General features: G+C 45.3%; 1 protein-coding gene across 1 annotated transcript; it reads right to left on the reverse strand.

Moving 5' to 3' along the window:
- Window positions 1-23,678: 23,678 nt before the first annotated feature.
- Window positions 23,679-47,194, reverse strand: TRIM25 (tripartite motif containing 25). The gene is made up of 9 exons (XM_068530458.1): window positions 46,511-47,194; window positions 42,217-42,312; window positions 38,678-38,911; window positions 36,378-36,549; window positions 34,807-34,872; window positions 32,563-32,589; window positions 32,155-32,238; window positions 31,978-32,076; window positions 23,679-30,489 (listed from the first exon to the last, which is right to left on the reverse strand). Exons 1-9 carry the CDS (start codon window positions 47,105-47,107, stop codon window positions 29,963-29,965), a joined length of 1,902 nt encoding a protein of 633 aa, XP_068386559.1. The 5' UTR covers window positions 47,108-47,194; the 3' UTR covers window positions 23,679-29,962.
- Between the last annotated feature and the right edge of the window lie 4,756 nt (window positions 47,195-51,950).

Here is a 51,950-nt window from a genome sequence, read left to right on the forward strand (position 1 = left end):
TTGAAGGGAAGATCCTCAGGAAAAATGGCCTCAGCAGCTGCTAGGGCCTTGCCCCAATATTCCCTGACTGGGGCCAGCTAGCCACGAGCAGCAAGGCTCCTAGCTGGCTCGCCAAATTTGTTACTGAGTCGAGCTTGCTCTGCAAGCTGCAGGACAGCCCAATAAATCAGGAGATGAGGTGTTGAGGCAAGGAATAGATTTTATTCAGAAAGCCAGCAGACTGAGAAGATGGTGGGTTAGGGTTCCCAAAAAACCATCTTATCGGGGTCTGGATGCCAGTTTCTTTTATAGAACAGAGAGGGGCAGGAGGAAGTAAAGTAAAAAGGCCATTAGTTTTGCCTGGCTTGGCCAGCATCAGGGAGGGGATGTGTTAATTTCTTCTTTTCTGCAGCCATTTACAGGTGGGCAGGGTCAGATTGTCTCCCTGTGAGCTGAACAAAGGCACTTTAGTTTAACATGCCCTGCAGGCAGAGGGGCAAGGTTCCCTGAGGCAGGCCATTATGTATGATTATAATAACAAAAGCAACTAAAAGCAAAGGTTAAAGTCAAAGAAACAGATCCAACATCGAGTCAGAATTGGCTCTTCCCTGTTATAGAGGGATGGAGATTTTTCTATGTGTAAGATTGAAGAAAGGGCTCTCTCTTCACTGTAAAATCAGAGGATGGGCAAGGACAGAAAAGATCGGCTAGTATCTAGAGTGCTTCGAGGGGACCCTATGAAGGATTTAAACTGTACTTTTCCTTTTTTCCTAGGACTCTGGGAATAGTCATGTTTACGGTCCGGTTGTTGTTTTTTTTTTAAATTAATTTATTTATTTTTGGCTGCGTTGGGTCTTCGTTGCTGCACGCAGGCTTTCTCTAGTTGCGGAGAGCGGGGGCTTCTCCTTGTTGTGGTGCACGGGCTTCTCATTGTGGTGGCTTCTCTTGTTGCAGAGCACGGACTCTAGGCACGCGGGCTTCAGTAGTTGTGGCTCATGGTCTCTAGAGCGCAGGCTCAGTAGTTGCTCCGCGGCATGCGGGATCTTCCCGGACCAGGGCTCAAACCCATGTCCCCTACATTGGCAGGCGGATTCTTAACCACTGAGCCACCAGGGAAGCCCTATGGTCTGGTTTTTAATTTTACTTTCCCCCTCTTTTATAGATTCCTCTGGCTGCCCCCAAGTGTACAGCAGAGTCTTTCATGCACTGGAGTTTGTATCCTTGAAATTCAGTCACACACTCGGCAAATGTTTTGTCTACTATGTCCCAGGCATTTTTCTGTGTATTTAGGAAACAGCAGTGAACAAAAGAGATAAAACTCCTAACCTATTGGAGCTTACTTTCTAGAGGGAAGTGAGAGAGGAGGATTAAAGGGAAGTGTGGCTTCCTCACATTACCTCAAACTTGAAATAAAATCTAAAACTATGCCACTGTGTCCTCCAAATGCCAGACATATTTCTGCCATGGAGCCTTTGCTCATCTCCCAGAACTTTGCATGGTCTGACCCTCTCCCCATTTCATTCTGGTTGCTGATCAAATGTCAGCCCATCAGAGGGGTCTTCCCTAAACACCTTGTCTGGACCAGACAAGCACACACACATATCTATCACACTATGCCCTTACCTTGCTTATTTTCATTATAGCACTTTTCCCCCAACTAATACTTATTTGTGTGTTGTGTGTACCCTCTGTTAGAATTAAGGCTCCATGAAAGCAGGGTTTGTTTGGTTTTACTTCCACTGTATCCCCAGCATGAGAACAATGCCTGGCACATAATAGGAACTCAAAATGTACTCACTGAATAAGTCACCTGTACATGAGGCCACTGTGGCAACATTAGCATTGTACAGAGAGGGGTGGTGGCCAGAGTTCTAGGTGAGGAAGCACTAATGAACCAGAGCCGTACCTGGGGGAGAGTGGGGACAGGACAAGTCCCGTGGAGGTGAAACAGAGCAAGACCCTGTGGGCCCCTCCTGGGTGCAAGTCCTTTTTGCGTTGCCCATTTCTTATTTGTAGGAAATAACTTTCATTCAGCCTCCTTGACCTTCCCTGAGTTCCAAAGGGCAGATTCAAACAGTTGCTAATCAAGGAAGGGAGGGAATACAGAAGCAAAGGAGGAGCAGTCAAGAAACAATAGTGCATCCTTGGGGCAGCGTCCTGGTTCCTCCTCAAGGAATATACATAACAATATCTTTGAGCTCTTCTGCAGGCACTAAGGCCCCCACCGTGGTGGAGGATGGTAACTTCAGGATGATCACAAGATCCCTGGAGCACCACCTTGTTACCTCATCACCAACCAATCAGAAGAAAGTCACACACCATGCAGCCCTCAACCCAAATTTTGCCTATAAAAACTTCTCCCCCAAAACCATTGGGGAGTTCAACGTTTTGGGGGTTTTTTTTCAATAATTATTTATTTATTTGGTTGTGCTGGGTCTTAGTTGTGGCAGGTGGGCTCCTCAGTTGCGGCAGGCAGGCTCTTTAGTTGTGGCATGCAAACTCTTAGTTGCAGCATGCATGTGGGATCTAGTTCCCTGGCCAGGGATCAAACCTGGGCCCCCTGCATTGGGAGAGTGGAATCTTAAACCACTGTGCCACCAGGTAAGTCTCAGTTCCAGGCTTTTAAGCACAAGCCACCCGTTCTCCTTGCTTGGCCCTGCAATAAACCTTTCTCTGCCCCAAACTCCGATATTTCAGTTTGTTTGGCCTCACTGGGCATCAGGCACATGAACAGAGGAGCAGCTCCATCCTACATGGAGCAGCAGAAGATGACCCATGACCTCGACAGGCAGACCCTTGGGCTACAACAGATTTAGCAAGTTGGTGGGGTTTTTCATTAAATATTGTTGCTTTGTTAAGAAATGTAGTGGCATAATTGGCAGCACAGGGGAAAGGAACTACCTACTGGAAAGGGAAAGATTAAAAATACACAAGAGAAAAGATAACTGTGGAATAGAATTCCAGCCTCTACTTTTCAGCTTCTTTTAGTCTCCATCTTGCCATAAGATTGGGAATTATCACTTCTGTTACTCTTTCCTTTTCCCCATGTAAAGACAGCTATTTCCCAAAAGGGTACAAGAGTGACCAGTACTGCTGTACTTAGTTTCTGGTAGTTGGTTACCTTCCAGAGAGGTGACAAAGGAAAGGTCACTGTGTGCCATTGTTAGAATGTGCTAAACAAATCTGACTTGAGGCATATTAAACAGCTAGACGTAAAGAGTCATGACTCATTAATGAGTCATTAAGGAATAGAAATGCAAAACAGAAACCACTCCACCTAACAGGTGGGGGTCCTGTTAATAGAGCAAAGAGCTGCTCCCAGAATAGTACAAAATTGTGCAGCAACCCCACAACAGCAAAATAAATGCAGAAGTTTTTTGTTCACATTTCATAGAATTTTTTTTAAGGTGACATTGCTGGCATCCACTTCTGACTAAAGATAGTTGGCACTTCCTACATCATTAGAAAATTTAGATTTAAAAAAATAACTTTCCAAAAAGGGAACAGAGCACAGATTGCATTCAGCCTTTTCTTTAAGTGTTGTATAAAGAGGTGTCATTTCTTACAGATAAGCAATGAGTGCTTTATAAAGTGGGAATAAAGTTTTGAGCTTTTTAAAAAAAAGAAGTAATTTCTGTTAAAAGAAGCATTGGTTTGATGTGGCATTTTAAGAATTTAGTTTTTTTGCTCTTAAAAGGTGACACTACTCTTTGTCACTTCAAGGGTTATTGCATCTGATAGTCCCAGTAACATCAGAGGGTGATTAATAATCCAATATTATTCATGGATATTGGTATTGAAGGTCAAATGCTTTGTGTGTGTGTGTCTGTGAATCTTTTACATAGGGAAAGATGAATGTAAAGTTGCAAACTGAGTCTTTTTTTTTTTTTAATATGAACATTCCCCTATCCTCAAGAGTAAAACAACAGTATTTTTACAGAACAACAGTAAATTAACATAGGTGTTGGCAAGCTGAAACCAAGTGCTCCAGGAGAAAGAAAAGACTCAGCGGATTATGGCAGATTTTTTTTCCCCAGAGATGAACACAGCATTATTTCCCATTCTACATGCTCAATTACATTAAATGCAGACAGTCTAAACTCACTAATTAAAAGCAGATTGTCATTTCTGCAAGACCCAAATACATGCTGTCTATAAGAAATACACTTTAAATATAATGACACAGGTTAAAAGCAAAAGGATGGAAAAAAGATATGTCACGCTAACATTAATCAAAAGAAAGTTAGACTGTCTATATTAATATCACTCAAAGTAGTTTTCAGAGCAAAGAATATTAGCAGGGATAAAAAGGGTCACTTCATAATAATAAAGGGGTCAAGTCACCAAGAGGACATAAAAATCCGAAATATTTATAAACTTAGGAAAAAAAGCTTCAAATTACATAAAAAGAAGAGTGATAGAGGGCTTCCCTGGTGGCGCAGTGGTTAAGAATCCACCTGCCGACACAGGGGACACAGGTTCAAGCCCTGGTCTGAGAAGATCCCACATGCCACGGAGCAACTAAGCCCGTGTGCCACAACTACTGAGCCCGCGAGCCACAACTACTGAGCCCACGTGCTGCAACTACTGAAGCCCGTGCGCCTAGAGCCCATGCTCCACAACAAGAGAAGCCACTGCAACAAGAAGCCTGCGCACCGCAACGAAGAGTAGCCCCCGCTCGCCACAACCAGAGAAAGCCCATGCGCAGCAACAAAGACCCAATGCAGCCAAAATAAATAAATAAATATATTTTAAAAAAAAAAAAAAGAAGACTGATAGAACTTCAAGGAAAAGATAGATACATTCAAAGTTTTAGTTATAGATTTTAACACCCTTCTCCCAATAATTAATACAAGTAGACACAAATCAGTAATAATATAAAAGACCTAAACACTCTCAACCAACTTGACAAATTGACACTTACAGAACACGCCACCCAACAATAGCAGCACACACATTAGTTTCCTTTTTTTATTGAAATGTAGTTGATGTACAATGTTGTGCCAATCTCTGCTATACAGCAAAGTGACTCAGTTATACACATAGAGACATTCTTTTTCTATAGTTTTCCATTATGGTTTATCCCAGGATAGTGAATATAGTTCCCTGTGCTGTACAGTAGGACCTTGTTGCCCATCCATTCTATATATAATAGTTTGCATCTACTAACCCCAAACTCCCAGTACATCCCTCCCCCACCCTGCTCCCCCTTGGAAACCACAAGTCTGTTCTCTATGTCTGGAGTCTGTTTCTATTTTGTAGATAGGTTCATTTGTGCCATATTTTAGATTCCACATATAAGTGATATCATATGGTACTTGTCCTTCTCTTTCTGACTTACTTCATTCAGTATGGTAATCTCTAGTTGCATCCATGTTGCTGCAAATGGCATTATTTCATTCTTTTTTGTGGCTGAGTAGTATTCCATTATATATATATACCACAACTTCTTTATCCATTCACCTGTTGATGGACATTTAGGTTGTTTCCATGTTTTGGCTATTGTGAATAGTGCTGCTATGAACATAGGGGTGCATGTATCTTTTTGAGTTATAGTATTGTCCAGATAGATGCCCAGGAGTAGGACTGCTGGATCCTATGGTAATTCTATTTTTAGTTTTCTGAGGAAACTCTACACTGTTTTCCATAGTGGCTGCACCAACTTACATTCCCACCAACAGGGTAAGAGGGTTCTCTTTTCTCCACACCCTCTCCAGCATTTGTTATTTGTAGACTTTTTAATGATGGCCATTCTGACTGAAGTGAGGTGGTACCTCATTGTAGTTTTGATTTGCATTTGCGTAATAATTAGTGATGTTGAGCATCTTTTCATGTGCCTATTGGCCATCTGTATTTCTTTTTTAGAGAACTATCTACTTAGGTCTTCTGCCCAGTTTTAGATGGGCTGGTTTTTTTGTTATTGAGTTGTATGAACTGTTTGTATATTTTGGAAATTAAGCCCTTGTCGGTTGCATCGTTTGCAAATATTTTCTCCCATTCCGTAGGTTGTCTTTTCATTTTCTTTATGGTTTCCTTTGCTGTGTACACATTATTTTCAAGGGCACATGTAACATTTTCCAAGATAGATCATATTCTCAGTCATAAAGCTTGATAAATTTAAAACAATTCAAACTGTTGTAGGAAAATGGGGCTCAAGAGGATGGTCATGTCCCGTGTCTCAGGTAAGTCCCTGGAATGGGCCACCAAGTGAGGGACCTGGGCTTCATGCAGGAAAAAATTCAAGAGCCAGCCACAGTAAACTGAAAGCAGGTTTACTGAGAGAGAGACACTTCCCATAGGCAGAATGCAGTCTGTCTCAGAAGGCGAGAGCGGCCATGGGAGAAACACACTCCACAGACAGAGTGTGGGCCATCTTAGAAGATGAGAGCAGCCCCAAAATATGCGGTGATCAGTTTTTATGGGCTGGGTAATTTCATAGGCTAATGAGTAGGAGGATTATTCCAACTATTTCAGGGAAGGGGGCGGGGATTTCCAGGAATTGGGCCACCGCCCAATGTTTGGCCTTTTTATGGTCACCCTTAGAACCGTCATGGTGCCTGTGGGTGTGCATTTAGTATGCTAATGCATTACAATGAGCATGTAATGAGGCTAATTGTCTACCAGAAGTTGAAGCTTATGCAATCTTGGGCCTAGTTGGTTTTAACCAGTTTATGTTGTATCCTCAATGGCTATGTCATTCTTTTAAAGGTTGGGCCCTACCCACTTCCTTCCTGTCTCAAAACTATGGAAAGATATTCTCAAACACAATGGAATTAAATTAAAAACCAGTAAAAAAAGATATCTGGAAAACCCCCAAATATGTGAAAACTAAACAGCACACTTCTAAATAACTGATGAGTCAAAGAAGAAAGGGACACTTAAAAGTATTTTGAAATCATGAATATCCAGTTTCCAGTTCCACATGTAAGAAGCTTGGAGTTGCCGTTCCTTACTGACAACAAGTAAAAAGCTGAACAGACTGAAAAATCAACAATGCTTCTTGAATCCATAAAAGAGGGGAGTACACAGGGCAAACCATTGCCCTCAAGATTGGAGAGACAGACAGGCAATAACAGGGAATCATGAATTACAAGAACAGAGACTTGGGAGCTGAAACCACCTATCAGGGTTAAAAAATACAAGGGAACCCAGTCATAGGGCCCCCACAATATTGTGAAATTTACCTCCAAAAGCTCAACGTGTTTCCCACAGTAAATATCAGAGGAAAATCCCCTCAAGCTTCTGGCGGGCGGATGAGAAAAGGAATTATTTTGAAATATGCCAGAGCATTCTGTTCTTCTTAACAAGGCCTGCCCTCAGGGTAAACTAATTAACCAGACCCTAAATTGCTGTGATTTTATCAGAGCCTAACTGACCTGGAGAAAGGAAAATACCCAATTCCAGCCCATTCTAGCATACTGTCCCACTTAGGGGGAGGAGGAAAAAACTGAGAAACACTGTGAAGTTCACAGTTTAGAAGCATAGGCTCACTAAAATACCAAGACCTAAATCATAGTACTATAGAACACTTCCCCTTCTCCCACACCAAAGGCCTATTTACAGCAGTACCATTTACCTAGTACAACACATTTGGCTAGCAAGAAAAAATTACAAGATATACCGAAAGGCAAAAACACAATTTGAAGAGACAGAGCAAGCATCAGAACCAGACATGGCAGAGATGTTGGAATTATCAGACTGGGAATTTAAAACAGCTGTGATTGATGAATGGATAAAGAAGATGTGGCACGTATATACAATGGAGTATTACTCAGCCATAAAGTGGAACGAAATTGGGTCATTTGTAGAGACATGGATGGATCTAGAGATTGTCATACAGAGTGAAGTAAGTCAGAAAGAGAAAAACAAATATCGTATATTAACACATATATGTGGAACCTAGAAAAGTGGTACAGATGAACCAGTTTTCAGGGCAGAAATAGAGACACAGATGTAGAGAACAAACTGGACACCAAGGGGGGAAAGTGGTGGGGTGGTGGTGGTGGTGTAATGAATTGGGAGATTGCGCTTGACATACATACACTAACATGTATAAAATGGATAACTAATAAGAACCTGCTGTATAAAAAAATAAAATAAAATTCAAAAAAAAAAACCCAGGGCTTCCCTGGTGGCGCAGTGGTTGAGAGTCTGCCTGCCAATGCAGGGGACACGGGCTCGAGCCCTGGTCTGGGAAGATCCCACATGCCGCGGAGCAACTGGGCCCGTGAGCCACAACTACTGAGCCTGCGCGTCTGGAGCTTGTGCTCCGCAACAAGAGAGGCCGCGGCAGTGAGAGGCCCGCGCACAGCAATGAAGAGTGGCCCCCGCTTGCTGTGACTAGAGAAAGCCCTCCCACAGAAAAGAAGACCCAACACAGCCAAAAATAAAAATTAATTAATTAATTAATTAATTTTTAAAAACCCAGCTATGATTAATATACTAAGAGAGTTAATGGATAAAGTAGACAGCATGCAAGTACAGATGGACAAGGTAAGCCAAGAGATGGAATTCTTAATAAAGAACAAAATGAAATGCTAGAGATCAAAAACACTGTAACAGAGGGAATTCCCTGGAGGTTCAGTGGTTAGGACTCTGCACTTTCACTGCCAAGGGCCCAGGTTCAATCCCTGGTTGGGGAAAAAAACAAAAACAAAAAACCAAAAAAACACTGTAACGGAAATGAAGAATGCCTTAAATTGCAGCAACATCTTTACCGATCCATCTCCCACAGTAATGGAAATAAAAACAAAAATAAACAAATGAGACCTAATTAAACTCAAAAGTTTTGCACAGCAAAGGAAACCATAAACAAAACAAAAGGACAACCTACAGGTTGGGAGAAAATATTTGCAAATGATGTGACCAACAAGGGATTAGTCTCCAAAATTTACAAACAGCTCACGTGGTTTAATATGATCAAAACAAACAACCCAATCGAAAAATGGGCAGAAGACCTAAATAGACATTTTTCCAAGGAAGACATATGGATGGCCAAGAGGCACATGAAAAGATGTTCAACATGCTAATGATTAGAGAAATGCAAATCAAAACTACAATGAAATATCACCCCACACCAGTCAAAATGGCTATCATCAAAAAATCCACAAACAATAAATGCTGGAGAGTGTGTGGAGAGAAGGGAACCCTCCTACACTGTTGGTGGGAATGTAAATTGGTAGAGCCACTATGGAGAACAGTATGGAGGTTTCTTAGAAAACTAAAAATAGAGCTACCATTTGACCCTGCAATCCCACTCCTGTGCATATATCTGGAGAAAACCATGGTCCAAAAGGATACATGCTCCCCAATGTTCACTGCAGCACTATTTACAATAGTCAGGACATGGAAGCAACCTAAATGTTCATCGACAGAGGAATGGATAAAGAAGATGTGGTACATATATACAATGGAATATTACTCAGCCATAAAAAAGAATGAAATAATGCCATTTGCAGCAACATGGATGCACCTAGAGATGGTCATAGTGAGTGAAGTAAGTCAGACAGAGAAAGAGAATATCGTATGATATCACTTATATGCGGAATCTAAAAAGAAATAATACAAATGAGCGTATCTACAAAACAGAAATGGACTCACAGACTTAGAGAATGACCCTATGGTTATGGGGGTGGGGGGAGGGGGGAGGGAAGGAATAGTTAGGGAGTTTGGGATTGACATGTACACACTACTATATTAAAAAGGATAAGCAACAAGGACCTACTGTATAGCACAGGGAACTCTACTCAATGTTATGTGGCAGCCTGGAGGGGAGTCTGGAGGAGAATGGATACATGTATATGTATGGCTGATTCGCTTTGCTGTGCACCTGAAACTATAACAACATTGTTATTGTTAATCAGCTATATATATATATATATATATATATATATATATATATATATATATATATGAAATGAAGAATGCCTTTGATGGCTTATTAGTAGACTGGACGTGGCTGAGAAAAGAATCTCTGAGCTAAAACATATACCAATAGAATCCTCAAAAACGGAAAAGCACAGAGACCAAAGACTGAAAAAAAAAAAAGAACAAATATCCAACAATTATGGGACAACTACAAAACGTGTAATATATGCATAATAAAAATACCAGAAGGAGAAGAAAGAAAGAAAGGAACAGAACTATTTGAAAGAATAATGACTGAGAATTTCCCCAAGTTAATGTCAGACGGCAAATCACAGATCCAGGAAACTCAGAGAACACTAAGTAGGAAAAGTACTTTAAAAGGCATATCATTTTCATGCTACATAAAATAAAAGATAAAGTAAAAATCCAGAAAGAAGCCAGAAGGAAAAAAAACACCTTACCAACAGAGGAACAAAGATAAGAATTACATCCAATTTCTCCTTGGAAATCATACAAGGTAGAAGTGAAATATTTAAAGTGTTGAGAGAGAAAAAAAAATACCATCCTAGAATTCTGTACCCTGTGAAATCATCCTTCAAAAGTAAAGGAGAAATAGAATTTTTCAGACAAACAAAAAGTGAAGGAATTTGCTGTCAGTAGACCTACTTTGCAAGAAACGTGAAAAGAAGGTCTTTAGAGAAAAGGAAAATAATGTAGGTCAGAAACTCAGATCTACACAAAGTAAGGAAGAACACTGAAGAAGGAATAAATGAAATTTAAAATTTTATTTTCCTTATTCTTTTTTCTTTTCTTTTTTTTTTTTATTAATTAATTAATTTATTTATTTATTTTTGGCTGTGTTGGGTCTTCGTTTCTGTGCGAGGGCTTTGTCCAGTTGCGGCGAGCGGGGGCCACTCTTCATCGCGGTGCGCGGGCCTCTCCCTGTCGTGGCCTCTCCCGTTGCGGAGCACGGGCTCCAGACGCGCAGGCTCAGTAGCTGTGGCTCACGGGCTTAGTTGCTCCGTGGCATGTGGGATCTTCCCAGACCAGGGCTCGAACCCGTGTCCCCTGCATTGGCAGGCAGATTCTCAACCACTGTGCCACCAGGGAGGCCCTTTTCCTTATTCTTAATTGATCTAACAGATAACTGCTTGTTCAAGATAATACCAACAATGCATTTGATTATGTGTTTATGTATATATCTTATGTTTATGTATGCTTGTGTATACTTATATATAAGTCAAATAAATGACAGCAATGATAAAAGGGACAGGAGGGATAAATTATGATAATTTTGTTATTTAAAAAATTTTATTTATTTATTTTTGGCTGCATTGGGTCTTCATTGCTGTACACGGGCTTTCTCTAGTTGTGGCAAGCAGGGGCTTCTCTACGTTGCAGTGCACAGACTTCTCATTGTGGACTCTAGGCGCACGTGCTTCAGTAGCTGTGGAGCATGTGCTCAGTAGTTGTGGCTTGCGAGCTCTAGAGCGCAGGCTCACTAGGTGTGACGCAGGGGTTTATTTGCTCCATGGCATGTGGGATCTTCACGGACCAGGGATTGAACCCCTGTCCCTGCATTGGCAGGTGGATTCTTAAGCACTGTGCCACCAGGGAAGTCCATGATAATTTTGCTATTATAAGGTAATCACACTACCTGTGAATTAGTATAGAGGTATTTGAACAGTGGACTTCGATTAGCTGTAAATGTATATTGCAAATTCTAAAAAAAAACAAACATTCAAAAAAAGTTTTTTAAGTGCTACGCAGTATGCTAAGAAAGAAGAGAAAATGGAATCATTTAAAATGCTCAATTAAAACGATGAAAGGCGGAGGAGCTTCAAAATGGCGGAAGAGTAAGACGTGGAGATCACCTTCCTCCCCACAAATACATCAGAAATACACCTACATGTGGAACAACTCCCAAAGAACACCTACTGAATGCTGGCAGAAGACCTCAGACCTCCCAAAAGGCAAGAAACTCCCCACGTACCTGGGTAGGGCAAAAGAAAAAACAGAGACAAAAGAATAGGGATGGGACCTGCACCAGTGGGAAAGAGCTGTGAAGGAGGAAAGGTTTCCACACACTAGGAGGCCCCTTCGTGGGCGGAGACTGCGGGTGGCGGAGGGGGAAGCTTCGCAGCCACGGAGGAGAGCGCAGCCACAGGGGTGCGGAGGACAAAGCGGAGAGATTCCCGCACAGAGGATCGGAGCCGACCAGCACTCACCAGCCCGAGAGGCTTGTCGGCTCGCCCGCCGGGGCGGGCGGAGGCTGGGAGCTGAGGCTCGGGCTTCAGTAGGATCGCAGAGAGAGGACTGGGGTTGGCTGTGTGAACACAGCCTGAAGGGGGCTAGTGCGCCACGGCTAGCCGGGAGGGAGTCCGGGAAAAAATCTGGAGCTGCCAAAGAGGCAAGAGACTTTTTCTTGCCTCTTTGTTTCCTGGTGCAAGAGGAGAGGGGATTAAGAGGGCAGCTTAAAGGAGCTCCAGAGACAGGCGCGAGCCACGGCTATCAGCGAGGACCCCAGAGACGGGCATGAGACGCTAGCTAAAGCTGCTGCTGCAGCCACCAAGAAGCCTGTGTGCAAGTACAGGTCACTGTCCACACCGCCCCTCCCGGGAGCCTGTGCAGCCCGCCACTGCCAGGGTCCCGTGATCCAGGGACAACTTTCCTGGGAGAACACACAGTGCGCCTCAGGCTGTGCAACGTCATGCAAGCTTCTGCTGCCGCAGGCTCGCCCCGCACTCCGTATCCCTCCCTCCCCCTGGTCTGAGTGAGCCAGAGCCCTGGAATCAGCGGCTCCTTTAACCCCGTCCTGTCTGAGTGAAGAAAAGACGTCCTCAGGCGACCTACACGCAGAGGCGCGGCCAAATCCAAAGCTGAACCCCAGGAGCTGTGCGAACAAAGAAGAGAAAGGGAAATTTCTCCCAGCAGCCTCAGGAGCAGCGGATTAAATCTCCGCAGTCAACCTGATGTACCCTGCATCTGTGGAACACCTGAATAGACAATGAATCATCCCAACTTGAGGAGGTGGACTTTGGGAGCAACGATATATTCTTTTTTCCTTTTTTCTCTTTTTCTGAGGGTGTATGTGTATGCTTCTGTGTGTGATTTTGTCTGTATAGCTTTGCTTTCACCATTTGTCCTAGGGTTCGGTCTGTCCATTTTTGTTTTTGATTTTGTTTTTGTTTTTGTTTTTTAGTATAGTTTTTAGCGCTTGTTATCATTGGTGGATTTTTTTTTTTTTCCGGTTTGGTTGCTCTCTTCTTTCTTTCTTTCTTTTTTATTATTGTAAAAAAATTTTTAATAATTATTCTTTATTTTTTATTTTAATAACTTTTATTTTATTTTACTTTTATTTTATCTTCTTCTTTCTTTCTTTCTTTCTTTCTTTTCTCCCTTTTATTCTGAGCCATGTGGATGATAGGCTCTCGGTGCTCCAGCCAGGCGTCAGGGCTGTTTCTCTGAGGTGGGAGAGCCAAGTTCAGGACATTGGTCCACAAGAGACCTCTCAGCTCCATGTAATATCAAATGGCAAAAATCTCCCAGAGACCTCCATCTCAACGCCAAGACCCAGCTCCACTCAACGACCAGCAAGCTACAGTGCTGGACACCCTATGCCAAACTACTAGCAAGACAGGAACACTACCCCATCCATTAGCAGAGAGGCTGCCTAAAATTATAATAAGGTCACAGACACCCCAAAACACACCACCAGACGTGGATGTGCCCACCAGAAAGACAAGATGAGCCTTATCCACCAGAACACAGGCACTAGTCCCCTCCACCAGGAAGCCTACACAACCCACTGAACCAACCTTAGGCACTGGGGGCAGACACCAACAACAACAGGAACTACGAACCTGCAGACTGCAAAAAGGAGACCCCAAACACAGTAAGTTAAGCAAAATGAGAAGACAGAGAAACACACAGCAGATGAAGGAGCAAGGCAAAAACCCACCAGACCTAACAAATGAAGAGGAAATAGGCAGTCTACCTGAAAAAGAATTCAGAGTAATGGTAGTAAAGATGATCCAAAATCTTGGAAACAGAATGGAGAAAATACAAGAAACGTTTAACAAGGACCTAGAGGAACTAAAGAGCAAACAAACAGTGATGAACAACACAATAAATGAAATTTACAATTCTCTAGAAGGGATCAATACCCGAATAACTGAGGCAGAAGAACGGATAAGTGACCTGGAAGATAAAATAGTGGAAATAACTCCTGCAGAGCAGAATAAAGAAAAAAGAATGAAAAGAATTGAGGACAGTCTCAGAGACCTCTGGGACAACATTAAATGCACCAACATTCAAATTATAGGGGTCCCAGAAGAAGAAGAGAAAAAGAAAGGGACTGAGAAAATATCTGAAGAGATTATAGTTGAAAACTTCCCTAATATGGGAAAGGAAATAGTTAAGTCCAGGAAGCACAGAGTCCCGTACAGAATAAATCCAAGGAGAAACATGCCAAGACACATATTAATCAAACTATCAAAAATTAAATACAAAGAAAAAATATTAAAAGCAGCAAGTGAAAAACAACAAATAACATAAAAGGGAATCCCCATAAGGTTAACAGCTGATCTTTCAGCAGAAACTCTGCAAGCCAGAAAGGAGTGGCAGGACATATTTAAAGTGATGAAGGGGGAAAACCTACAACCAAGATTACTCTACCCAGCAAGGATCTCATTCAGATTTGATGGTTTTGCTTTATAGACAAGCAAAAGCTAAGAAAATGCAGCACCACCAAACCAGCTTTACAACAAATGTTAAAGGAACTTCTCCAGCCAGGAAACACAAGAGAAGGAAAAGACCTACAATAACAAACCCCAAACAATTAAGAAAATGGTCATAGGAACATACATGTAGATAATTACCTTAAATGTGAATGGATTAAATGCTCCAACCAAAAGACAAAGACTGGCTGAATGGATACAAAAACAAGACCCGTATATATGCTGTCTACAAGAGACCCACTTCAGACCTAGGGACACATACAGACTGAAAGTGAGGGGATGGAAAAAGATATTCCATGCAAATGGAAATCAAAAGAAAGCTGGAGTAGCAATTCTCATATCAGACAAAATAGACTTTAAAAAAAGACTATTACGGGGGCTTCCCTGGTGGCGCAGTGGTTGAGAGTCTGCCTGACAATGCAGGGGACACGGGTTCGAGCCCTGGTCTGGGAAGATCCCACATGCCGCGGAGCAACTAGGCCCGTGAGCCACAATTACTGAGCCTGCGCGTCTGGAGCCTGTGCTCCGCAACAAGAGAGGCCGCGATGAGAGGCCCGCGCACCGCGATGAAGAGTGGCCCCCACTTGCCGCAACTGGAGAAAGCCCTCGCACAGAAACGAAGACCCAACACAGCCATAAATAAATAAATAAATAAATAAATAAATAAATAAATAAATAAATAAAAATTGTATAACTTTAAAAAAAAAAAAGACTATTACAAGAGACAAAGAAGGACACTACATAATGATCAAGGGATCAATCCAAGAAGAAGATATAACAATTATAAATATTTATGCACCGAACATAGGAGCACCTCAATACATAAGGCAAATACTAACAGCCATAAAAGGGGAAATTGACAGTAACACAATCATAGTAGGGGACTTTAACACCCCACTTTCACCAATGGACAGATCATCCAAAATGAAAATAAACAAGGAAACACAAGCTTTAAATTATACATTAAACAAGATGGACTTAATTGATCTTTATAGGACATTCCATCCACAAACAACAGAATACACTTTCTTCTCAAGTGCTCATGGAACAGTCTCCAGGATAGATCATATCTTGGGTCACAAATCAAGCCTTGGTAAATTTAAGAAAATTGAAATCGTATCAAGTACCTTTTCCGACCACAACGCTATGGGACTAGATATCAATTACAGGAAAAAATCTGTAAAAAAATACAAACACATGGAGGCTAAACAATACACTACTTAATAACCAAGAGATCACTGAAGAAATGAAAGAGGAAATCAAAAAATACCTAGAAACAAATGACAATGAAAACACGACGTCCCAAAACCTATGGGATGCAGCAAAAGCAGTTCTAGGATGGAAGTTTATAGCAATACAATCCTACCTTAAGAAACAAGAAACACCTCAAAAAAACAACCTAACCTTACACCTAAAGCAATTACAGAAAGAAGAACAAAAAAACCCCAAAGTTAGCAGAAGGAAAGAAATCATAAAGATCAGATCAGAAATAAATGAAAAAGAGATGAAGGAAACGATAGCAAAGACCAATAAAACCAAAAGCTGGTTCTTTGAGAAGATAAACAAAATTGATAAACCATTAGCCAGACTCATCAAGAAAAAACGGGAGAAGACTCAAATCAACAGAATTAGAAATGAAAAAGGAGAATTAACAACTGACACTGCAGAAATACAAACGATCATGAGAGATTACTACAAGCAACTCTATGCCAATAAAATGGACAACCTGGAAGAAATGGACAGATTCTTAGAAATGCACAACCTTCCGAGACTGAACCAGGAAGAAATAGAAAATATGAACAGACCAATCACAAGCACTGAATTTGAAACTGTGATTAAAAAGCTTCCAACAAACAAAAGCCCAGGACCAGATGGCTTCACAGGCGAATTCTATCAAACATTTAGAGAAGAGCTAACACCTATCCTTCTCAAACTCTTCCAGAATATAGCAGAGGGAGGAACACTCCCAAACTCATTCTAAGAGGCCACCATCACCCTGATACCAAAACCAGACAAAGATGTCACAAAGAAAGAAAACTACAGGCCAATATCACTGATGAACACAGATGCAAAAATCCTCAACAAAATACTAGCAAACAGCATGTTAAAAGGATCATACACCATGATCAAGTGGGGTTTATCCCAGGAACGCAAGGATTCTTCAATATATGCAAGTCAATGTGATACACCATATTAACAAATTGAAGGAGAAAAACCATATGATCATCTCAATAGATGCAGAGAAACTTTTGACAAAATTCAACACCCATTTATGATAAAAACCCTCCAGAAAGTAGGCATAGAGGGAACTTACCTCAACATAATAAAGGCCACATATGACAAACCCACAGCCAACATCGTCCTCAATGGTGAAAAAGTGAAACCATTTCCACTAAGATCAAGAACAAGACAAGGTTGCCCACTCTCACCACTATTATTCAACATAGTTTTGGAAGTTTTAGCCGCAGCAATCAGAGAAGAAAAAGAAATAAAAGGAATCCAAATCAGAAAAGAAGTAAAGCTGTCACTGTTTGCAGATGACATGATACTGTACATAGAGAATCCTAAAGATGCTACCAGAAAACTACTAGAGCTAATCAATGAACTTGGTAGAGTAGCAGGATACAAAATTAATGCACAGAAATCTCTTTCATTCCTATACACTAATGATGAAAAATCTATACGCTAATGATGAAAAGTGAAATTAAGAAAACACTCCCATTTACCATTGCAACAAAAAGAATAAAATATCTAGGAATAAACCTACCTGTAGGACACAAAAGACCTGTATGCAGAAAATTATAAGACACTGATGAAAGAAATTAAAGATGACACAAATAGATGGAGAGATATACCATGTTCTTGGATTGGAAGAATCAATATTGTGAAATTGACTCTACCACCCAAAGCAATCTACAGATTCAATGCAATCCCTATCAAACTACCACTGGCATTTTTCACAGAACTAGAACAAAAACTTTCACAATTTGTATGGAAACACAAAAGACCCCGAATAGCCAAAGCAATCTGGAGAAAGAAAAATGGAGCTGGAGGAATCAGGCTCCCGGACTTCAGACTATACTACAAAGCTACAGTAATCAAGACAGTATGGTACTGGCACAAAAACAGAAATATAGATCAATGGAACAGGATAGAAAGCCCAGAGATAAACCCACGCACATATGGTCACCTTATCTTCGATAAAGGAGGCAAGAATATACAGTGGAGAAAAGACAGTCTCTTCCATAAGTGGTGCTGGAAAAACTGGACAGCTACATGTTAAAGAATGAAATTAGAACATTCCCTAACACCATACACAAAAATAAACTCAAAATGGATTAAAGACCTAAATATAAGGCCAGACACTATCAAACTCTTAGAGGAAAACATAGGCAGAACGCTCTATGACATAAATCACAGCAAGATCCTTTTTGACCCACCTCCTAGAGAAAGGGAAATAAAAACAAAACTAAACAAATGGGACCTAATGAAAACTTAAAAGCTTTTGCACAGCAAAGGAAACCATAAACAAGACGAAAAGACAACTCTCAGAATGGGAGAAAATATTTGCAAATGAAGCAACTGACAAAAGATTAATCTCCAAAATTTACAAGCAGCTCATGCAGCTCAATATCAATAAAACAAACAACCCAATCCAAAAATGGGCAGAAGACCTAAATAGACATTTCTCCAAAGAAGAGATACAGGTTGCCAAGAAACACATGAAAGAATGCTCAACATCATTAATCATTAGAGAAATGCAAATCAAAACTACAATGAGATATCATCTCACACCAGTCAGAATGGCCATCATCAAAAAATCTACAAACAATAAATGCTGGAGACGGTGTGGAGAAAAGGGAACCCTCGTGCACTGTTGGTGGGAATGTAAATTGATACAGCCACTATGGAGAACAGTATGGAGGTTCGTTAAAAAACTAAAAATAGAACTACCATACGACCCAGCAATCCCACTACTGGGCATATACCCTGAGAAAACCATAATTCAAAAAGAGTCATGTACCACAATGTTCATTGCAGCTGTATTTACAATAGCCAGGACATGGAAGCAACCTAAGTGTCCATCAACAGATGAATGGATAAAGAAGATGTGGCAAATATATACAATGGAATATTACTCAGCCATATAAAGAAACGAAACTGATTTATTTGTAGTGAGGTGGATGGACCTAGAGTCTGTCATACAGAGTGAAGTAAGTCAGAAAAAGAAAAACAAATACCGTATGCTAACACATATATATGGAATCTAAAAAACAAACAAACAAAAATGGTCATGAAGAACCTAGGGGCAAGACGGGAATAAAGATGCAGACCTACTAGAGAATGGGCTTGAGGATACGGGGAGGGGGAAGGGTAAGCTGGGACAAAGTGAGAGAGTGGCATGTACACATATACACTACCAAATGTAAAATAGATAGCTAGTGGGAAGCAGCGGCATAGTACAGGGAGATCAGCTCGGTGCTTTGTGACCACCTAGAGGGGTGGGATAGGGAGGGTGGGAGGGAGGGAGACGCAAGAGGGAAGAGATATGTGGATATGTGTATATGTATAACTGATTCACTTTGTTATAAAGCAGAAACTAACACACCATTGTAAAGCAATTATACTCCAATAAAGATGTTAAAAAAATAAAAAACATGAAAGGCAGAAAAAAAGTGGAAGAGAAAAATAGGAACAAAGAACAAGGGCGGGAAATAGAAAAAAACAATGAATATGGCAGATATTAATCCAACTGTATCAATATTCACTTTAAACATCAATGGTCTAAATGTACCAATTAAAACACAGAGATTGTCAGAGTGGATCAAAAAATAAGACCCAACTATGTGTTCTCTACAAGAAACCCACTTTAAATATAAAGACACATATAGATTAAAAGTGAATGGATGGTAGGGCTTCCCTGGTGGCGCAGTGGTTGAGAATCTGCCTGCCAATGCAGGGGACACGGGTTCGAGCCCTGGTCTGGGAAGATCCCACATACCGCAGAGCAACTAGGCCCGTGAGCCACAGCTGCTGAGCCTGCGCGTCTGGAGCCTGTGCTCCACAACAGGAGAGGCCGCGATAGTGAGAGGCCCGCGCACCGCGATGAAGAGTGGCCCCCGCTTGCCACAACTGGAGAAAGCCCTCGCACAGAAACGAAGACCCAACACACCCAAAAATAAATAAATAAATTTATTTAAAAAAAAAAAAAAGTGAATGGATGGAGAAAAATACACCATGCTAACATTAATCAAAAGAAAGCAGGAGTAGCTATATTAATTTCAGACAAAATAGGCTTCAAAGCAAAGAAAATTATCAGGGATTAAAAAAAAAAAGGCATTACATAATGGTTAAGGGGTCAGTTCTTCAAGAAGATGTAACAATTCTTAATATATATGCACCTAACAATAAAGCATCAAACATGTGAGGCAAAAATGAATAGAATTGCAAAGAGAAATAGATGCATCCACTATCATTGTTGGATAATTCAACAATCCTATATCAGAAATGGACAAAGTCATAAGGACATCAGCAAACTCAACAACACTATCATTTAACTGGATATAATTGACATCTATAGACTATTTTATCCAACAATGGCAGGGTATACATTCTTCTCAAACTCACATGAAACATTCACCAAGGTAGATTACATTCTGAGCCATAAAACATACCCTAGCAAATTTAAAAGAATACAAATTATGCAATGTCTGCTTTCACACCACAATGGAATTAAGCTAGGAATCAGTAACAGAAAGGTAACTGGAAAATCCCAAAATATGTGGAGTTGAAAACACTTCTAAATAACACATGGGTCAAAGAAGAAATCTCAAGAGAAATTTTAAAATACTTTGAACTAAATTAAAATTAAAACACAACTTATCAAAATTCGTGGGATGAAGTGAAAACAATGCTTAGAGGGAAATTTATAGCATTGAATGCAAATATTAGAAAAGAAGGAAGATCTAAAATCAATAATATAAGTTCCCACGTTAGGAAACTAGGAAAAGAAGGCAAGTTAAGTCCAAATTAAGCAGAAAAAGAAACAATAAGAAATAGAGCAGAAATCAGTAAAATTGAAAACAGTAAATTAATAGAGAAAATCAACGAAACCAAAAACTGATTCTTTTTAAAAGATCAGTAAAATCAATAGGCCTCTAGCCAGATTAAGACCAAAAAAAAGGACATGACTTACTAATATCAGAAATGAAAAAAGAGACCTCACTACTGACCCTATGAGAATTAGAACATTAATAAAGGGATACTATGAATAACTCCATGCCCACAGATTTGATAATCACTTAGCATCCCAGTCTGAAGTGTTTGCACTTGGATTATTTCATTGATGACTGGAAGTCATCCAAGGTATCTGTCCCAAGACAACGAAAATATCTGCCCAAAGAAAAATTCCCTGATTCCACTGTTAGCCATTAGACATGTATTTCAGGTGATTTTAGAATAGGTATTTTGTCCCTGCTTCCAGCCATCAAGGGTTCTGAAACATTGAGGTCTAGACCCAGAATGGTCCAATCCAGCCAGTATGGAGTGAATCCTGGCTGAGTGGTGAGTAAACACTCAGTACTCAGACAGAAGAACATTCTGAATCCTGAATGGTTCAGGAATTCTCAGTGGGAATTCTGTCTCACTGAGCTCCTGGCTCTAGGAGAGGGACTGACCTAGGCAAGACCTCTTCTAGATTTGACCTGGACAAACTGGTTGTCAAGGCTGGGTGAGCAGTTACAACTTCTAATAGATGGATTAGCTCTTGTTTAATGGAGACATCATTGGTCTAGGGGTAAGAAATTGGGGAGCTTCAAACTTCATATATCCTTTCCTGGAATAAACTATCCTCATAAGACAAAGAACTGCTTTTTGCATATGACACTGGATGGAGGACTAGCATGAGTGTGGGCACAATGGTGTTGCTGCCAGGGACCCAAAGAGGATGAGCCATGGGTCAGGGTGCAGGAAGCGTGAGGAATCTCTCTCGTCATCTTTCTCAGTGGGGACACCTCTGAGAAAGCTGAATTGGATCCTTCAAGGCCATGGGACCCTTGTAGAAAAGACAGGTGAGATGAGTACAAAACGGAGTCTTCAGAGATGCTTTAAAAAGCTGAATTGTTGGCACCATGGAAATGAAAAATCATCATTAGTCACTAATAGAAGTTTGGAAATGGTGTGTGACCCCTGCTTAAGAGCCAGTTAGCAGTGAAGCAACTTCTCAAATCCTATACTCACATTCCATCTGTAGATAATAAGGTTTTAGGGAATAAATCTTCTGGGAAATCCCTATAGAGAAAGACAATCACCTAGAGTCACACTACATTCGTGTCTGCCCACTAAGTCTCTCACAGGGATTCTGTGGAAATTTAGGATGAGACCCACATATCCAGGCTCCAGGACTCTTCAGAAGCCACAGAGCATGGATGTCTCCCATGACTGTCAGACACTGTCAGCCCATGCAGTGGACCCAGCAGCTGGACATCCTAGAAGCACTGCAGCCTGGGCCATGCCCCACGCCATGCAGCTTCTCATCAGCAAGCTTCTGAGGGAAGGGCCTGGGGGCTGCCCAGCAGGAACTTTTCCAAATCCAACTAGAAGGAGATGTGCCCCCACCTACATGTTTTCAATCAAGAAAATCCAGAAGCATATGGGGAAATGTAAAAAAAAAAACTCGAGTGTCTGAACTTTTCAGAGGAAATAACCTCAGCACAGAAGATAGGCAGGGGGCTTCCTTGGTGGCGCAGTGGTTAAAAATCCGCCTGCCAATGCAGGGGACACGGGTTCGAGCCCTGGTCCAGGAAGATCCCACATACCGCAGAGCGACTAAGCTCCTGTGCCACAACTACTGAGCCCACGTGCCACAACTACTGAAGTCCACGCGCCTAGAGCCCGTGCTCTGCAACAAAAGAAGCCACAGCAATGAGAAGCCCACGCACTGCAACAAAGAGTAGCCCTCGCTCGCCGCAACTAGAGAAAGCCCACGTGCAGCAACGAAGACCCAACGCAGCCAAAAATAAATAAATAAAATAAATTAATTAATTAAAAAAAAAAAAAGAAGATAGGCAGGAAAATCATCAGTCATGAGGTGTTTTTACCCCGATTATCCCCTTTCAGCTAGGCTTTCTTATTGTGTCAGTATTACAATCCCTTCCTTTACCCCCACTCTTAGACCCACTGTTTTAGAGTCTTCCTGTAGTATATGCATTAAGATTGTTCCACAGTAAAAGACAGGTAGATCACCACCCAGGGTCAGTAAAGGCTGGGGAGCCTCCCATTAATCAAGGTGCAATGGCCTTTTAAGACCACCTGGGAACTGGAGAGAAAACAGATGGAAGACCCATGAGAGAATCGAGGAAAAATAAATGAGTCACTCCCTGACCACAGGTGACTCTGAAATTAGCCCCTCATACACACACACATAAACACACACACACACACACATAAACACACACACATAAACACAAACACACACATAAACACACACACACCACTCACCACCCTTCTGTACTTTACTAATAAGGAGTCTCAAGTTACCGTCCTGAACTTTTCACTGGAACAGAAGAGTGTCCCATGACAGTTTAAGTGGCATCTCTGAATGGGAGGACACTTCTGTAACTGACATCCTGAGTATTTTTGTGGGCACAGTGACACTGAGGAAGAAAAAGCTGCAAGACGAGTGGGGGTTAGAGAGCAAAACCCAAGACTTTAAACCCTGGAGACTTGGCATCGGAAAGAAGAAACTTCCGAAGCTCCTTTAAAGAGCAGTGTGTTTTAGGGAATTCCCTGGTGGTCCAGTGGTGAGGACTCGGTGCTCTCACTGCCAAAGGCCCGGGTTCAACCCCTGGTTGGGGAAGTAAACTCCCACAAGCTGAGAGGCGCGGCCAAAAAGAAAAAAAAAGAAAGAAAGAACAATGTGTTTTATTTTATTTTATTATTTTATTATATATATTTCTAACATCTTTATTGGAGTATAATTGCTTTACAATGGTGTGTTAGTCTCTGCTGTACAACAAAGTGAATCAGCTATATGCATACATATATCCCCATACCTCCTCCATCTTGCGTCTCCCTCCCACCCTCCCTGTCCCACCCCTCTAGGGGGTCACAAAGCCCCGAGCTGATCTCCCTGTGCTATGCAGCTGCTTCCCACTAGCTATCTATTTTACACTTGGTAGTGGATATATGTCAATGCTACTTTCTTACTTTGTCCCAGCTTACCCTTCCCCCTCCCCGTGTCAAGTTCATTCTCTACATCTACATCTTTATTCCTGTCCTGTCCCTAGGTTCACCAGAACATTTTTTTTTTTTTTTTAGATTCCATATATAGAACAATGTGTTTTAAACAGAAACAGACTCATAGATACAGAGAACAAAACAGGTTGTTGCTAGAGGGGAGGGGGTTGTGGGGATGAATGAAAGAGGTGATGGAGACTGATGGTGACAGATGGTAACTAGACTTATCGTGGTGATCATCTTGTATAGAAATATTGAATCACTATATTGTGCATCTGGAGCTAACAATTATACTTCAATAAAAATTAAAAAAGGCTTTATTGAGGTATAATTGACACAGTAAACTGCATATATTTAAGTTGTACAATTTGAGTTTTGACATATGCAAATACCCATGAAACTATCACCTTGATCAAGATAGTGAACATAACCATCTTCCCCTAAGTTTCCTCATGCCTCATTATAATCCCTCCCTGCAGCCTCTCCTGCCCACCCGCCTTCCGGGGCAATACCTGAACTGCTTTCTGTCACTGTAGATAGTTTGCATTTTCTAGAGTTTTACATAAATGCAATCATACACTACGTACTCTTTCACGTCTGGCTTTTTTCAGTCAGCATAATTATTTTGAGATTTATCTATGTTTTCATGTGCATCAATAGTTCCTTCCTTATACTGCTGAGCAGTTTTCCACTGTATGGCTACAGCAAAATTTGTTTATCTATTCACCCTGTTGATGGACACTTGGGTTGTTTCCAGTTTTTGCAAATAAACCTGCTATAAGAAATGTTTAAAAAGAAAGAAAGAACAGTGTAGTTTATTCTGACAAGTTGGTCAAGGGCTTATTCAAAGTTTGCAAGTCCTGCCATCTCTCTCTGACACCAGCTGGCATCCTGCAGTACAATTCTGCTGATAACCCCTGGAGTCGGAGTCAGATTCAGGCTCCACAGGCCAAAGGACACAGTCCCAGCAAGACTGCCCTCACTTCAGACCCCAGCCACACTTCAGGGGTCCCCAGGCCACCCACACTTCTGACCAACTGGCTACACACACGTCCAGAAGGCTTAGTTTGGTCTGCTATAACAAAAATGCCATAAACTGGGTGGCTTAAACAAAAACACTTATTTCTCACAGCTCTGAAGGCTGAAGTCCAAGAAGCAGGCGCTGGCAGATTCAGTGTCTGGTAAGGAACTGCTTCCTTGTTGATAGACAGCTGTCTTCTTGCTGTGTCCTCACACGACAGAAGGGGTGAGGGAGCTCTCTGGGGTCTCACGTATAAGGGCACTAACCCCATTCATGAGGGTGCCACCCTCTAATCACCTCCAATACCACCACACTGGGGGTGAGGTTTCAACATATGAATTGGGCGGCAGCACCAACCTCCGGTCTATAGCACACAACCTCCCCCAGCTTCAGTGTAAGTGTTACTCGAACTCACAGAGCTCAGGAAATCGCTACACTTATGATTACAGTTTTATTGTAAAGGATACAGATCAAGACTGCCCAAATGAAGAGACACATGGAGTGAGGTCCAGAAGGGACACCAACCCAGAGCTCCTGTGGAATCAGGGTGTTCAGTGGAGCTGAAACCATGCACCTCAGATTAGGACTTGAACCCATGTGCCGGGACTCAAACCCGGCCAAAACCCACGGTCTTCCAACTGAGATCACACACCTGGTTTCAGGACTTAATGAAGCTCAGGTTCTTGATGTCTCATTGCAGAAAGAATTCAGTGAGAGACAAAGTGATAGGTAAGAAGTGGCTTTATTTAGAAAGAAACACACTCCACAGACAGAGTGTGGGCCATCTCAGAAGCTGAGAGCAGCCCCAGGGTATGGGGTTCTCAGTTTTTATAGGGGTGGGTAATTTCACAGGCTAATGAGTGGGAGGAGTATTCCAGCTATTTCAGGAAGGGGTGGGGATTTCCAGGAATTGGGCCACCACCCACTTTTTGATCCTTATGGTAGGCCTTGGAACTGTCATGGCGCCTGTGGCTGTGTCATTTAGCTTGCTGATGTGTTAGAAAGAGCGTATACTGGGCTTCCCTGGTGGCACAGTGGTTAAGAATCCGCCTGCCAATGCAGGGGACATGGGTTCGAGCCCTGGTCCAGGAAGATCCCACATGCCACGCAGCAACTAAGCCCGTGCGCCACAACTACTGAGGCTGTGCTCTAGAGCCCACAAGCCACAGCTACTGAGCCCACGTGCCACAACTACTGAAGCCCGTGCACCTAGAGGCCATGCTACACAACAAGAGAAGCCACCACAATGAGAAGCCCACGCACCGCAATGAAGAGTAGCCCCTGCTCGCCACAACTAGAGAAAGCCCGCGCGCAGCAACAAAGACCCAATGCAGCCAAAAATAAAAATAAATAAAATAAATACACTTAAAAAAAAGAAGAGTGTATACTGAGGCTCAAGGTCTAGTGGAAGTCGACTTGTCCTCCAGCTTGGACTCATTTGCTTCTAATCAGTTTATGTCATGTCCTCGGGCTATGTCATTCTTTCAAAGGTTGTGCCCTGCCCCCTTCCCTCCTGTTTCAGATCTTCGGGGTGCCCAGCTTTCATCAGGGACGACTGATTGAATCACTGACCACATATTTCAACTCGATTTCCAGCCCCTCTCCCGTCCTGGGGGTGAGGCTGGCTCAATGAGACCAACCCTCTAATCTCATGCCTGGTCTCTCTGCCGACCAGCCCCGATCCTGGGTCATCTCACTTCTTAGCATAAATTCAGGTGTGATCCAAGGGGCTCATGAATAATAAGGACTCTCCTATTACTGGGGAAATTCCAAGGATTTAGCATCTCCCCACCAGGAATAAGAGACAAGAGCCAGCCAAATTATTATTCAACAACCTCAAATCCATACCAACCACAACTCCTACCTCTCTTCAAACAAGGATAAAAATCCGTGAACAGGGCCCGTTGCTGGCTGGTTTTTGTTTCATTTTTTAAACTTTTTATTATAGAAATTTTCAAACAGAGGCAACAACAGAAGGAATCATACAATGAACCCTCCCACTTCCATCACTGTTTCCCTGATTACCCCATTGTGGTTTATTTACCTTTTCACTCATACCCCTCCCCTTTCTCCCCACCCCCATCCTGATGCAAAGCCCAGAAGGACATCTTATCTGGCTGAGATTTCAGCATCGAAAGCTTCCCGAGGGGCTGCCACACCCACGGCAGCCTCAAATGGGCTATAGTTCTGCTGAAATCTCAGCCCCCAGGCATCTGGGGGGGGGGGGCAGCCAGAGGCCCTTGGACACCTCATTTGCTGACTCCAGCATGACAGATAAGTAATACTTTCTACACACACTGCAATGTGTGAAACAATACCACACACAGCTTTATTGCATTCAAAGCTTCTAAGGCATGTCAGCCAGCCTTGGCCCTGGTATTTCTCGTGGGTTTCAGAAGATCTGTGTCTACAGCCCTTACTATCTCTGAAAGAATCAACTCTTAAAAATATAAGCTCAAGAATATAAGCTGAAATACTCCTAATTATTTAAAATCAATACAGGTGGGGCAGAATAAGGTAAGAAATAATGTATCAGTATTAGTTATAGATCACAGACCCATTTCAGAGTAATTATAACAGGAGAACCAATCAATCAGCCCTTGAATAATAACAAAAACTCGACCCTGACTTTTCGTTTATCACGCCAGAGTGACTGAGACAGCCCCTGATACCTAGGTTGGGAGAGTGTTTTTATGTCTGTGTATCTGGGAAGTTCTGACCCTTCCTCCAGGGTACCAGGGGCATCTAAGGAGGCACCTCCTCCATAATGGGATGTCAAGAGCGGTGAGTGGAGTCATCCAATACCTCCCCATCTGACTTACTTTGCAAAACGGGAAGTCAGATGAACACAGGATTTCCCCCAACTCTAGGACTCTAGTGTCGGGCACCGGCCCCGCAAGGCAAGGGAGGGGATGTAAAGTCTCACCACTGGAAACAGAATGGTTCGGAATGCCCCTCAGTTCACGGAAAGGACCCACACAGGGCTCACCTTGGGTTACCTGCTTGCCTCTCATCAACAGAGGGGCTCATGCTTCCCTTTCCTGAGCTGGATGATCGACCATCAGGGAACAGCCCTCTTGGCTGCCCTCATTTCTGCAGAAGAGCCCAAGCAGGACCTGTGGTTTAATCTTCTGCATTCTCCTCTAAAGCCAGCTGTTTCCCGAGTATAAACTGGCTTCAAGCAAGGCTTTTGTTTCAGGAGATCAATGAAGATGCTTTGGACCATCTCCAAAAGCAGAGAAGAATCAACAAAGAACTTTTCTTCCCAGGAGCAAAGGAAGAAAACTTTTAAAAACCACATTTCAGCTATTGCAGGGGGCTCTTCCCTACAAAGATGATTTCTCTCCCAAGGAAGTGGAAGTTCTTGTTGGGAGGTGACACAGACGAACACATCTGTCAGAAATATCAAGTGCTCTGGGCCTGACTAGAGTGCCCTGGGGCCCCAGCACAAGGCCCCAGAAGTGCTAACTTGTCAAACCTCCATATGGAAAGGCCTGGGGTCCCTGTCTCCAGTGGTATTGTCCTTTTCATACCACAAGGAGCCTGACCTCAGCTCTCCTCTTGGCAAAGCCCAGAGCAGGACACATTTCACCACAAGAGGTTACATTTCTCTCACTTTGGGGATCAGAACTTACATCCTGACAATGCCAGGATATAAGGAGCTTGGGAAATTCCAGCAATCCATTCACTCCCGCCCAGAGTGGACTGGGGTTATTTTCACTGCACAGAAACACTGCAGGAAAAATCGCCCCTTGTGCTTAAGCCTGGCAGCTTCTTTCCTCCCTGGTCCTTAAGTCTTCCTGACCCTTTGCCTGGTCAATTCCTGCATCTGGAATTGGCTCAAATGAGGAAGAAAGCAGAAAGGGCTAGGGCCGGTGACAGGCCTCCGACTCACCCAAGGCCCAGTGCTGGGTTGAACAGGAATGTTGCTGTTTCCCATGGATCTGCTGGAAGGCCCTTCTGGCCATAGGTAGTCAGCCCAGCAGGTGACCGAGTATGGTCCCTGAGGTAGCCACACCTGGCCTGTCTGCCTGACAGCGGGCTTAGCTGAACGCTCCACTGTGCTGGCCACGGTGGTATCTCCACCAGCCAGTGCAGGATCTCACAATCCTGGGGAACGGAGGCTACCACTGAGGATCAGTGAGAAGGCAAGACGCTCTGATAAGAGCAAAACCACCAACTGTGAACGCAGTCAGGGTCCCTCTTGCCTGGTGAAGAGCCTTGCCCCAAAGCCTGCGCTAGGGGAAGAAGGCTCCGTAGTTGCAGCCAAGGCATCTCTGCTGAGATGCCTTTCATAATACATGAGAGTGGGAGGGGTTTCTAGCCACATGGGACCTGGGTCACCTTGACCCTGAATCACAAATCCAAAACAGGCTGATTCAGATTATGGTTTGAAATCTTAGACTGAAAAGGTTCCTGTTGGACTAAACATTTTAAAACCATGGATGGGGTGCTGAGGTCCAAGACAGAAAGGGAAACAGTGGAGGAAAAGGACATACTTCTTTGGGAAACTCTGGTCTGGGTGAAGACCTGTTGTGCGTAGCTTCCCTCAAGCACAGAAAATAACCAGAAGTCTGAGCATTCACCCCAACTCCCACATGTAGGTAGTGGAGGGTGAATAATAATGAAATTCAATGACTTTGGAATTTTTTTAAAAATCTATAGAGTTAAGTAGCTCTATAGAGAATCATCAAAACTCCAAGATTTGAAGGCTACTCCAGACAGCAGAGAGGCGGACACCAGAGGCCTAAGGAAGAACCCACAGTGGCTACAGATTATGTCCAAGAGCAGAGGGGCACTAATGACTTCACTCCCCAAAGCCCCACCCGGCCACCCAGCAGCCTGGAGATCTACCAGAACGAGGGGAGGGGGCCATCCTGCCTGATGGGCACCAGGAGGCAGAAAGGCTTCCTCACCCATAACGCAATCACCCCATCCCTTTCCCTGGCCAAACCCATCCTCTTATCCCATCTCCCTAACCTCCCACCCTCACCAGCTCCCCTCCCATCCTTTCAGCCCCTGGGGACTCTCAGGAACCTCCCCGAGAGCTCCACCTACAGCATTTTCACTAGAGTCTTGGGCACCGCACAGGCAGTCAGGCCAAGCGTCCACAGCCTGCCTACTTGGAGCAGATGGAGAGCGTAGCACCTGTGGAGAACAGCCAGAACGCCGGGTACAGAGCTTCAGCAAAGTCCACCTTGTACTTATACAACAAGTGGACCTTGTCAGCCACGGCGAAGAAGATGACAAAGCCATGGTCGCAGTTGAGAAGCACGCCCACTCGCAAGGCCTTTGTGGAGGGCAGGGTTTTCTCCACGTTGTTGTGCCAGGCAGAGACCTTGGTATTGAACCACTCCACGCACCAAGAGGCACTGTTGCGGCCGAGCCGGCTCTCAGGGCCCTGCCGTTCCATGCTGCCATAGCAGATGCCCACCCCACAGAAGTTGTTCTTCTGCAGCTCCACCTCCCAGTAGTGGATCCCTTTCTTGTAGCAGTGCAGGCCCAACACCTGAGAGCAGTATGTGAACCTCTGGGGATGTGGTCGGTAGTTGTGGCATGTTTCAGCCACAGAAGCTACGGTGTAGTTCTCGGACAGAACCACCTTGCTGTGGGCAGTGTTGTAGTCCAGGATGACTTTAACAGTATCTAAGGGAGCATCAACGAGTCAGTTACAAGGAGCCCAAAGTGCTCTCACTTTCAATCCTTTCCCTAACTGGTAATATGTATTCATTTGTTTCATCCATCCATCCATCCATCCATCCATCCATCCATTCTGTCTAGCCAGGCAGACATTTGTCCATCTCTCTATCCATCAATCCAGCCATCTGTGCATCTATTAGTCACCCATCTCTCTGTCTATTCCTCCATCTAAAACCATTTATTGAGCCCCTGGCTTATGCCAGATTCTATGCAGGATGTACAACCATGAACCAGACATGGTGCCTGGCCTCGTGGAGTTCACACTCCCACAAGCAAGGCAAGCCCGTCAGTAATGACAACACTATGGGCCCCGCACTCTGCTAAAGGGCAGGCACACTGCTGGAGGGACACAGCCACAGGGCAACGGGTAAAGGGTGGGGAGAGCACAGGGGAACACTTCACACGTGGGCTAGAATTGGAGCTGAGCGACAGGAAGAGGAGGAGAATTAAACAGAGGAGAGCAGAGGAGGGAGAAAGGCTATGCTCGGCAGAGCGGACAGTGAAGGCAAACGCAGAGTCACGAGGACGGTGGACAGGTGCTGGGACCAGGGAAGGCTGGGCAGCTGGGAGCACAGAGGCCACAGCAGGAGGAGAGGGACACATGGAGCCACAAGTAGAGAGCTAAGCGGTCTAGACTTTAATCGGTTCCAACGGAGAACCAATCAAGGTCTGTGAGCACACCAATGACCTGAATATACTCCTTGGTTGGGACACGAGCATGGCCTCCCCGCCCTTCCTGCCACACTTCCAGCCAGTTCTGGCAGGTCCGAAGACTGAGCAGAGATGAGTGCTGTCCCCACCCTCCACCTCCTCCCCAGGACACACCCATCTCTGCCCCTCCTGCTCACAGGGAACCCTGGACCAGTGGGAGACAGCAGGCAGAGAAGGACAATCCCTAGCTTGGGAATTCAGGACTGGGGTTATCTGCCACTCCCTGGCTGGGAGGCTCAGGGAAGGATACTTTGCACTGGTTCTCCCCCAGGGCAAAATGAATGGCCTGGGAAAATGTCCTTTAAGATCCTAAGTCCCTAGAACTCACTTCCTCTGCTTACACGGCTGTATCACAGAGTGCAGGGGGCTCCACAAATCGGGGGCGGCGGGGGGAGGTTCTCGGGTGCCGGCCCAAGAACCAGGCATCCACTGCCCCCCAGCAAGCCTGCCGTGGCTGTGTGGAAAGGAGGGCCAGAGCGCACTTTGCAGAGAGAGGTTCTGGCCACTGCGTGGAAGTGAGCACAAGTGGAGGACGCTCTGTGGGTGAAGCTATGGGCGGGTGGCCCCTAGGCTGCCCTGGAGGAAGGAACTCCCACCACTTCCGGGCTGGAAGCCGGACAGGAGCAAGTAAGGGTGTGACAGAGTAGAGCACAGTGGGTCCTCTAGGGGAGAGGCTGACCAAGCTAGACGGAGGCAAGGGTAAGCAAGCCAGCAGCTACTCACACGCCAGGAGCTCAGGCCTGGACTTGGCTAGGAAGGTCTCCAGCACCTTGGCCTTGACAGACACCGGGGTCGGCAGTACGGTGGGGACTTTGGCCTCAGCTGGATGAAGAACAGAGAGATGTTTTCAGAACAAACTCAGAGCGGGCAGCCCACTGCCCCTGGCCCACCAGAACTCACCCTCCTGGCCAGTTTGCTTGAGATCCACTAAATGTTCTGGGGCTCCAAAGACGGGAAGCTTGCTGGGTGAGGCAATGGTTGGGGCTGAGGGAGGAGACGCCATGAGTTGGGGACATGACAGAGTGACCTGATGGCCTATACTCCCTCCCACGCTGATTCTCAAGAGCTGCTTCCACAAACACACACCTGGACAGCCAGGGCGACACAAACGAGTCCAGACAGGGCAACACTCATCCTAGCGGTCTTACGCATTTACACTTGCCACCTCCAAGCCCAGGCCTGGCTGCCAGCACGGGACACAGTCACAGAGCCCAGACCCCCAAACCCATGGCTCAGCTTTCCCTGCTGGCATTTAGTTCTACACTCAGGCACTCAAGAAACAAAAAGATGCAGAAATGCGTAACTTACGAGGTTTCTTGGGTTTCTTTTCTTCTTCTGAAAAAGAAAATTTTCAGAATTAACATATTTTAAACACAATGACACTTTCAAAACACCGTAATAACAATCAATGCACTAATGTGACCCATACAAATAAAGCTATGATGTTTTAACTTGAAAAAGATAAGGGGTCAACAGGCAAATTAATCTACGGTGATAGAAACCTGAATCATGGTTTTGGTAGGGAGGGGCTCACTAATAAGGAGCACGAACGAATTTCCTGGAATAATGGAAATCTTTATCCTGATTTGGGTAACGGTAACACAGATGTATGTATTTGTCAAAATTAATCTAACTGTACTTTTAAGATCTGGGCATTTTACTGTAGGATTAAATCGTATCTCCACAAAACAAAAAATGCAAAAACAAACACAAACAAAAGACACACACAGGGAGCCAGCCAAAAGAATGTGCTTGCCAAGTATCACGATCGTCTCTAGAAAGGATCCCGAGTGTGTGCCTGTGGGAACTGAGTTTAGCTGAAACACCCGTCCTCAAAGCGTGGTCCCCAAACCAGTAGCAGCAGTATCACCTGGGAAGCTGTAGGGATGCAAATTCTCAGACCCACCCAGACCAGCTGAAACTGAGAGTCTGGGGGTGGGGCTCAGAAGTCTGCCTGTTACAAGCCCCTGGGATTGCAATGAGGCTCAAGGTCGAGCAGGCTAGAAGATTTCAGGTTCCCTTTCTGCTACCTTCCCCACCGCTGAAATGACAAGGGGGGTTTTGGATCTCATCCCTGCCTGCCTGCAGGATCCTGTACATTCCAGACCAGCCCTGCTCTCTCCCCACCAGACCCTCCCTAGTCCCACATGCCCCACTGGCTCCCCGTTCCTCCCACTTCAGAGCCGTATTTCTCAGGAGTCGTTCTCACTCTCCCCATCTCCCCCCCTGCTCCTCTCCTGCCCACTGCCACTGGACCAGCATCTTGGCAGGACCCCGGGCTATGACGTTGGCCTCAGGCAAAGGGCCCCCTCCCCAGTCATCGCAATTCCTAGGAGCCTCATCCACAGTGATAAGCCTACCCTTTCCTTGCCTGATTCCCCGCCTCAGCCCCGCCACAGCTCACTCACGTGAAGAGCGGGCCTTATGAAGTGGGGCAGCGGGAAGGAGGCTTTCAGGGGCTGTGCCTTGAGAAGGACACAGGTTTACAGTACCTGTCACCTCCTCTTCCACCTCCCTCTTCACACAAGGTGCCCTTCCACGTTTTCAGGCTCCACTGATGGCTCCCTCCTCACCTGCCCCAGGCATCCCAGTCCCCGACCCCATTCCACTCAGGAACTGGTACCACACATTTGTCTGCCACAGACAACCACTAAACACTAACACCAAGCAAACAACAACAAAAACCAGCCCGGAGTTCTCTCATCCCAACCACCCAATGGGGGGCAGCCCTCCTCCGTCCTCGCTGACTTTTTGGCCAACAGTTTGGTGACATATGCCTGTCCTTTAAAGAGCTTTCACCATCAGTGTCCCACGTGAACCTCACACAATAATCCCATGAGGTGGACATCATTACGGTCCAAAATTGATAGATGAGGAAACTGAGGACCATTCTTCACCCCAGCCCCACCCATCTCAACAAGGGTGATTTTGCCCCCAAGGGGGAGCAAAAATTGATTCTTAGGAGGTGAGGGGGAGAGAAGGATGGAAAAAACTTGTTCTTTTTATGTATAAAAGCACAGTGCATAAACAGATATATCATATGTGTGGTATTAAAATTTCATGGATGGGGGTGATTAGGAAAAAAATTTCTAAAAGGTCCTGAGAGGTAAGAGCAAAGGAGGGCAATACGGAAAAAAGGTTGAAGAGCTCTGTGATGGCAGAGACACATCCCAACCCGAGGCTGAACGGCACTGGGCTACGGGGAGGCTCAGCCTCTGCTCAGGGGGTCACCCCAAATGCCAGAACTCGGGCGTCATAAGTATTTCTCAAGACAAGCCAGCTTCGGTCATCTTGCTGTTCCAGGCAGTCAGAATATCCAGTGCTGATGGCCGGTCCTCCCGCGTGCCCCAGCAGGGCTCCTGCAACAGCCCCGCCACCGCCCCTCAGCGGGGTCAGGCAGCACTTGCCTCCAGGTGCGCCCGGGCCCCGCGGAGCCTGGGGTGGGCTGTGCTCCGCTGGAAGGAGCCGTGACGCCTGCTAGTACCTCAGCCCGAGCACCGCCTGCCACAGTCGCTGCTGCCCCAGGGACAGAGGTGGGGTTACTTTACTTACTTGGGATCTTCTTCACAGGCCGTGGGGGTTTCGGAATGTTCAGCAGGCCATGTCCTCCAGGGCCCCCTGTGCCAAAGAAGAAGAGGGTAGTCTATGCGGCCCTTCCAAACCAAGCCTAGGAGCCAGCCCCGCCGTCGGCAGGCGGGGAGAGGGCTTACAAAGTTGATTTCCGCTGACCTTCCCCATCCGATCATTTACAAGCACTAGAAACAAGATAACTGAAAGACAAATTCGGTATGTTCCTTCTTTTCTCTGCCTTAAAATGTAGCCAGGGTGGAGTCTTTCCTCCACCAGCACCCAGCTCCATGACCTCTGAACCGTCTGTGAGCTTTGGTTTCTTCCGACGTATGACGGGGATGGCTCCCCTCGCTCGTGGTGGTGAGATCAAGATGCCTGGCATGTCATGGTAGCTCCTTTCCCTCTGGTTTCTCTCACCCCTCCGTCCCCAGACCAGTGATCGCTGACATAGCAGAAAAACAAATATGCAGGGCTAATTCATCAATGGCTTTCCCCTCTGTGCCAGGCGCTGGGGAGAGTGTTGGATGAAAACAGACCCAGCCCCTGCCCTCACTGATCACAGTCTGGTGCGGGAGACACATGGGAATGGCAAGGAAGAGTGAAATGACAGGTGCGCAAAGGGTCCCAAGGGATGATAAGGACCCGGCAACCTGGTCTGAGGAGCAGGAGTGGCAACAGGGGAGGTTTGCTGAGAAATGTAATGTTTCAACTGATCTCTGAAGGGTGAGAGGAGTCACCTGGTGAAGATGTTGGAGTCTGAGCCCTCTAGGCAGTGGGGGAGCATGTACAAAGGCCCTGTGGCAGGAAGCTTAACATATTTGAAGAATTGTAGAGTGTAGAGGGACGTATGGGAGGAGGGGGTAACTTCAGGGCTAACGAGACAGACGGGGCCTGACCAGGCAGGGGTTGACAGCCAGGGTCAAGAGTCTGGTCTGCAATCTAAAAGCAGTGGAAAGTCTCTGAACAGGAGGCAGGGGAGAAGGTGCCAAGAAATCAGATTTGCATCCTGAAAAGCTCTCTCCAGCTGCAACAGGAGTGGATGCAGAGGGACTCATTAGGAAGCTGCCACAGGTGATTGCATTGGAGAGCAGGTGAGCGGTGGCCGGCAGTGAAACCAGCTGACTGAATCAGGAGATATTTAAGAAGCAAAATCTGACAATGGGTTGGATATAAGTGGAAGGGTAGGGGGTATCAAGGAGGAATTCCACGTTTCTCTGACCCCCAAACTAGCCATTTCCCTACCAAGTAACAATGACAAGCCAGAATCCATTCAACCCATCTGAGCCAACCTCAGACTCAGACAAAAAAAGCCTATCTAGAAAGACCCTTCATAACATCCAGCCCCCAAAAATATTTTAGGAAGGACAGCTACAATCTCAGGATGAGGCAAAAACTCCCCACTACCTCCTAGATGGAGGGCAGATGTTTTGTAACCCCCGAAACTCAAGCCCCAGTGCTCCAGATCAAGATTTCTCTCCCACCCCAAAACACTGAGGGGACACATCCCATTTCAGGGGTCCCAGTGGAAAGCACAGGAGGTTGCTAATAGTTACCTGGGATGATGAGCTCCTCAGGCTTCTTGTCCTGGAGCTGTTTGAGGTACTGCTTCAGCTCATTTTTGAGCTCAGAGGTGCCCTGACAGACACCCTTTAGCAGCTCGTGATTCAGCTCCACCTTGGGGACGTAGACTGGCTTCGTCGTGATTCCTTGCAGTTTTGCTGCTTTCTGCAACAAGCCAGGGGGTTAGTTCAGGCAGCTCTGGTGAAGCCAAGGGCCTGGGCTCAGGCCTCATGAACCCCAGAAGGAGCTTCCCTGTGCCCATGGGCACTAAGTCTAATCAGCCTCTCAAATTAGAGCCAGAGGTCACTGGGGGTTAAAGTGCCACTTCAAGACACAGCGATCTGGAGCTGGAAGGGCCCTCAGAGGTCGCTCACCTTACAAATGGGAAAACTGAAGTCAAAAATGACAAGTGTCTTGCCAGGACCTCTGCCAGTTAGTGGCAGGGACAAAGCTGGGACCCGGATCTCCTGACCCCCATGGATAATGCTCTTTCCACCCCTCCAGCTGTGGCTGAAAAAGTACAGCAGACTCATCACCATGTCCATCCCGCAAGGACCAGCTCTGAACACGTGTCCTGAAAATAGACAGGAATGCCTGGAAGGCTGCAGGACTCAGCCGCATATCCAACGGAAAAGAAGGATCTTACAGAAGGTTCCAAATTTGGAGACCAAATCATGTCATACAGGATCAAGAGGACCAGATGTGGACTCAGAATCCTTCTGTAAGAGCTCAAGGCAGCTAGGTCAACAAACAGGAATGAGCACGTGCGATGAAACTTAATGCCATCCAGCCTAGGTGTGGCTAGAAGATCCTGAACAGAGAAGAGAAGATTGCCAGGCACTCCTGTCCCTCCTCAGGACCTGAACATGGAATCTGGGCCTTTGACGGGTCAAAGCAGCACGTCACCCAATCAGTGGGCCTCCCCAGAACATCTGCCGCGTGCCAGACACTCTGCCGTGCACTGGACATGCTAGGAGGATGAAGGGCCCCGCCCGAAAAGAGCTGACAGCTTTTTTTTTTTTTTCTTTTTTTTTTTGGCCACGCTGTGCGGCATGCGGGATCTTAGTTCCCTGACCAGGGATTGAACCCACACCCCCCTGCATTGGGAGCACAGAGTCTTAACCACTGGACTGCCAGGGAAGTCCCCTGACAGCCTTTTAAACAGACATGAAAACAAGCACATCTAAAACAACGTTGTCGAGGGCAAGAGCAGAGGCAGGTAACATGCTCCGGATCGCCAGCAATGGCAGAATAACGGGATCCGAGGAAGATGGGGGAACTGGGGTTGCCCTGAACAAAGGACAGGGTTTACTAGGCAGAGGCCAGCCATGGCCTTCCCTCCCAATGCCCGGTGCATCTGACGAGTGCTCTGCTGTGGTTAGAGCACAGGGCATGGGCAGGGGGTGGCTGGCAAGAGATGAGGCTGCTGGCAAAGGCAGGCTGGTCACCAAGGCCCTGTGGGAATGTGAAATCAGAAAGGGCGGGGAGGGGTGCCTGTGCTTTAGAGAGACACTTCCAGGGGCCGTGCAGAGGCGGGATGGAGGGAAGCGGTGGAGGCCTATGCAGTAGGCAGCATGCTAAGATGGCCCCCAAGACTCCCGCCTGCCCCGGGTACACATCCTATACATCCTCTCCTCCTGAGTATGAGCATGACTCTGAGTATGCAAGGATATTACTCCACGGTTAGGTTACATTACATGGAAAAACTGAAGGAATACTGCAGATGTAATGAAGATCCCAAATTTGTTGGTTTTGAGTTAATCAAAAAGATGATTCTCCCAGGTGGGCCTCACTTAATCAGGTAAGTCCTTAAAAGAGAAACTGGGCTTTCCTGGAGGGAGAAATTCTCTGCTGGTTTTGAGGAAGCCGGCTGCCAACTCGAAAGAGGGCCGCACAGCGAGGAATCACAGCAGCCTCTAGGAACTGCGGGTGGCTCCTGCTGACAGCCAGCAAGGACATGGGGACCCCAGGCCTGCACCACAGGGGACTGAATTCTGCCAACAAGAATGTGAGCTTGGAAGACAACCTTGAGCTCCAAAAGGAATGTAGCCTGGTGAGACCTCAGCCATGCCCTGAGCCACAGAAAGTGTGAGATAACAGATAACAGTGGTTCTTCTAAGCCACTCAGCTTGTGGTAAGTTGTCATGAAATGTAGAAAACTAACACAGCATGTGTCTCAGGGATGCTTCCCATGACCTCATACAGCCTCAACTCCTCGAGGGCCCCAATGCACCTACAGTCAACATCATGACGCTAGGCAGAAAGCGTATTCCATGTCCTCATCTTGACCCACCTCCAGAAACTCATACTCGTCCCCCTTAGTCAGGGCAAGTTCAATCTCCTCCTTCAGGGTCTGGATCTCACTCTTCTTCTTGAGGAGGATCTGATAAATGCTGTCGAACTTGCTGTTGACCCTCTTCTCCTCTTCCTTTATCTTTCGTGCGGAGCTGGCCTCTGAGGCATCAATGAGAGCCTTCATTTCCAGGTATTCTTGTCTAAGCTGGTCCATCTTCCTGTGTGCAACCTCCTGAGAAGCCAAAACAAGAGGGCATCCATCAGACTGGCAAAAAAGCTAAGCCTGAGACATGGAGCGCCAGGAACTCTTACCTATACTTCATGGGAATACAAACAGACGCAACCACTTTGGAGAGCAAGATCTGGTGTATTTGAAGGTGCTCATACCCTTTGACCCAGCAACTCAGTCTAGGAATATACTCTAGAAAAAATCTGGGGACTTCCCTGGTGGCGCAATGGATAAGACTCCGCACTCCCAATGCAGGGGGCCGGCGTTCAATCCCTGGTCAGGGAACTAGATCCCACCTGCATGCTGGAACTAAGAGTTCGCATGCCAACACTAAGGAGCCCGCGAACCACAAGTAAGGAGCCCACGTGCCGCAACTAAGGAGCTGGCGAGCCACAACTAAGGAGTCCTGGAGCCACAACTAAGGAGCCCACCTGCCGCCACTAAGACCCCATGCAACCAAGTAAATAAAGAAAGAAAAAAATTTCAGAACCTGCCCAAGAGACACACAAGAATGCTCTAAGCAGCACTGTTTGAATTAGCAAAACCCTGGAAACAACCTGAATGTCTATCAATAGAAGACGGAAAATTATTCACAGGATGGAATATTAAACAGTAATAAGGGAAAAACAACTTGTAGAAGAAGACATACAGTATGATGCTCCTTACATAAAGGTTTAGAAACAAACAGAATGGTAGTATTTATTGCCAAAGGAATACATACATACGTATTAAAAGTATAAAGAAACACATGGGAATGGATAAATTCAGGATAGTGGTTACTTTTGGAAGAGAGGAAGGGGGATATAAAAAGGGAGAAGCAAAGCAGGGGCTTCATCTTCCATGGCAATATTTTATTTCTTAAGCTGGAAAGCAGTTCATGAGTAATTTTTTTTTTTTTTTAAAGAGTAGTTTTTTTTTTTAAATTAATTTATTTAATTTGGCTATGTTGGGTCTTCGTTTCTGTGCGAGGGCTTTCTCTAGTTGTGGCAAGCAGGGGCCACTCCTCATCGCGGTGCGCGGGCCTCTCACTATCGCGGCCTCTCTTGTTGCGGAGCACAGGCTCCAGAGGCGCAGGCTCAGTAGCTGTGGCTCACGGGCCTAGTTGCTCCGCGGCATGTGGGATCTTCCCAGACCAGGGCTCCAACCCGTGTCCCCTGCATTGGCAGGCAGACTCCCAACCACTGCGCCACCCGGGAAGCCCCATAAGTAATTTTTTAAAGGGTATGAAGCTGCTCTAGAAAATTTCCTCTAGAACTACACTATCCAATACCATAGCTACTTGCTACATGTAGCTACAGAGCACTTGAACTATGGCTAGTCCAAGTTAAGATGTGCTATAAGTGTAAAATAAGAGGAATTTGAAATATCTCATTAATACTTTATACTGATTAAAATAATATTTTGGATATACTGAGTTAAATAAAATATATTATTCAAATTAATTTCATGTGTTATTCAAATTAGAGTTATATACAGTATAAGGCTCACTTTATATTTCTAGCGGACAGCACTGCTCTAGAAGCTGCAGTTTCGCTTTACATGTTGGGAAACCTCAATAGCTCAGAATCAAACGTGACAAACAGAAACACACATAAGAGGGACAGGAAGATTGGAATTCAATTATTTCTTTCTTTTTTGGCCACGCTGCGCGGCATATGGGATCTTAGTTCCCCGACTGGGGATTGAACCCATGCCCCCCTGCAGTGGAAGCACGGAGTCTTGACCACTGGACCGCCAGGGAAGTCCCGGGAATTCAATTATTTCTTTAACCAACACTTTACCCTGCCACCTCCAGTGTGACTACCAATGTCCCCGAGGATTCATCCTCCTTCTGCTCCCGTCACTAAGAGAACACCGCTGGAGTTTAGACCGGCACGTGGCTGCCCAGCCACAGACTACATTTCCCAGCATCCGCTGCAGCTGGGCTTGGTCATGTGACTAAGCTGCTCACGACAGGAGCGAAAGTGATAATGGCAACACTCTCCTTCCCTGTCCCCCTTCTCACAGGCTAGAGCAAAGATGTAATGGTGACCCAGCTGCAACCAAAGAGATGAGGAAGGGCAATAAAAAGGAAAGATCCTGAACTCTGAAGGATCACATGGAGCAGAGCCATCCCACTAGCCTGGGTTGCTCAGGTCCCACTAGCCTGGGTTGCTCACCTGAACCGTCACAGGGAGCAAAATAAACGGCTATCTTAGTTAAACCTCTGATTTTGAGGGGTATCTCTGTTACAGCAGTTTAGCCTGCCCCCCCAACTGATACAGGTATTTTCATGTGCATCCTTTCATTTAAGCCTCATAACTCACCTTTGGAAAGAAGTTGTGATTGCTTCAAAACTAAGGCTCAGAGATCTGCCAACACAGGCTAGTATTCTAACCCAGATTTCATCTAATTAAGCCACAGCTGTGGCAATAAAACTGAATGCTGCAGCTCCAGACCAGGATGCTTAAAAATCAAATCTTCTTTCAATATAAAAACACTGTAACCTTATAAACACTGTAAAAAAAACTAGAGGGAAAAAAATATCCCTAATTCTACCACTCCAACACTTGCAGTACTATTCCTTTACTATATTTCCTTCCAGTCTTTTTTCCTATACTTCCTGTAATGGGTTGAATGGCAGCCCCCCAAAAGATATGTCCATGTTTCAGAACTTAGAAAATGAGTCTTTGCAGATGTAATTAGGGTAGAAATCTTGAGATGAGATCATCCTGGATTACAAAGGTGAGCTCTAAATCCAATAGCAAGTGTCCTTATTAGAGACAAAAGAGGAGAAGACGGAGGAGGCCATGTGAAGATAGGGGCAGAGATTGGAGTGATGCAGCCACAAGCCAAGGAATGCCTGAGCCATGAGAGGCTGGAAGAGGCAAGGAAGGATTCTTCCCCAGAACCTTCGGAAAGAGTGTGGCCCTGTCGACACTTTGAATTTGGACTTCTGGCCTCCAGAACTGTGGGAGACCACATTTCTGTTGTTGTAAGCCAAGTCTGCAGTAACTTGTTACAGTCGCCCTAGAAACGAATACACTTTTTAAAAATAAATAGATGCAACTTTTACTTCCTGTTTTTCTCCCCCTTAAATCATAACCATTTTTTATATCACTATATTTTAACCCTAATTTTTAATGGTTGGGCTTGTAGGTAGGCTTTGAGTCTGTGAAGCATCTCTCTGGGCACATAGCTTTTTGCATGTTTTGCACGGTTGAAGTTGAATTCTGACACTGTGAGTGAACCTGACACGAGCCTTGTCCTCCCCAGAGGCGGAGGGAGGCTCCAGGGCCAGGCTGGTGGCGGGGAGCCCTGTCACTCACCCGCACGTCCTGCTGCCTGGCTCTCACGTCCTCCAGTGCTCTCGACGCCCCGTTGATCTGACTGTACGTGACAGTCAGTTTATGCCTCAACTTGTTCTGCGGAGAAAACAAACCGAGTGAGAAAACACCCCATCCAGCCCCCCACCAGCACCCAACACCAGTGACTGCCCTCAAGTCTATCCCACAGGTGTTTCCACCACCCCAAGTCTCACCTGCTTGTAGCTATTTTTTTATTAAGTTTTTTTTCTTTTTTTGATGTGGACCATTTTTAAAGTCTTTATTGAATTTGTTACAATATTGCTTCTGTTTTATGTTTTGGTTTTTTGGCCACGAGGCACGTGGGATCTTAGCTCCCTGACCAGGGATCAAACCCACACCCTCTGTACTGAAAGGTGAAGTCTTAACCACTGGACCGCCAGGGAAGTCCCTGCTTGTAGCTTTTTGAAGCATTCTCATATTTACTGCCTCCCTTCATCCTTTCAGGGGAACTGGACAGTAAAGAAGTTACAAGGATAGGATTTGGAGCCAGACAGACCAGACTCAATACCCAGCTCTCCAACTGTCTCTCACTTGTTTCTTTGGCCACGAAATAGATATCAACGCAACTGTTCCCACCCCGTGGGGCTAGTAGGAGAATTAACTGAAGCAGTGTAAGTCCTCAGCATAGTGCCTGGATCTTAGTCAGGACAAATGGCCTTAGTAAATTTCAGCTTGGATTATTATGAGCTTCTTCACTAGCACCCATTTTATAGATGATGAAACTGAGGCAAAGAGGACAGCAAGGTGGTCAAGCTCACACAGACAGAACGAGCTGGGACAGCTGCTTCAATAAGTGGCAGACGGGGTTGTTCAAACCAAGCCTCCCACTGCAAACAACCAGAAAAGGAGACAAAATACTGGGGGAGAGGGATCTACTAAAAACCAATGGGGAGCTAAGAAAGCAGGGAAGGATTATGTAATTAAGATCCAGAAGAAGGAAACCCAGAGAGATAAGGCTGGCATCGGGGGTTTGTTCTCCCAGAGCCATCTGCCAGTTCCGGAAGACAGCTGGGAGGGCCTCTGTCAGCCTCGGAGAGGCAGGTGGACAAATATCAGAGTCCAAGGCTCACTTGACAAGCCCCACAGGCAGGGACTTCCAAGGGCTAAACCTTAGGAATAGGGACGAACCAGCAGTAAACCAGCCATCGACAGTTCAGTCCCTGAAATTGAACTAAGGTGATTCAGAATTGCTAGGCACCTAGCCTTCAGATACAAAGTCTAATTATGCACAGTGGAAGCTAATATCACCCAAGGCCTCTTAGTATTGCCATAAACTTTCATAATCAATATCCAATTTCACCCTACTCAGGTGAAATGCTGGGGCATAGAAATGGGTAGGAAAATCACCACCACCACCACCATAATGGCAGCTAGTGTTTATCATGCACTTACTCCAAGCCAGGCATTGTTCTAGTGCTTTCCATGTATTAACTATGTAAAGCTAAAAACAACACTAGGAGGTAGAGGGTTATCCGCCCTTTACAGATGAGGTCACTGAAGCACAGAGTAATTAAGTGGCTTGCCCTAGGTCACATCGCTATTAACTAGTGTTACAAGATCCTGGTGTTACAATTACAGACTTGTGTCCAAAGTGAGCACATAGGAAAATTCTAGAAAAAAATGTATGTCCCCTAACTAACTGGCTCAACAATACTCTGGCCCTCCCTTCCTCTTCCCTGCCTCTCCCACTCCACCAGTGACCTTGACTCTGGATTTGAACAACCCAGAGACAGTCACATGTAAAGGCTAGAAGCAGAGACCAAGGCCACACTAACTCAACCCCAAAAGCCCAAGTCATTGATAGTGTTTCAGATGTGACCTCTGTGACAATGCCCTTTGACCTGGTCTCTAACAGTGGCCAAGGTGAACTGTGGGCCAAAGGCAGAAGGCCAGGCCCGGGCAGATCTGGCCTCACAGGTCTCAGAGCTGGAAGAGACCTCAGAATACCTGGGGGCTGCCAAATGTTTCACCTCCAAGACTCACGCTTAGTAGTACACCCCCTGAACCCTGTATTTTGAACGATTTTACCCACCATTAATCAGATGCATACAACAGTCCCCTGATGGTAGAGAGGGGCCCACAGGGCTATAGATGACGAAAGGAAAGCCAGCCAAGGACTTTGACAGCAGCGACAATCCCCTAATCAAGGGCAGAGAACTTTTCGAAGTTCTGAGGATCCCTTCACAGACCGGGGACTTGGGTCCTCCACGTGGGAGGCACCAGAGTCCTGAGTCCGCCCCACACCAGTGACCGAGCCAAGCTGGGCTGGCTCTGCCACCAGTGCTGACCAGCAGCAGGGCTGGAAAAGGAGACAGGTTAAAGGACTCAGCAAGCCAGGACAACGAGGGGTAGGGGAGAGATGGCAGGAAAGCCTTGTTAAAAGGATTAAAAAGCCAAGTGTGTATGGCATACAAATAATCTGGGCGCAGACTCCAGCTCCAGGCCCTGGAGGCTGAGAGGGAGCTGGGGCTCCAGACCAGGCAGAAATGGGTCCTTCTGCCTCCTGGGAAGAACCTCCAGAAGGGTCTTTCGATAGCAGCCAGGCTGCCCTAGTCCTCAGAACCATGCATCCTGAGGCAATGAAGATCTGGGCAGCCTAACACCCTCTATGCAGCAAACCCTCCTCAGGGAATTTCCGAGTTAACAGAAATGATAGTGGCAGTTCCACGGAGCATTAGCGAACTGTAAAACGCCATTTATGGAACACCTCATTTAATCCTCCCAATAACCGTCTGAGACAGGTACTACTACTGTGCCCGTTTTTTGAGTTCCTAGCTAGGAAGCAGAGCCAGAATTCAAACCCAGATCTCAACATCCAGCTCTGGTCACAGCCCGTGTCAACCAGCCTGACCCTGGGGCCTGCCTATGAGGCACTTCCCACACAGTCCATCCCTCCGGAGCCTCCTGGTCACCCTTGGAGGTGGGGAGGGAGTGCTATTAATCCCATTTTACGGATGAAGTTGAGAGGTTCAGAGAACTCAGTGACTTGCCCTGGACCACAGCGGATGCAGGGCAGAGCAGGGCTCCAGCCTTCGAAGGCCAGGCAGGTCCTTTCCTGCAACAGGTAGAGACCCAGGTAGGCTGGGCCTGAGATGGTGGTACCTCCAAAGTCAACTGTCAGGCACTGCCTGACGTCTGACTTCTGGGACTCAGGGAGGAAGTACACAGAAACCCAGCTCAGACTGGAGAAGCAGAACAGGCCAGGGAGGAGCCGTGCCCGGACGGGAGCAAAGCCTGCACCCTGGCCCTGGCGCCACTGCAAACCTCCCACAGGCCTCACGTCTCCTCTGATCACACGAGGGCAGCCCTTGTTCTCCCTGACAGCGCTGCGAGAGTGAAAGGAAATCAGGCTTCACTCTGGAGCTCAGACTGATACAACGAAAGGTAGTTAGACTACACCTTTTCAGCCTCTGCCTCGAGGCCACAGGGGGAAATTATGATCCCCAAACCACTGAAATCATCACAGACCCAGAAGGCCCCTTAGGAATGAATCCACCCGGTCCCACCTCCTCACTTTACTGATGAGGACCAGTCCTGTGCTTTAAAGTGGCACAGGAAGTATATAGGGCGCTGTGGTGCAGGAGCGTGGCTGGGCATCCTATCCAGGGATTCCTGGGACTCTGCCCACCCTCCCACCCATAACCATCCTCCCTGGTCACTGGAAGTCTCTGGCTCACCAAAGGCTTTTCCTCACATGACCTCAGGAATGTCCTATGCTCTGAACTCTGCGGACTTGGCTTTGAGGCTGGTCCATAGGGAGAAACGGCAAATGTGGAGTCAGACCAGCTGGGGGCCCAATGCCCACCTGGCCACTTGGGTTAGCTCAGGTTGAATTAACTTCTCTGAACCTCCATTTCCTCAGCTGTAAATAACTAATTATACCCACCTCCTGGGTGTTACCCAGATTTATTGAGAGAACACAGGTAACCTCTAGCGCTCGTATTTGATGTTCAAAACCCTGTACTAAACATGTCAGACAAGTGCTAGGCTTAAGGCAAGCAACGTCCCTCTGTGTAATGGGTGAGAGGGGTGGGGGCAGAGAAGGTGGACCAGGAATGATCCAGGAGGGCTGTATGTTCTCCCAGCCCCTTTCTACCTGGACACTGGGGATGCCCCTGCCCTGATCTCAGGCCCAGCAAGGCCCATTCCCCCGCACCCAGGTGATCCAAGTAGGCCAAGATGCCCACAGTGGTGCCCACTGCACAACCCAGCAGGCCCAGGCTGCCCCTCTGGGCCCTCGCCCGCCAACCCCTACCTCCAGGTCAGCGCTGGCCTGACTCAGGGGCGCAGGCGAGCAGGTCTTGTGCTCCACCACGCAGATGTGGCAGATGCACTCGCCGTGCTCAGGGCAGAAGAAGTCCCGCAGCCGGTTGTGCTGGGGGCACTTGCGGCGCATCAGCTCACGGATGGGCGGCTGCAACGGGTGGTCCCGGAAGGCGGGGCTGTCGAGATGCGGCCGCAGGTGCTCCTGGCAGAAGGAGGCCATGCACACCAGGCACGTCTTGACGGCGGTCGCCTGCAGGCAGTGGTCGCAAGCCACCTGGCCGGCCGGGCTGGGGGCGGCGGCCCGGGTGGGCGGCGTCCAGTCGTCGGGGAGCTCGGGACGGGCCTGCTCGGCCTGCAGGAACTGCTCCACCACCGCACACAACACTGTGTTCTTGTGCAGCTGTGGCCGCGTCTGGAAGCCGGTGCGGCACTGCGGGCACAGGTACGGCGGGTCCTGGACGGCCCACGTCTGGTCCAGGCACGACCCGCAGAAGTTGTGGCCGCAGGGCGTGGTGACCGGCTCCTTGAAGGGCTCCAGGCAGATGGAGCACGACAGCTCCTCGGCCAGGGGGCACAGCTCCGCCATGGCGCTCCTGGGGGGACCCGACGGGACGCGCTGGAACCGCTACCGCGTCTGCTGCACTATCGCTCGGAAGCCACCAAGGAAACGAAACTGAGCGGCGCGAGGGGCGGTCCCCGGCCCTTTCGGGAAGTCACGTGGGGCGGGCGGGGAGCGCGGGGGGTGGGGCGGGCCGCGCGGGGCCCTCGGGGTTGCTGAGGTGCGAGTTGCGACGTTCGTATCCTGGTGGTTTCCGGCGGTTGGGTGCGGGGCGCTGGGCTCGGGGTTTCAGACGAGCCTCTGGACCACCAGCGGGTTCTTGCGGCCACTCTGCGGATGAGGAAACTGACGCCTCGCGTGGTGAACCCCGGATCCCGGGAGTGAGGGGACTACTGCACAGAAGCCCCTGCAGCAGGTCCCTTCCTTCGGAGAACTCATCCGGACAGGAGTTGTCCCCACCGCCCCCGCGAGCAAGGCTGTCTGATCAGGACAGGGTTTTTAAAAAAATAACTGCAGGAACAGTAAACGACTGACTACCTTTTTTTTTTTTTTTTTAAATCCTTCCTTTCTCTTCCCTGGTCCTGGGCTCTGGCGTAAAGGCTTACAATCTCTGCAGGCTGGAGCCCATGGTCACACACCCACACGCTCAGGCTTAAACTTGGTGATTTCTTTCCATGCCGCCGATATAACATGCTTTTTATTTTATTTTCCATTTCTACTTTACTGGAGTTCGGAGTCGTCCCAGTTTAACAAAGTTTTCCTCTCACACACATACAAACACACTTGCCCGTGCACACACACACAAATATAATTTTGAAACATTTTTCTCAAAATTGTTTATTTAGGTTTATTTTCTTTCATTTATTTTTAGCTTTGTTTCCCTCCCTGCTCTGGCCTGGGTGCAGGTAAAGTGGGTGTACAATAAGGGAGAAGTGTTCAAGAGAGGGGATGGGGAGCAAAGAGAAAGATAGTGTTTCGGGAGGAGTAAGCTGGAGTTTGCTTTGGGGATAGGGTGGGCAGCAAAAAGGTAAATGCTAATCGTGATCACTACCATTTATGGGGCACCTGCTGGGTGCTAGACAAGTCATAGATATCCTTATAATCTCTTATAATCCTTGTAAGCACTACAAGACAGAAGTCATTATATCATTTTACAGATGAGGGTCACGTATTTTATACAAAATAGGACTGGGATGCTAGCTCAGGATTGCTTTATTTAATATCCTAATTCCCGCTTTTCCTGTAGTAACAGTAATAGTAATTACTATAGTAGTATAGTAATAGTTATTCTATTCCTCCAGGACTCTTTACCCCATTTCTTCTCTTTCATATTGCGTTGTTATTTGCACAAGAAGAAGGAAGACAGAAGAATGAGGAGGGTAGGAAATTAAGATTTATGTATTTATCTATTTAGTATCTCATTTAATTCTCCCACTAAATCTTTGAGGTTTAGTTATCTCATGGTACAGACGAGAAAACTGAGGCTTAGAGAAACTAAATAACTTGCCTAAGGTAATGGTTATTGGCATCCAGACTATCTGATTCCAGAAGCAAAGCATTTCCTACTATAAAATGCTGCCCCGCCTCCATGGGGAGCAGTTGCCAGGAAATGAACACTATGAAGTCCCCTCTGACCTAGCTCTTGTGTGCGAGGTGAGCTGACTCATGCCAGAAGGCTTGTAGAACTCTCCTTCCAGGCAGAGAAGTTTAAAAAGGCTGGTTAGCCAGTGAAGAACACTAGGAGGGGCATACTTTATGTTTATCAAATTCTATGCAGTAGATATTTACTAAGACCTACCTAAATACATTCCACTGTGGTTAGAGAATATACTTTGTATTATTTCAATCCTTTAAATTTATTGAGACCCAAATGTGGTCTGTCTTCTTATTGGTTACTATTTGTATGGTGTCTCTTGTTCTATCCTTTTACTTTCAACCTATTTGTGTCTTTGAAACTAAAGTGTGGTTCTTGTGTACAGCATGTAGTCAGATCATGTTTTTTTGTGCATTCTTCCAGTCTCTGCCTTTTAATTGGAGCATCTAATCCATTTACATTAAATTACTAAAAAGATAGGATTTACATCTGCCATTCACTACCTATTTTTATGTTATATATCTTTTTTGCTTTTCAATTTCTCTATTACTGCCTTCTTCTGTGTTAAATATTTTCTAATATACTCTTTTTATTCCTTTGTTATTTCTTCCAATCTTCTTTCTGCCCTCCTTCCTCTCGTCTCCTTTAAGAACTCACATCATGTGTATGTTGGTGAGCTTGTTGATGTCTCACAGGTGTTTGAGCCTCTGTTCATTTTTCTTTATTCTTTTTCTTTTCTGTTTCACAGACTGGATCATCTCAGTTGATCTATGTCCTGATTCATGAATTCTGTCTTCTGCCTGATCAAATCTGCTGTTGAGCCCCTCTAGTGAATTTTTCATTTCAGTTATTGTACTTTTCAACTCCAGAATTTCCATTTGGTTCTTTTTAAAAAATAATAATAATTTCTATTTCCTTACTGATACTCTGTTTAAAGAGACATCATTCTCATGCTTTCCTTTATTTCTTTAGACATGATTTCCTAATGTTCTTGGAACATATTTAAAATAACTGATGTAAAGTATTTGTCTAGAAAGTCCAACATCTGTGCTTACTCAGAGACAGTTTCTGTTAATTTTTTTTTCTTATATGAGCCATGTTTTCTTGTTTCTTTGTATGTATCACCAACTGTCATCAATTTTTTGTTCAAAACTGGACATGGGCATTTAAAATAATACAATGTGGCACTGTGGACACCAGATTCCCCCCTTCCCAGGGTTTGTTGTTGTGGCTGTTTGTTGCTGTTTTTTGTTTAGTGACTTTTCTGAATTAATTCCGTAAAGTGTGTATTCTTCATCATGTGTTTCTCTAAACTCTCTGCTTGGTTAGCTTCGTGATCAGCTAATGACTAGATAAGGATTTCCTTAAGTGCCTAAAACCAATAAGTTTCCCAGTGTTTTCCAAGGGCTTGGAGTTATTTGCAGACTATTGGTTTTTAAGACTACCATGGAGCTAGGGTGGGGGTAATGGGAAAAGGTCAAGTTAAAACCCCACAAAGCTTGCTGTTCTTACCAAGATTCAACCACTTTCTTTGAATAAGCATTTTTCTGAATTGTTGCAAGCTTTTTGCTATTTACAGAGTTCTGAAAAAGTTGATCCTGACAATTTTTGCTAGTTTTCTTTTATGGAGGCAGAATTTTCAGGGGTCCTTATTCTGCCGTATTACTCTTTTAATGTCAGTAGACTCTGTAGTAGTAACCCCTCTTTCATTCCTGATTTAAGTAATCTGTGTTTTCTTTCTTTTTTCTTGATTAATCCATCTAATAGATTATTTATTTTATTAATTTTTTCAAAGAACCAGCTTTTGGCTTTAATTTTCTCTGCTCTTTTTTTCATTGATTTCTTCTCATATCTATTATTTCCTTCTATTTACTTTTGGTTTAATTTGCTCTTCTTTTTCAAGTTTATTAAGCTGGAACATCAGATCATTATTGTTAAACTTTCTTCTTGTCTAATATAGGTGTTTAAAAATATAAATCTCCCTCTAAGCACTGTTTTAGTTATATTCCACAAGTTTTGATAAGGGTTTTCATTATCAATTTCATTCAAAATATTTTCTAATTTCCTTTATAATTTCTTCTATGTAATTTCTTTGTAATTATTTATAAAGATATGGCTTCATTTCCCACTATTTAGTGCTTTCCAGTATATCTTATTGTTATTAATTTCTAATTTAATTCCATTTTAGTCAGCTCTACTATCTCAGATGTTTGTCTTTTGAAATATGTTGAGACTGACAGGATGTTAATTTCAATATGATAATGAACTTGTCTATTTCTCACTTTGTATTTGTCCCTTTTTTCCCCCATGTATTGTGAAGCTTTATTATTAGGCACTATTATGCATTGAATTGTATCTTCCCAAAATAGAGACACTAGGGTGGCTCTAATGCTTTGGCAGCCAACGTAAGCAAAATATATGTTGAAGTCCTAACCCCTGATTTGGACATACGGTTTTGCGGGTATAACCAATTAAGATGGGGTCATTACGGTGGGCCCTAATTCGACATGATGTAGGAAAATGCCATGTGAAGACAAATGCGGGTGACACTGAAGGCAGAGATTGAACTGCTGTAGCTGCAAGCCAAGGGACACCAAAGATTGCCGGAAAATCCTCATAAGCTAGGAAGAGGCAAGAAAGGAGCCTTTCCTACAGATTTCAGAGGAAGCGTGGCCCTCTGATACCTTGATTTCAGACTTCCAGCCTCTAGAACTGTGAGAGAATAAATTTTTGTTTTAAGTCTCCTAGTCTGTGGTACTTTGTTATGGCAACGCTAGGAAACTAATACAAGTACATACACGTTAAGGATTTTATGTATTTTTTATTATTTAACCCCTTGAAAGTCCCCCTTTATCACTCATAATAATCTTTCTCTTAAAATCTACTTTGTCCAATAGCAACATAGTTACACTAGTTTTCTTATCTTACTACTTGCATGGTATAGCTTTCTAACGTGTTAATTTCTATTTCTCTGTGTCTTTATGTTTAAAGCGTGTCTCCTGTAGACTGAACGTATTTGGGTCTTGCTTTTTATGCAGTCTGACAAGCTCAGCCTTTTAATTAGTGTGTTTAGTCCATTTGTAATGAACGTACTTATTGATTTTAAGTCTACCAAAACGCTACTTGTTTTTTGGTTGTCTCTTTGTGTTTTTTTTCCTATGTTCTTCTTTTCCAGTCTTCTTTTGGACTAATCCAATATGCTGTACATTTCATTTTCATTTCCTCTTATTGGTCTTTTCCCTATACCTCTATTTCTTTCTTTTTTTAACTTTTTAT

Source organism: Eschrichtius robustus, chromosome 20 (assembly GCF_028021215.1).
Source record: "Eschrichtius robustus isolate mEscRob2 chromosome 20, mEscRob2.pri, whole genome shotgun sequence".
Taxonomy (NCBI): domain Eukaryota; kingdom Metazoa; phylum Chordata; class Mammalia; order Artiodactyla; family Eschrichtiidae; genus Eschrichtius; species Eschrichtius robustus.

What these genes read in the sequence shown, in the direction of transcription:
- TRIM25 (XM_068530458.1), bottom strand. Translation starts at nt 47,107, where the DNA reads ATGGCGGAGCTGTGCCCCCTGGCCGAGGAGCTGTCGTGCTCCATCTGC. An exon ending in ACGAGTATGAGTTTCTGGAG is followed by an intron (nt 36,550 to 38,677) that starts GTGGGTCAAGAT and finishes GGCTTGTTGCAG; the next exon opens with AAAGCAGCAAAACTGCAAGG. An exon ending in CAGGCCTGAGCTCCTGGCGT is followed by an intron (nt 30,490 to 31,977) that starts GTGAGTAGCTGC and finishes ATGCTCCCTTAG; the next exon opens with ATACTGTTAAAGTCATCCTG.